The 72,089-nt window shown below is 37.0% G+C and overlaps 1 protein-coding gene and 2 pseudogenes across 1 annotated transcript; 1 reads left to right on the top strand and 2 right to left on the bottom strand.

The window, feature by feature from the left end:
- Positions 1-4,118: 4,118 nt before the first annotated feature.
- On the top strand, positions 4,119-12,465 carry LOC126589425 (uncharacterized). The gene is made up of 2 exons (XM_050254715.1): positions 4,119-6,688; positions 7,386-12,465. The coding sequence occupies exons 1-2, from the start codon at positions 4,289-4,291 to the stop codon at positions 7,428-7,430; spliced, it is 2,445 nt and encodes an 814-aa protein (XP_050110672.1). The 5' UTR covers positions 4,119-4,288; the 3' UTR covers positions 7,431-12,465.
- A 13,884-nt stretch (positions 12,466-26,349) lies between these two features.
- Positions 26,350-33,693, bottom strand: LOC126589426 (protein ROLLING AND ERECT LEAF 2-like; annotated as a pseudogene).
- Positions 33,694-43,066: 9,373 nt separating this feature from the next.
- On the bottom strand, positions 43,067-54,838 carry LOC126589433 (la-related protein 1A-like; annotated as a pseudogene).
- Positions 54,839-72,089: the final 17,251 nt, after the last annotated feature.

The raw sequence follows: 72,089 nt of genomic DNA on the forward strand, positions 1-72,089 counted from the left end.
GTCTCTAGTGTACCGACACTACGACACTAATGGGGCGATAGCTCAAGCCAGGGAATCAAGGTCTCATCACGATCCGAACTCAAATGAGAGACTGAACCACATGATTGAGAATCATGTATAATGGTGACGTCGTTATTCTCAAGGTTGCTTCTATGGATAACATATAGATATCTATTGTCTAGGCTTACTACTCAGCCATTTTTGAAATGACTACAGAAGAGGTATCATCACTGATGACCAAGCTGATTGGCTCTAGTGCAAGTGGGAGATTGTTGGAAATGTGCCCTAAAACCAATCATATGATGATACTTTACGGACATTTCACATGTTAAACTAATCTAGTTTAATATCAAGGGCATAGATTATTGTTTTAAGCCATCTCATATAAATGTTATATGCTTAAACGATGAGTCCAAGGAATATGTAATTAGAAGAATGTAATTTAAAGAAGTTAGATTCATGGGACCATTCTCTTTCGTATACATATCCTAAACGTTCCTAATCATAGGATTGCCAATTGGGCATTGACAATCCGTTAAGATCAGTATGTGCTATGTCTTCTCTTAGTGAGAGTGACTGGTCTCGAGTCATTGGTGTGACTGACACCAAGACAAGTACATAGGTGCTCAATAAGGAATGAGTTCACTGAACACGATCAACGAAGAGTTCTCATACTCATGTCACATGAGAACTCATGGTTGGGATAATGCAAAGTAGTCATTTGACCTGAGGCATCATAGTTGTCTTGTGGTTAGGTCCTTGATCTTTGATTATGTCAAAGTCACTCCATTTGCGGGTGTCCACGGCATAGTTAGGGTTAAGCCACTTAGCCATGGAGGCAAGTGAATGCGCAACAAGGGATCTCTAACCTTCAAACCGTTTGAGGGAGAATACTCTATGATATGTGATAGGAGCATATTTATGCGACTTAATTGGCTTGTTCTTGTGCGTTTACGTTGTGTTTCTTTAGTTATTTTAGTGTTTAAAGCCATTTTCTTTTGTTTGTAGGTCTTAATAACAACCTTGGCAAGAAAAGTGCATTTTGGTGCATGTTGGATCAACATTGGGCTCAAATGGATTGCATGCATGAGGATGGACGTTTTGGGCATATGTGTGTGCAAGTGTGTGTGTGTAATTGCAAGGATAAATAATGACAACTCATACACATGCAAAGAAGCCCACATGCAAAGTGAAAGACTCTAAGTACAAAGTATGCAAGAAGATGCATTTTGGAGGCCTTTGGAGCATGTTTCGGGCTTGGAATGGATAGCAAATGCATGGGCCAAGTGGATGGACGAATTTGAGAACTAAAGAGGCCAAGAATATGAAGAATTATGGTCCAAAAGATGAAGAAAACAGCCCAAAAATCTGTCACCCCAACTTGCATTCCTTGCCATGCAAACCACATAGAATTCCCTTTGGATTCCATACCATGCTTGATCACTCTTGTCCCCTACATAATTTCTGATTTCATGCTTTAATTCATTTAATTATTTCACTCAATTTCTTGATACCTCTTGTTCCCTTCACCCATTAGATTTTAGACAACCTTTACATCCATTACATGCACCAATTGATGCTCCATCATTCACATTTGGAATCCAATGCCATGTGCAACACATGTTGTTGCACCTTTGACCCATTTGTTGACACATTTCACCTCCCTTTCCATCTCTATGCAATGTACACAATCATTCATGCTCCCTAGCTACAACACCACTCCATTTTACCCTTCACACTTTGCATCATTACTTCATTTTCACCCTTGGACCATTGCACACCACACACACAAATTGCCATGCATTTCATCCTTAACCTAACCTTATTTTCTAAGGTTTTTGGGGCCTATAAATACATGTTTACACCCCTTGGCCAAAGACACAATCCCCCATATTCATCATTTTATCACAGAAATTCGTCCTTACACACCCTAGGAAGCAAAACACCCCAAAAACACCATTCTAGTGCCTAGAAAACATAACAACCACTCCACCTTCTTCCACCCTCTTTGCCTAGTTTTCCACCACCTTCCAACCATCAAACACTCTTCCACACTCACCCTAAACCCCTCCATATCATTCCCCATCCATTCTACACCATAAATCCACCCAAAAATCTGTCCACAAGCTTCATGCCGCAACAAGGAGGAAGGGAGATCCATTGATGCACTTGCTTTCCAAGTTGGAGCATTTTAGGTGTTTTCTTTCCTTTGATTTTAATGTCTAATTTTATGTATCTTTGTATTGCAAGAATGAGGAACTAAACCCCCTTAGTTGGGGGGTGATTTGAAACCATGTACATGCTTGCAATATGATTTGATTACATTCAGTTGTTATTTCATAAGTTGCGGATTCAATTCGTTCATCTACTTGATTGATAACTTATTTGTGTATGTTGATTGAGAGTGCACGCTTAGTTTTCATGCATGAATATGATGCTAGATTATGAGGGAGTTTCACCTAATAGTTACAATCTTATAATCACAAGTAGTGAAGGTCGCTTGAAAACGATCGCGTTGAATGAATTCTTGGCACTAGTTTCATGCTCATCATAGTAACGAATGCCTCGTCAACACTTATAGTTCTCATTGTGCTTCATGATTCTTGATTGTATCTTTATTGTGCTCATCACGTAAGGAACCTTTGAGGAATGCTTTGAATTGTTGTATGCGCTTTTCCATCCAATTCATTAACTTAAGGAGAACTTGAAGGTTAATTTAAGCGTATCTAATTAACTTGGGGTGTTGAGTTTCATAATTTATTGAAAGAACAACTGAAAATCATTTTGTTTGCAAGTGTGTCATGTGTGGAGAAGAACCTCCTAACTAGCCTTTTATCCATCCTTTCCATCCAAAAACGTTTTACAATCTGTTTTGTTTTAAAGTTTCTGTTTTGTTTTCAATTTTCGTCCAAAACAAATCCCCCTTTATTTTGAAGTCTTAGATTAGTTAGAAAGTGTTTTGATTTGTGTTTCTAAGTGTTTTTATTCAAGTTTTTATCCAACTTCGTCCAAGTTCTTGTTAGGTTCTCAAAACTGCCCAGAAAGTGGTTTTTAGGTAGTTTTGAGTCATTAGGTTGCTGTTTTGAGTTTTATGTTTGTTTAAGTATTTTAAAGTATAGTTTTGCATTCTTTGAGTCTAGTTAGTGTTTTAAATTTTATTTTTATGTTTTTAAGTCAGTTTTCAAGTGTTTAGCAATCCCTCCTAATCCCCGGCCTAGAACGATCCCTACTTACATACTTTACTACATTTGATAAAAAGAGGGTTTAATTTGTGTGCTTATATATTTCGCATCAAATTTTGGCGCCGTTGCCGGGGATTAGCAACTTTGCTAATCTCTTGGATTGTTTTCTTTCGAATTATTGTATTTTGTTTAAGTTTCTGTTTAAGTTGCTGATTTGTTTTGTTTTCTTTGTTTTTAGGTACTAGTTTATGACCCGTAGCTCACAACCTGTTCGTGAGCATATCTCCGACTTTGACGGTGATTTTGAGAGGACTTTGAGAAGGAAAAAGAAATTGCAAGAGTCTAATCCTCTTAGTCCCGAGCCTGAATTAGAAGAGCAAGGTATAGCCATGGACAACCGTACACTCAAGGAGCTTGCCGCCTCGGGTTTGGATAATGCCGCACCATTGTGTATCCAATATCCCATGGCTGCTCAAGGTAAAACCGAAGAGTTCGAGTTAAAGTCAAGTTTGCTCCACCACATTCCAAAGTTCCATGGGCTTTCCATGGAGGATCCGAACAAACATTTGAAGGAATTTGAAGTGGTGTGCTCAAGTATGACTCCGATTACCGTTGACAGAAGTATTTTAAAGATGAAGGCTTTTCCATTCTCTTTAATGGACAAAGCCAAGGATTGGTTATACGAGTTGGCTCCCGGTACAGTTACATCTTGGGAGAGTATGAAGAGGGCGTTTCTGGAGAAGTTTTTCCCAACTTCTCGTATCATTCTTCTTCGTAAAAAAATAAGTGGAATTCAGCAAAGCCAAGGTGAATCTTTTCCATCTTATTATGAATGATTTAAATCACTTGTTGCTTCTTGTCCACAGCATCAGATGAAGGAGGAGTTACTTCTTCAATACTTTTACGAAGGTCTTTTACCACTTGAACGACAAATGTTGGATGCTTCCGCGGGAGGAGCTCTAGTGGATAAGACACCTAGGGATGCCAAAACTCTCATTGCGAATCGAGCACTCAATGCACAACAATATGAAGGTGTTGGGCAAAGAGACACCCCACGGCCACATCATGTCAATGAGGTAAGTTCTATTTCTGAGTTACAATCCCAAATGGCTAACCTTACGTCTATGTTATCGCAGTTGGTTGAAGGCCCCAAAACGCAAGGAACTACAATCTGTGGTGTATGCTCCATTCAAGGACACCAATCTGATCAATGCCCTCAATTAATTGAGAATGGAGGATGGGAATCGGCCAATGCTGTGGGTTATGGGAATCAAAACCAACCAAGGAATGATCCTTTCTCCAATACATACAACCCGGGATGGCGTGACCACCCCAATTTCAGATGGAGAGATGCACCACAATATGGCCAACAAAGTGGATTCCGACAACCCCCGGGTTTCTTTCCAAGGCCAATGGAACCACAACCACCTCCTCAGGCACAATCTTCCCAAACCAACCCAGGTACGTCTATGAATGATGATAAAACATATCAGTTACTAACCACCATGGCGCAGGGAATGCAGAACCAAGCAAAGGAGGTTAATGAGCTGAAGAAGCAAATGGGACAAATGGCCGAATTTTTGGGGCAATTCCGTGAAAATGGTAAGTTACCAAGCACTACGGTGGTCAATCCAAAGGGTGGCTTCGAATCTGCAAAGGCTATCACATTACGAAGTGGAAAAGAGGTGAGAAACAAGGAAGATGAGAAGATACAACTCAAGGAAGATGAGAACACCTACCCCACGGCAAGGGTACCATCACCCATGCCGCAGCCATCTAAGACATCCCATCCGTCCACCTCAGGTAAGAATGTTCCAAATGTTGTGATTTCGAACACTAATCTGCCCAATGTTCCTTTCCCTCGTAGATTTGCACAATCGAAGAAAGAAGAAAGCGAAAAGGACATTTTGGATACCTTTCGAAAAGTCCAAGTGAACATTCCTTTACTTGATGCTATTAAGCAAGTGCCCAGGTACGCAAAGTTTTTAAAAGAATTATGCACAACTAGGAAAAGAATTTCAAACAAAGAAGTTGTGAAGGTAAGTGAAAATGTATCTGCGGTTTTGCAACGGAAGTTACCTCCAAAGTGTAAGGATCCAGGGAGCTTTACTATCCCATGCGTAATTGGAAACACTAGATTTGAAAAATGCATGTTAGATTTAGGTGCTTCTATTAATGTTATGCCATATTCCATTTATGCATCAATGAACCTTGGTGAGTTAAAACAAGATGGCGTGATAATTCAATTGGCCGATCGTTCTAACGCTTATCCCAAGGGAGTCCTTGAGGATGTTTTAGTGCAGGTCAATCATCTTATCTTTCCTGCAGATTTTTATGTCTTAGAAATGGAGGATTCAAGCCATGCTCCATCATTGCCAATCTTGCTAGGCCGACCATTCATGAAAACAGCGAGAACAAAAATAGATGTGTTTATGGGAACATTAACCATGGAGTTTGATGGAGACATTATTCGTTTTAATCTTTCTGAAACCATTAAATATCCAATGGAGGACCATTCTTGTTTCGCTATTGACATTGTTGATTCTTTGGCACAGGTACATTTGGATCGAATGAACGACGATGCACTTGAAATAGCCTTAGTACACGGCATAGGAGCAAGAAACAAGTGTGGGGGAATCCAAGCAACCCACGGCATGGAATCTGACCATATTGCCGTGCCCCTTTGTGGTGAAGTGTTTGAAATGGTCGCGGCCCTCGAGTCATTGACATCACATTCTGGTAAGTCTTCACTCTCAATTTTAGATTCGGTTTTGGCTAACAAGTTACTTCCATCCATTGTGCAGCCACCTACACTTGAGTTGAAGCCATTACCTAGTCACTTGAAGTATGTTTTCTTGGGAGAAGATCAAACACTACCCGTCATCATATCTAGCTCACTCACGGCCCAAGAAGAAGACAAGTTGATAAGGGTGTTAAAGGAGCACAAATCTGCCATTGGATGGACCTTGGCGGATATCAAAGGCATTAGTCCCACCACGTGCATGCATCGCATCCTTTTGGAGGAGGGAGCTAAGCCATCTCGGGAGGCTCAACGTCGCCTTAATCCACCCATGTTGGAAGTAGTAAAGAAGGAGGTTATAAAATTGCTTGACTGTGGTGTTATATACCCTATTTCTGATAGTCGTTGGGTGTCTCCCGTGCAGGTTGTTCCAAAGAAGTCCGGGATCACGGTGGTGAAGAATGAAGAACAAGAGCTTGTACCCACTCGTGTGGTGACCGGTTGGCGTGTTTGTATTGATTACAGGAAGTTAAATGCCATGACAAGGAAAGATCACTTTCCGTTGCCATTCCTGGATCAAATGTTAGAAAGGTTAGCCGGTTATAAATTTTATTGCTTTCTTGATGGATATTCCGGATATAACCAAATTGTGATAGCTCCGGAGGACCAAGAAAAGACAACGTTCACGTGCCCCTTTGGCACCTTTGCATACAGGCGCATGCCATTTGGTTTGTGCAATGCCCCTGCGACATTTCAACGATGCATGGTGAGTATCTTTTCTGATTATGTGGAGAAAATTATTGAGATATTCATGGATGATTTCAGCGTGTTTGGTAATTCATTCGATCATTGCTTGAGTAATCTGACCTTAATTTTGAAACGTTGTGTTGAAACGAATCTTGTGCTTAATTGGGAAAAATGTCACTTCATGGTTAAGCAAGGTATTGTTCTAGGACATATTATTTCTGAAGAAGGCATTGAAGTGGATAAATCTAAGGTAGACCTTGTTCGTCACTTACCCTCTCCAACTTCGGTTAGAGAGGTTCGTTCGTTTCTTGGTCACGCAGGTTTTTATAGGCGTTTCATAAAGGATTTCTCCAAGATTTCACAACCACTATGCCGATTGCTTCAAAAAGAGGTGGCTTTCGAGTTTGATGATGCATGCTCCATGGCATTCAAGCAATTAAAAGAAGCTCTTACTTCGGCTCCCATTATCACACCTCCAGATTGGAGCCTTCCATTTGAGTTGATGTGCGATGCTTCGGATTATGCGATTGGTGCTGTTTTGGGGCAACGAAAGAACAAACAACCTCATGTTATTTATTATGCCTCTAGGACACTAAATGATGCTCAATTAAATTACTCCACCACTGAAAAAGAATTACTTGCTGTGGTATTTGCATTAGATAAGTTCCGATCATACTTACTTGGTACTAAAGTTATTATTTTTACTGATCATGCAGCTCTCAAGTATTTACTCACAAAAAAGGAGGCCAAGCCTAGACTAATTCGATGGATGTTGCTTCTACAAGAGTTTGACATTGAGATTCGGGATAAGAAGGGCGTGGAGAATGTGGTGGCTGACCACCTAAGTCGAATGGTGCATGAGGAAGCATCGCCAATTTCTGAAACCTTCCCCGATGAGCAACTAATGTCTATCCAGGTAAGTGAGCCTTGGTACGCGGATTTGGTGAATTATTTGGTGACTAAACAAGTTCCTAGCACCCTAAACAAATTCCAACGTGATAAACTTAAAAAGGATGCTAGATTTTATGTTTGGGATGACCCATACTTGTGGAAATATTGTTCAGATCAGGTTATAAGAAGATGTGTGCATGAATCAGATTTTCACTCAATTTTAAGTTTTTGTCACACATATGCATGTGGGGGTCACTTTGGCACCCAAAGGACAGCTTTTAAGGTTCTTGAATGTGGTTTTTATTGGCCTACTTTGTTTAAAGATGCTAGAACCTTCTGTTTAACATGTGATCGCTGCCAAAGGACAGGTAATATTAGCCAAAAAGATCAAATGCCGCAGGTACCCATCTTTGTTGTTGAAATCTTTGATATTTGGGGTATCGATTTTATGGGTCCTTTTCCTTCATCTTTTGGTTTCACCTACATATTACTTGCCGTTGATTATGTTTCAAAGTGGGTGGAAGCGAAAGCCACTCGAACTAACGATTCTAAAGTTGTGGCAGATTTTGTGAAAACTAATATCTTTTCTAGATTTGGGATGCCTAGGGTGCTAATCAGTGATGGAGGGTCTCATTTTTGCAACCGTACCATTGGGGCATTACTCAAGAAGTATCATGTGACGCATAAGGTTTCCACACCTTACCACCCCCAAACCAATGGCCAAGCCGAGGTATCTAATCGTGAGATCAAACAGATTTTGGAGAAGACCGTTGGGCCAAATAGAAAAGATTGGAGCTTACGGCTGGATGATGCACTATGGGCGTATCGAACGGCTTACAAGACCCCCATTGGTATGTCTCCTTTTCGACTTGTGTATGGCAAGCCTTGCCATCTTCCCGTGGAATTAGAACATAGAGCTCATTGGGCCATCAAGACCTTCAATTTGAATGTGGACCAAGCTGGAATTCATCGAAAGCTTCAATTGAGTGAACTTGATGAGATAAGGCATGAAGCTTATGAGAATGCTAGAATTTACAAAGAGAAGACCACGGCATTCCATGATAAGATGCTTCGAGGCAAGACTTTCGAAATTGGGCAGAAAGTGTTGTTGTTCAACTCCCGCCTTCGTCTATTCCCTGGTAAGTTACGTTCCAAATGGGTTGGCCCGTTTGTTGTTACTAATCTTTTTGTACATGGTGCAGTCCAAATTAAGAGCTTGAGAACCGGGCAAGAATTCAAGGTGAATGGACATCGCTTGAAGCCATACTACGAGAACTTTGTGGAGCATGTTGTGGAGGAGATCCCACTGCATGCCGTGGGTTCCAAGGAGAAGTGAAGGTGTTCATCGTCCGGCTGGAAGACGTTAAAGCAAGCGCTTTAAGGGAGGCAACCCATTTATTCTGTTTGATTGTCTATTTTATTACTTGTTTAATTATTTTTGGTTATGACTTTCTATTTTGAAACATTAACAAATATGCAAAGGATTTTAACATTAAACTTCGTGGAAATGAACAGCAAAGCTTCGCCGTACAATTCCAATCCAGTTCAAGTTCAAAGCTGTGGAAAGTCAACAAGATCAACTATCTCCAAAACCAGATTTGCGTTCTTAAACTCTACTCTGTCTGGTTTTTACTTTGCCATATTTGTCATGTTTATTTGTCGTTTGTTATTTGCTTGTTTTTGGTGTGAGTATATGCTTGAAACATTGAGGACAATGTTTGATTTAAGTGTGGGGGGAGTAACCATTGTTTTGCATGAAATTCGTAGAAATTTATCACCCATTACTTCTAGTGTTGTTCCTTGTTGTTTTAAGTATTTTTAAGCTGTTTTGGAGTGTTTCAGTGTGTTTTGACATAAAAATCCAAAAATTCATAAAAATTTGAAAAATTGTTTTTGAAAATCCAAAAAAAAAAGAGTTGTTTTTGTGCGCTTATTTGTGTCTTAGGGTACCTTCCAACACAATGATGAGGATTCAGTTTGTAATTGCATGACTGTTAAAGAGAGTTATAAACATGGATGAAAGTTTGATTTACTCTTTATTTATGCGTGATTGTGGTTATAACTTATGAAATCACATGTAATCATAAAAGAAAAAAATTAGTTTTTTGTAACATGCTTGAAGGAAAGAACTCAAACTAACGCTACAACCTTGTGAGAATTGAGCCTAAATATTTATTTGGAGAGTTAAAATCTGTGCATTATTGTTTTCTAAAGTCGTTGCATGATCTCATTATTCTTTGCTTGGTTATTACTTAGAAGGCGTTTCATCATTTAGTTCCAAATGCTAGAACTCATGCCTATTTCATTCAAAGCATGCTATTGATTTGCATAACACATATTCAAGATGAAGTTGTGTAGTTACCACCACCAAAGCCAAACTGCCATGTATCCCATATCGTTATATGTTTAAGTTAACCCCATTGAGCCTTGATAGCCTACATTCTTTGTTAAACCACATTATCCTTACCTAGCCTAGTTTAGGACCATCCATACCCTTGTTCTTGAAGCATAGTAAAGTATGAGTCAAATTGAATTCCTTTTGATTAATGTATGGCAGAAAACAAGTGTGGGGGAAGTGATTCTTGTGTGTGTGTATGCCAAAATCATTCATAAGGCACGAGTAGAAAAGAAAGATTCGTGAAAAATAGAATGAAAAGAAGAAGAGCTGTGAAGAGAAAAGGAGTTGAAAAATATGTGAAAAAGAGTTTTAAAGTGTTGCTTATTGAAGAAAGGGTCCAAAACATTGAATTCGGCCCTAAATATTGCTTGAATCTTCCCTTCGTGTTTAAAAGTTGATTACTGCAATCTAAGTGAATTCTAAGTTTTCATTTCATTACTTTTCTTGCTATTGCTTTAAGAACGTTTGTTATCCCTATCCTTCATTTGTTAGCCAACACCCCAAGCCCGTTACAACCTTTGACTTCAATCTTGAGTGTTATGTGTTTCAATTTGTGGAGTTTGAATTTGGTATGAGCATATGGTGTCACTGGTTCTCGCGTCTAAGTAATAGCATTCCATTCATGAGATCATATCTAAACATGCTTATTAACTCCAGAAATTGCTTTCTTTGTGATACATATATGTGAGCATTCGTTTTCATATCTACATCAATCTTCTCACATATAACTAGTATAGGGTGTGTAGTTGGAAAATCTGAGTGAAAATTGAGTGCATATCTTGTAAGGAATTGAGTGAATTCTCTAAGGCATGTTACTACATCAAAAACATTGTTTTAATTGATTAATTGTGAACTAGTAAGTGGTGACTATGATTAAGTATGTGCTTAAGTGTAAAGATGACTCAAATCTGTGGGGATAATGATTTTTAACATGTCATGTGCATTGGAAATCCCTGAGGCAAATGTTGGAAGGTTTAGGTTGTGTTTTATTTGTTTTGTGTCGTTTTATTTCTTTGTTTTGCTCGAGGACTAGCAAAAGCTAAGTGTGGGGGAATTTGATAGGAGCATATTTATGCGACTTAATTGGCTTGTTCTTGTGCGTTTACGTTGTGTTTCTTTAGTTATTTTAGTGTTTAAAGCCATTTTCTTTTGTTTGTAGGTCTTAATAACAACCTTGGCAAGAAAAGTGCATTTTGGTGCATGTTGGATCAATATTGGGCTCAAATGGATTGCATGCATGAGGATGGACGTTTTGGGCATATGTGTGTGCAAGTGTGTGTGTGTAATTGCAAGGATAAATAATGACAACTCATACACATGCAAAGAAGCCCACATGCAAAGTGAAAGACTCTAAGTACAAAGTATGCAAGAAGATGCATTTTGGAGGCCTTTGGAGCATGTTTCGGGCTTGGAATGGATAGCAAATGCATGGGCCAAGTGGATGGACGAATTTGAGAACTAAAGAGGCCAAGAATATGAAGAATTATGGTCCAAAAGATGAAGAAAACAGCCCAAAAATCTGTCACCCCAACTTGCATTCCTTGCCATGCAAACCACATAGAATTCCCTTTGGATTCCATACCATGCTTGATCACTCTTGTCCCCTACATAATTTCTGATTTCATGCTTTAATTCATTTAATTATTTCACTCAATTGCTTGATACCTCTTGTTCCCTTCACCCATTAGATTTTAGACAACCTTTACATCCATTACATGCACCAATTGATGCTCCATCATTCACATTTGGAATCCAATGCCATGTGCAACACATGTTGTTGCACCTTTGACCCATTTGTTGACACATTTCACCTCCCTTTCCATCTCTATGCAATGTACACAATCATTCATGCTCCCTAGCTACAACACCACTCCATTTTACCCTTCACACTTTGCATCATTACTTCATTTTCACCCTTGGACCATTGCACACCACACACACAAATTGCCATGCATTTCATCCTTAACCTAACCTTATTTTCTAAGGTTTTTGGGGCCTATAAATACATGTTTACACCCCTTGGCCAAAGACACAATCCCCCATATTCATCATTTTATCACAGAAATTCGTCCTTACACACCCTAGGAAGCAAAACACCCCAAAAACACCATTCTAGTGCCTAGAAAACATAACAACCACTCCACCTTCTTCCACCCTCTTTGCCTAGTTTTCCACCACCTTCCAACCATCAAACACTCTTCCACACTCACCCTAAACCCCTCCATATCATTCCCCATCCATTCTACACCATAAATCCACCCAAAAATCTGTCCACAAGCTTCATGCCGCAACAAGGAGGAAGGGAGATCCATTGATGCACTTGCTTTCCAAGTTGGAGCATTTTAGGTGTTTTCTTTCCTTTGATTTTAATGTCTAATTTTATGTATCTTTGTATTGCAAGAATGAGGAACTAAACCCCCTTAGTTGGGGGGTGATTTGAAACCATGTACATGCTTGCAATATGATTTGATTACATTCAGTTGTTATTTCATAAGTTGCGGATTCAATTCGTTCATCTACTTGATTGATAACTTATTTGTGTATGTTGATTGAGAGTGCACGCTTAGTTTTCATGCATGAATATGATGCTAGATTATGAGGGAGTTTCACCTAATAGTTACAATCTTATAATCACAAGTAGTGAAGGTCGCTTGAAAACGATCGCGTTGAATGAATTCTTGGCACTAGTTTCATGCTCATCATAGTAACGAATGCCTCGTCAACACTTATAGTTCTCATTGTGCTTCATGATTCTTGATTGTATCTTTATTGTGCTCATCACGTAAGGAACCTTTGAGGAATGCTTTGAATTGTTGTATGCGCTTTTCCATCCAATTCATTAACTTAAGGAGAACTTGAAGGTTAATTTAAGCGTATCTAATTAACTTGGGGTGTTGAGTTTCATAATTTATTGAAAGAACAACTGAAAATCATTTTGTTTGCAAGTGTGTCATGTGTGGAGAAGAACCTCCTAACTAGCCTTTTATCCATCCTTTCCATCCAAAAACGTTTTACAATCTGTTTTGTTTTAAAGTTTCTGTTTTGTTTTCAATTTTCGTCCAAAACAAATCCCCCTTTATTTTGAAGTCTTAGATTAGTTAGAAAGTGTTTTGATTTGTGTTTCTAAGTGTTTTTATTCAAGTTTTTATCCAACTTCGTCCAAGTTCTTGTTAGGTTCTCAAAACTGCCCAGAAAGTGGTTTTTAGGTAGTTTTGAGTCATTAGGTTGCTGTTTTGAGTTTTATGTTTGTTTAAGTATTTTAAAGTATAGTTTTGCATTCTTTGAGTCTAGTTAGTGTTTTAAATTTTATTTTTATGTTTTTAAGTCAGTTTTCAAGTGTTTAGCAATCCCTCCTAATCCCCGGCCTAGAACGATCCCTACTTACATACTTTACTACATTTGATAAAAAGAGGGTTTAATTTGTGTGCTTATATATTTCGCATCAATATGATTAAGAATCTATGGCCAGAGTATGAATGAGATTTAGGAAGTCATTCCAAATCACATTCAAAGTAATCATATAAGTAAATGAATCACATTGGTTAGTAGACATGAATAAACTATCAAACCAAATAATGTGATCAAGCGTGTTGTATTAGAGAAAGACCGTATTGCATTGTAATCCTAAACTGAATAGGTTCTCCACCTCTTCTGATTAGCTTGGGTAACCATGACATACTGCTAGGTGTCACTCATGGTTTGTGGAAGCCCTAAACGTGTTTAATCACTAAAGGGAGAATTGAAAGTAAGTTTCAATACACAATCGATTTGAAAGAGTTCTAATCGCCCACTGCCTCGCTAAAAGGAACCTAATGGATCGTACACCGTGTAAGGTAGAGATTGAAGAAACAACGGAGATGAGTAAGGATAATTAAATGGTTTAATTATTTATTCATGGCTAGAATTAATTAATATGTTAATTAATCAAACGAATAAGTTCGTTTTAGACCTAGGGTTAGTTTTGGGCCGCAAGGCCCAATGGGATTTGAATGTCAAGCCCATTAACTCAAGTTGTATGACAACTTGAATAAACAAAAGGCTTGAAAGCCCAGTAAACCCTTAAGGCCGGCCATTTAGAGGAGGGTAGTGAACTTGCTTTAATTACAAGTTTGCCACTCCAATGAAGGAAGGTATAAATATGACTTTATAGCCAAAATTCATTTAGGGTTTCTTTTGGAGAAAAGATGAGAACACAAACTCTCTTTTCTCTCTAAGAGGCCGACCACCCTAGAGGAACATAGCTAGCAATCTTACTTTCTCTAGGTCACTCATTTCTTCATCAATCTTTCCTTGGTGTGGAGACTTAGAGGTTCTCAACTTTAAGAACTTGGAGAAACCAATTCTTCCATCCAAATCCATGGAGCTAAGAAGCAAGGAATGAAGGCCCTATCTCTGGGGTGATTATCCTTTGCTTATGCAAAGAGGAACCAACAAAGGTATAATTTCTCAAGTCACTTTGTTTTGAGTTGAGTCTTGGTTCACCTAACTACTAGGCTTTAAATTTCATGGGTAATGCTTTGTTTTGAGTGCATGCAAGCATGATTCTGCCTTTAATTTGTTAATTGCATGCTATAGATGTTGCTTAAATGAACATGTTTTTCACAAAATTTCCTTCAGACAAGGTTTGTGTATCCAAAACCCAAGTGGAATGGGTTAAAACAATCAGAAACCAAAGGGGATTAGGTTAGAATGGTGCGGCATAAATTCCTGCAAGGAAAGGGATAAATTTGGCCTAATTCAAGAGGGAAAAGGATTAGGGTTGCAGGTTCTAGAGCTTCTAGAAGAGGGGGAGGCGCCAGATTTGTAGGGACTTCTGGAAATGATGTTTCAGCACCAATTTAGGGGTTCTAGAAGGATAAGGGTGCTGGATAAATGTAGGGAAAGGATAAGCCTTCTAGAAATCAGATATTTAGGTCTTCTTGCAGCTAGATTTAAGGCAAAAACTGATTTAGATAAGATAAGATAGGATAAGACTAGATTAGGATAGGATAAGATAAGATTGGATAAGGTTTTGGATAATGTTCCTTCTTTTTAGCTGATTCCTTATCTTTTTTGTCTTGAATTTATTTTCTTCATCTTTTCAGCACATTCCTAGCCTCTTGAACTTCAAATTCGTCCATCCATCTTGCTCCATGCATAAACTATCCATTTGATGCCCAAAAATGCCTCAAAATGCTCCAAATTGCACTTTCTTGCCAACTTTGTCAATTGGACCTACAAACACACGAAAATAGCTTAAATCACTATAATAAACACAAACTAACTATGAAAATGCAAGAAAACAAGCTAACTAAGTCTCATAAATATGCTCCTATTAAATTCCCCCACACTTAGTTTTTGCTAGTCCTCGAGCAAAACGAAACAAACAAAACAAACAAAACATAACCTAGACCTTCAAACGTTTGCCTCAGGGATTTCCAATGAGCATGACATGTTAAAAATCACTACTCACATAGATTTTAGTTATCCTTACCCTCGAGCACATACTTAATCGTAGTCACCACTCACTAGCTCGCATTTAATCAATTAAAACAACATTTTAAATGTAGTAACATGCCTTAGAGAATTCCCTCAATTCCTCACTAGATATACTCTCTATTTTCACACAGATTTTCTTACTACACTCCCTATACTAGGTATATGTGAGAAGATTGATGTAAACATGTAGACTAGCACGCACATATGTTATAAACAAAGAAAGCACTTTCTGGAATTATTAATGAATGTATATAGATATGATCTCATGAATGGAATGCCACTACTTAGACGCGAGAACCAGGGGTACCATATGCTCATACCAATCCCAAACTCCACATATTGAAACACACAACAACCAAGATTAAAGTCTAAGGGTGCGTTTGTTGCACCGGACTATCTCGGACTGGACTAGCTTTAGGGACTAAGCTGGACTGTCTTAGATTAGACTAAGCTGGACTAACTTAGTGAAGCGTTTGGTGCAGTGTCGGACTAAAAAACTAAATAAAATAACAAATTATAATATTATATTTTTTAATATATATCTAATAATATTTTATTATTAATTCAACTTTGTTTTTCCCTAAAAGTTCGAACAAACACTTCTACCTCTCTCCAGGATGTTTTTACTTTTGTTCCTCTTTGGTTCCGTCCCCAATTCTTGCTTTCCTCCCATCATTTTCCTGCAAAAGGCTTAAAGACCAAGTTTCCTGCAAAATTGTACCCTTTTCCTCCCTCTCTGTCTCTTAATCTCTCTTCGTCCCCAACTCTCTCCCCTTCTCTATCCATTTCTCTCCGGAATTTTCTGGAGAAAAGGGAATCGTTATGGGAATTTTCTGGGAATTTTCGAAAATAAGGTAGAATTTTTCTATTGAGATTGTTGATGTTATTGTTTTGCTTCTTCTTCTTTTTTTTTTCTTCGGATTTTGGTGGTTGGATTTTGAGATTTAGGTTGTGAGTGGGTTGCGTTTCAAATCTGGGAAGATGGAGTTGCCCAGAAGCATGGAGACTTGCAGCTTTCATACGACATGCAGACAATTTTGAGAACGGGACTAGCAATCCCATAGTTTTTTAGGGGTTTCACTAAGACCGCCTAATCCCATGGTTAGTCGGAGCGAGTGAAGGTTAGTGCCATTAAAGTTACTCCCACCAGGTACCAAACACGGGACTGGACTAACCCTTAGTCCAGTCCAATCCAGTGAGAATTAACGAGGGCAAACAAACGCCCCCTAAGGGTTGTAACGGGGCTAAGCGTATTGGCTAACAAAGAAAGGTAAAGATAAACAAAGGTTCTTAAAGCAATAATAAGCAAAGCAATGAAATCAACTTAGAATTCACTTTTGAATGCAGCAAATTACTCGAAACACTAAGGGGATTTCGTACATACTTAGGGTCATATTCAAACTTTTTGGACCCTTTCTTCAACAACCAATACTTGTGAGTACTTTCTCACCTATTTCACAACTTATTTCTTTCTTTTTCCCATTTTTTTTCTTTTCTTTTTCACATTTTTGTTCTTTTTTTTTTCTTTTCTTCCTACTCATGTACATAACCTTCCCCCACACTTGATTTCTACAATATGTTTGATCAAAAGGAATTCCCTCTAAGTCATGCTCCACTATACTTTAAGAACAAGGGTATGGATAGTCCTATTCTAGGCTAGGTGGGGATAATGTGGCAAACAACGAAAATAGGCTAAATAAGGCTCAAAAGGGGTTAAACCTACAAAACATATGCATGGGATGAAGACTTTTGGCTCTGGTGGTAACTGCTATACAACTTCATCTTGATATATGTTATGCATTCAATTTTAAGCTTTGAATGAAACGGGCATGAGTTCTAGTATTTGGAACTAAAGTGATAAAACGCATTCTAAGTAGCAACCAAGCAAAGAATAATGAGATTATGCAACGACTTTAGAACACAAGAAATCACAGATTAATAACTCTCCAAATAAAGTTTAGGCTCAAGTCTCTCAGGGTTGTAGCGTAAGTTTGAGTTTCTTCCTTCAAGCATGTTACAAAAGCTGATTTTTTTTCCTTTATGATTACATGTGAATTCGTAAATGACAACTAGAACCAAGCATTAACCAAAGAGCATATCAAACTTCCACCCATGTTTGTAGCTTTCTTTAACAGTCATGCAATTAAAAACCAAATCCTCATCATTGTGTTGAAAGGTACCCTAAGACACAAACACACAAAAACGACTCTTTTTGGGTTTTTCAAAACTTTTTATATTTTTTTTTCAAATTTTCGTATTTTTCTTTCATAACACACTAAAACACTTCAAAACACACTAAAAACACTTAAAAACAATGAGAAACAACTCTAGTGGTGCTAGGTGATAAAAACCCACGAATTTTCAATAAAAACACTTGTTTACCCCCCCCCCCCCAACACTTAAACCAAACATTGTCCTCAATATTTCAAACATAAACTCACACATAAGCAAGCAAACAACACAACTAACAATCACAACAATTATGGCAAAGTAAAAGAAATAAAGAGTAGAGTTTAAGAACGCAAATCTGGTTATGGAGTCGGAGCTTCCTAGGTCTTCTTTATTTGAACGCATGGATTGCCTCCCAAGAAGAGTTTGCTTTAACGTCTTCCAGCCGGACGATACCTCATTTTAAGCTTCATTGGAGCCCATGGCATGGAATTGATCTTTGAATGGGAGGTGATACTTGAAATGATCCGGTAATGGTTTAAATTCTAAAGTGGGTGCCTCAATCATTAACAATATATTAGTATAAAGCAAAATTGAAATTCGGGGAGGTGGCTTACCTTTGTGCTCCAACATGAACTCAAGAATAAACACCCCTTCGAAAGTTGTAATACTAGAAAATTCAGCCAGATTTGGTGTTTTGAGAGTTATGACTTGTCTCGTGTCATAAAATCCAACTTCTTTGGGAATTGTTGTCTCAAGTATATCCTTTCTGATGAATTCTAGACATTCCCCAGCCACTTCTTGCTCTTCATTCTTTGGAAAGGTTCCGAAGATGCCTTTCTCACCCTCTTCTTCCTTGGATTGCATGATCCTGCAAGGAATAGGGACAGTTGGTGGAACGGGATCAGAAAGAATTGAATTTGGAACAACCTTACCTAAATTGGGTAGTGGTTGAGCTTTGGGAGGCTGCGGCAAGGGTTGTTCTTCCCTTACCGTGGCTTTGTCTTCCTCATCTTCTTCAAGCATCAACTGTTTGTCGACTTCTAGGCTATGTTTAGACGTCTTGAGTTCAACTCCAACCTTCATACCACTTCCCAAAGTGATAGCTTTAGCAATTTCAAAATCTCCCCTTGGATTGACAATGGTTGAGTTGGAGAGTTCACTTTGTTCTTAAATTTGCCCCATGAATTCCGCAATCTCTCCCATTTGATTCTTCAATTCACTCATCACTTTGGCTTGATTTTGTGATTCTTGCGTCAAAGAAGTTAGTACATTAAGAATTTGAGCACAATCTATTGACGAACCTGAGTTTGGTTGGGCATATTGTATATGAGGTTGTGGTGGCTGCGCAGGTCTTGAATTGAACTCCTCATATGGCTGCCAATATTCTTCGTGTTGAAGTGGTTGAGGTTCCCACCACATAGAGTTTGAATGATTACTCCAATCTGAATTGTACGTGTTGGAAAACAAGTTGTTCCTTGATTGGTTATAGCCTTGATAACCCCAGGTATTGACACTCTCCCAACTTCTTTGTGGATGTTGATCAACTGTATATCCTTGCGTATAGGACACATCGAATGTAGGGGTGCTTTGTATTGTGGTCCTTTCGAGGTACTGTGACAATTGAGTAGTAAGATTTGCCATTTGAGCTTGAAGATTAGCAATTGCCATGTCTTACTTCTATAGTACCTGATATCAGAGAAAGAAAACTAAATCAAATATCTTTAGTAAATGACATGAACAGAAACAAAGGGAGATTAGCAATTTTGCTAATCCCCGGCAACGGCACCAAAATTTGACGCGAAAATTAACTTAACACACAAATTAAACCCTCTTATTGACAATTGTAGTAAAGATGTAAGTAGGGATCGTTCTGGACCGGGGATTATGACGGATTGCTAACCTACTCTAAACTGACTCAAAAACACAAAAATAAACTTAAAAACACTTAACTAGACTCTAATGACTCAAAACAAGCTTAAAAGACTCAAAACAGCTTAAAACAACTAAATAGACTCAAACTAGACACTAGGAATGACTTTGGACGAAAATTGATTTTAGCTTGACTCAAAACACTTAAAAACACAAACTAAGACAGATTCTAACTAATTTGACACACTAAAGTAAAGGGGATTGGATTTTGGACGAAATTAAAGTGAAAACAAGTGAATTAAAGACTTAAACAAAGTTGAACGAATTTGGTGAATTAAATGGATGATGGGCTAGCTAGAGGGTCCTTCTCCACACATGACACACTTGCATACAAATCAATCTCCAGTTGCTTTTTCGATAAACCATAAATGACAATGCCCCAGATTAACCGTGCCATCACTAATTAACCCTCAGATTTTCCTTAAGTCATTGAATTGGATGGAATACACATCATCAACCCAAATTATTCTTCAATAGTCCCCTACATGCACATCATAATAGAGATACAATCAAAGATCATTAAGTTCTATGAAAATCATAAGCATAGACAAAGCATTTGTAACTATGACATCATGATACTCATGCTAGGAATTTAACTTAACGCGATCATAACCAGCAACCTTCACCACTTGTGAATATAAGTTTGCAACGATTATGTGAAACTCCCTTATATCCTAGCATTAGATTCAATCATGCAAACTAAGTAGGCCTCCTTAATCAACATACAAGAATAAGTTTTGAATAAAACAGTTAAGCAAATTACATTCACACTTTATGAAATCACAACATTCATACTACAAATATAATCATGGTTTCGAAATTCACCTCTAACTAAAAAGAAATTAGTTCCTCATGTCTTTAAAAACATAAAACCAAATTAAAACAAACATTGAACTAAAACTAAGGATAGAATACACCTAGGAATGTCCAGCAATCCAAGCTTGAATGGCAAGGCACGACTCCAATGGTCTCCTCTCCTTCCTTCCTTGCAAATTTGCGCACAAGTATGTATTTTCTGATGTTTTGGCTCTTGTATGTGTAGTGCACGAAATTGTGGTGGATGGTGTAGTGATTTAATGGTAGAGGGTGGTGAATCTGAAATAGGCACATAATGATGTATTTATAGGGCTAGGTGTGGCACAATCCCTAAGGATTAGGATAGGTTTCTGAAATCAAAGTGGGACAAGGTTTGTGTAAACAAAACCCAAGTGGAATGGGTTAAAACAATCAGAAACCAAAGGGGATTAGGTTAGAAAGGTGCGGCATAAATTCCTGCAAGGAAAGGGATAAATTTGGCCTAATTCAAGAGGGAAAAGGATTAGGGTTACAGGTTCTAGAGCTTCTAGAAGAGGGGGAGGCACCAGATTTGTAGGGACTTCTAGAAATGATGTTTCAGCACCAATTTAGGGGTTCTAGAAGGATAAAGGTGCGGCACAAATGTAGGGAAAGGATAAGCCTTCTAGAAATCAGATATTTAGGTCCTCTTGCAGCTAGATTTAAGGCACAAACTGATTTAGATAAGATAAGATAGGATAAGACTAGATTAGGAGAGGATAAGATAAGATTGGATAAGGTTTTGGATAATGTTCCTTCTTTTTAGCTGATTCCTTATCTTCTTTGTCTTGGATTTATTTTCTTCATCTTTTCAGCACATTCCTAGCTTCTTGAACTTCAAATTCGTCCATCCATCTTGCTCAATTCATAAGCTATCCATTTGATGCCCAAAACTGCCTCAAAATGCTCCAAATTGCACTTTCTTGCCAACTTTGTCAATTGGACCTACAAACACACGAAAATAGCTTAAATCACTATAATAAACACTAACTAACTATGAAAATGCAAGAAAACAAGCTAACTAAGTTGCATAAATATGCTCCTATCAAGCACAATCGAAGGACATTTTTATCTCAACATGAATGGTAGTTTAAACTGTATTACAAGCGGAGATTCCTCAAAACCCACAAAGTAAGAGAAGGTGTTAACAAAGTAACATTGTGGCACCTTAAACTTGGACATGTGAACCAAGATAAGATTCCGAAGATGTCCAAGATGCATATTTTGAGTCATTAGATTCTGACCTAATGTCTATATGTGAGTTTTGTCTAAAGGAGAAGATGTCTAAATAGAGCTCTATTCTAAAACGGCAATGATTGCATCTCTTGAAAACTTGAAGATAATCCATAGGAAAATAGGCCTTCATAAATAGACACTGGATGGCAGAGTCTGAATCCAAATGTAAAAATAGAATCAGAAATAGACACTGGATTGCATGGTTTGAATCCAAATGTAAAAGAAGAATAAAAAACAAACACTACATTGCATGGTCTGAATCCAAATGTAAAAGAAAAACGAGAAACGAAGATTGCAACACAGAGTCAAAATCCAAATGCAAAAGATAAACTAGAAACGGACGTTACAACATAGAGTTTAAATCCAAATGTAAAACCGTCAGGAGATCGTCAAGGAACCTAGGTACTAGTGTGGTACCAGTCAAGGATTCTCCTATGATTAAGTCAATAAATGTTATATGATCTCAAGCAGTGGGATAGAGAGAGATTATGTGATATCTTTGACTAGAACCCTAGATGTATTTATAATGATCATATAAAATTCTTAATAGGATAGTAATTCATATTTAACCGACAAAATTCCAGAGTAAATCTAGAAAAACATTCCTTTTCAGAATGATTTATTACTTATAATGCACGTCAATCTCATAATTCCAGGAATCTCCAAGATACTCAATATTCTATCCAGTAATCAGGCTATTAGCATTCCGTTTCTTGAGGAGCAAGGTAATAGAAGACAACTTGGGGACTCTGGAAATGCTCATGTTGGAGTTATGCTTGTCCTTACTTTTCTTCTTGGAATTTACACGATTTTTGTCCTTGTTCGCTCCAGGACGATGTGTGTTAGCAACTCTGACTTGCCTCCAAGTAGTTTTCTCTAAGAATTCTTCTCTGAAAGAGATCACCATCTCAAAATTCCTAGTGGTTACTACCTATTAATTTTATAAAAGACACAAATAAATGCGTACATGGTATTAATTAGAGGTGGATACAAGGCACCCTAACAATTATAATTTTTCAAATTTATTTTTATATACACCCTTTGACTGAAAAGCTTGTTAAAAATGTTCCCTAAAATCAAATCATAAGATAATATATAACGCGCATGAACACACACGCACACCCCGGAAAGTGAAATCCATAATGATGAACTCATTAAAAATCCGGGTAGAATAAAAATGGGAAATTTTATATGAACCCTGATTTTGTATCTCTACACCCAACTTATAAAATTAGGTAAAGTACAAAAAAATACCTAAACTATTGGTGTCACAACACTATCATACCTCATCTTACGAATTTGTGCCAATGTCATACCTCCTCAGTTTTTCTGTTAATTTCTCAGTTAATTGCTAACTTGGCTTGATCCGAGGCCCATTTTCTATTAAAAAATTATTAAAAACTCAAAAAAATCATTTAATATTTTTTAAATATTAAAATTAAAAAAAAAAAAAAAAACCAACGATCAATTTGTCCCCTCCCCCCCCCCCCCTTCTCTCTCTTCTCCCCATCTTTTTCTTCTTCCCCCTTCCTGCAACTTCAACCCAGAAGAAAGAGAAAAAAAAAAAACCTCCCCACCCCCTCTTCTCCCCGCACCCACTCTCCACACCCAACCTCCACACCTTCCCACCCAACCTAGCACTGCAACCCAAAAAAAAAAAAAAAAAAAACCCATACCTCGTTGAGAACTTGGGCGCGGAGAAAATGGGGGGAATGGATGTGGAGGGAAAAGGGTGGGTACGCGGGGGGATGGACGAACTGAGTATCCTTTTTTTTTTTTTTTTTTCCTTTTCTTTTTTTTTCTTCTTCTTCTGCAGGTTGGGTGGGGGGGGGAGGGACCTTTTTTTTTTTTCCTTCTCTCTCTTCTTCTTCTTCTACAGGTTGGGTGGGGGGGGGGGAAGTTTTGTTTGTTTTTTTCTTTTTTCTTTTTTCTGGGCTGCAACAGATTGGGGGAAGAAGAGGAAAGAAGATGAAGATGGGGGAGAAGAGAGAGGGTGTCGGGGGGGAGGGACAAAGTTTAGTTTTTTTTCATTCTTTTTTCTTTTTTCTGGGTTGCAGCAGGTAGGAAGAAGAGGAAAGGAGATGAAGATGGGGGAGAAGAGAGGGGGGCGGGGGGGGGGGGAGTTTTGTTTGTTTGTTTTTTTTTTTTTTTTTGTCTGGGTTGCAGCAAATAGGGGGAAGAAGAGGAAAGAAGAAGAAGATGGGGGAGAAGAGAGAGGTTGCCTGGGGGATAAGGGACAAATTTTGTTTTGTTTTTTTTTTCTTTTTGTTTTCTGGGTTGCAGTAGGTAGGAAGAAGATGGGGGAGAAGAAAGGGCGCAAGGGGGAAGTTTTGTTTGGTTTTTTTTTTTTTTTTTTTAATAACCTTCTTTATTATTTTAATATTTAAAAAATATTAAATGATTATTTTTAGTTTTCAATAATTTTTTAATAGAAAGTGGGTCCCGAATCAAGCCACGTCAGCAATTAACTGAGAAATTAACAAAAAAACTGACGGAGGTATGACATTGGCACAAATTCGTAAGATGAGGTATGACATTGTCAATTTTAAAAGATGAGGTATGAAAGTCTCGTGACACCAATAGTTGAGGTAGTTTTTTGTACTTTACCCTATAAAATTTGGGGAACTTTAACGAAAAGCACCCGGTACTGTTCACTTTAACGAAAAACCACATTTTTACACTAAAAAGTCAATCCTGGTACTATTCACTTTACCCTTTATTTTGTCCTTATCATTAAAACTCAAAGTTTTCAAGCCCTTTTCATTAGTTTTCCTTAAAATTTGTCCATCAAACACCCAAATTTACCCTTAAAATAAATAAATGAAAACAAAAAATATTAGAACTCAAAACTCACCCGAAGAGCAACAACACTATTCTATCTCTACACCCCTCACTTTTTTTTTTTCGGTGAACCCAACGCCCCGTTGTCGTCATAGACAATGACCTCCACAAATTAGGGTAATGAGAAAAACACTGAAAAATCTCATGCACGATATGATCCAAATGAATTGAATCTATTGGGAAGAATTACCACTAAAACTTAATGTACTCCGTATTATTTTTATAATCATGTTCATCCTGATTCATAATATGAAAGTTTATTGTTGGATCTTTTCTCTTCTGCATATAAACCAAATAGAATACAGCTATGTTATGCAAACTACAAACGGTTGACGTTGATGGATTGGGAACAATGCTCCCTCCGCCAACGTTGATGATGATAGAAAGATAAAAGAATTACAGGCTCCAATCGATAGTAAAGAGAGAGACGCCGGCAAGGAGGGTAATTGATGGAAGAGAATAGAGCGGTGGCAGTTTCGATGGTGGCACAGGCAAAGTGTTGTGGTGGTTCCTATTCATTCAAGAGGTAAAGAGAAGATGGAATGGTGGTCGTTGAAGTCGTCAGGAATGTGCCAACGCTTTGGATTACCGGAAAATACGAAGGGTGTGTAGAGATAAAAAAAATAAAAAATAAAAAATAAAAAAAGAGGTGTTTCCTTTAGAGTGGGTTTAGGGTTCTAAAATTATTGATTTTAATTTATTTATTTATTTAAGGGTAAACCATACATAAATTTTTAAGTTGGTTCTAAAATTATTGATTTTTAAGTGTTTTTCTCATTACCATAATTTGTGGAGGCCATTGTCTACGACGACAACGGGACGTTGGGTTCACCGAAAAAAAAAAGTGAGGGGTGTAGAGATAGAATAGTGTTGTTGCTCTTCGAGTGAGTTTTGAGTTCTAATATTATTTGTTTTCATTTATTTATTTTAAGGGTAAATTTGGATGTTTGATGGACAAATTTTATAAGTTGGGTGTAGAGATGATGCGTAAAATAACTAAACACACAAATTAACCCTCTTGTTGACAATTGTAGTATGGATAAGTAGGGATCGTTCTTAAACCGGGGATTAGGAGGGATTGCTAAACACTCTAAACTGACTCAGAGAATGCAAATCTAAACTCTAAAACACCAAAACAAAACAAAAGACTCAAAACAGCACAAAGACACTCAAAACTGCCTTAAAAACACTTTCTGGGCAGTTTTGAATTCTAACACAAACTTGGACGAAATTAGGTTATAACTTGAATCAAAACACTTAAAAACACAAACTAAATTGATTTCTAACTAATCTAACACTTTAAAATAATGGGGGATTTGGTTTTGACGAATTTGAAAACAAAGAAAACAGATTGTAACTAAAACAGATTTTTAAAACGAATTTGGATGAAACTATGGATAAAAGGATAGTTAGGAGGTTCTTCTCCACACATGACACACTTGCATACAAAACGATTTCCAGTTGCTTTTCAATAAGCTATGAATTCTCAACGCCCCAGATTAACCGTGAATTGCACTAATTAACCCTTAGATTTTCCAAAAGTTATTGAATTGGATGATTGCATACGACAACCCAAAGCATTCCCCACAAGTTCCCTACATGAATTGCATAATAGAGATACAAGTAAGAATCATTAAGTTCTATGAAAATCATAAACATTGACGAGACACTCGTTACTATGAATTGCATGAAACTTATGCCAAGAATTTACTTAAAGCGATTGTAACTAGCAACCTTCACTACTTGTGAATATAAGTTCATAACGATTAGGTGAAACTCCCTTATATTCTAGCGTCAAATTCATGCATGAAAATTAAGCGTGCACTCTCAACCTACATACACAAATCAGTTTTTATACGAACGGATAAGTAAATTGAATTCACAACTTACAAAAACACAACTGGATGCAATCAAATCATATTGCAAGCATGAACATGGTTTCGAATCACCCCCTAACTAAGAGGGGTTTAGTTCCTCATACTCACAAAACAAAGATTATTGAATTGAAACATTGAAAACAAAAGAAAGATTACACCTAAAACGTTCCAGCAATCCTCAATCGAATGACAAGCACGTCCAAGGGCTTTCCTCCTTCCTCTTTGCTGCGGCATAAGGGTTGGTAGTGAGTTTTTGGGGTTATGGGTGGTGTAAAAGTATGAAATGGTGTTTAGGATGGTAGTATGGTGCGGCTAGAAGTGTTTGGGGCAGAAACTAGGGTGAATGGTGAAGTATGGATGTGGTAGAGAGTGGGGATGGCTTTCTGGCGTGAATGGGAGTGAATGGATGATTTGTGGCTGGAAAAAGGAGGTTTATTTAAAGGATTTTAGGAATTAAAACCCTAGGTTATTTAGGTCAACAGAAATTAAGTCAAAAGCTTCTAGAAATAGGAAATCAAATCAGAAAACTAAAGGAAAGTGCAAGGGATATGCGGCAAGGGCATAGAACACAAAAGGAATGTGTTTTAATGCAAGGAAATAGGAAAGAACCCTCTCCCTTGCACGGCAAGGAAGAGGAAAGGTGGGACAAGTGCGGCAAGGAAGTGGATCATGTAAGGAATATGTAATTTGTGTCCTATAATGCTTAAAAGGCCTTCAAAGTTGCTAGAACATAGGGACAATTAGGATTGAGGAAATGTCAAACCAAAATAGGAAACCTTGGCTTAACTTTCCTACTTCAAGTAGGAATCCTTCTTAGAGTAGGAATCCTCATTCTTCTAGGAATCCTCATTCTTCTAGGAATCCTCATTTGAGTAGGAATCCATCTTCAATTAGGAATCCTTCATTGATTAGGAATCCTTTCTTCTTCAAATCTTCAATTTCGTTCATTCCTTTTGCTCCAAGCATGTGATAATCATTCCAAGCCCAATTTTGCTCCAAAATGCTCCAAAATGCATCTTCTTGCATACTTTATCCCTAGAATCAGAAAACACACAAAAATGACTTTAAACACTAAAATAACTAAGGAAACACAACGTAAATGCACGAGAACAAGCCAATTAAGTCGCATAAATATACTCTTATCAAGAGATACAAAATTAGGGTTCAAATAAAATTTCCCATTTTTATTCAACTTCCTTATTTTCTGCTTCAACAAAACTTGTGACCTTTTGAATTCCCCTTATTTCTCTCTTCATATACAAATGCCATGTCCAATTGAACTTGTATCCAAATCCCTCATTTTTCAAGATTTCTCAAACCTCGTTTGTTGGAACTTCGTATATTTTCCTTCCCCTTCTATGCATTCAGTCGTTCACAGTGAAGACTGAGCTTTAAACTGTTCATAATGGCTTTTAGCACTCTGGATGGCCTTCTGCAGGTCTACATACGCCTCCACAGACGACTCTGCAAAGTTGCTCAACTTACCACAAAACCCCGCCAAGCTTATTTGGAAATGGTCGAAACCTGAAATCCAGTCTTGAGAAACTTCATCTGTTGGCATATTAGCACCAGAATCACTACCATTGGCATGCTTCCAGGATGTTAAATCAGATAGGCCTGCACCCTTCTCCTCTTTCTTTTCTTGGTGTGGTAAAAAACGGTAAGTTTCAGCTACTAAAGTCTTTATAGAATCTTCCACTTCTTTGGCAGGTAAGCTGCCAAGCTTTTCCAACCAGTTACCACAGGTGACATATATTGGAGGGCCATAGTTCCTATGGGGGATTTCGTACGGCTTCCTTTTCTTTTTGGAAGACTTCTGTGGAAAAGAGATGCATTTTAAAAGCCATCCGTCTATAGACTGCAAGTAGGACTTTTGAGCACCATTCCACTTCATAAAACTTGATGATAGGGAGCTGAGTTCGTCTTTAAGCTGGATCGTAATCTGACGACGTGATTCTGACTGTACGGAGATTTTGGTGTTGCTGTTGTTGTAAGCTATTGAGATTATGTGAAACTGAAGCTTGTGACATACAACCATCACCTCCCACATCCGCCTTAACCTACAATTTGGAGCAAAGAACAAGGCAAATGAGCCTAGAAGTGAAGCACTCGTATCAGACACAATAATATATAGGATTAAGACAAAAATTAATCATATTATTTCCTTGTTCTACATTCCACTGTTGCCCAAAACATATATGCATCACGTAGTTTTTAGCAACCATTATCAAAGTTCCAACACAACTCATACTGGTCCTAACAAACAACGATATAAATAAGAGAAAAATGAACATACAAATACGCAAAGCTTTTTTTCTGCATCTAGGCATGGTACCACATTTCAAACTTTATGGGTTTCCAAAATTGAGTTTCTAGGAAAAATAATTAAGCACTAGCAAAAAGGAACATGCAAATACATACCCTTCTATTAACTCTTCAAGTTGAGGCTGGAGCTCTTTGTCTCGTAAATCCTCAATCCTCTTCGATATTGAGTCAATTCTGTGAATAGCAACCCCGATTCTAGAATGTAGATCCTTGACAACAGCACGAGTTTTATCAGTTATTTGAGAACTCTGTCCTTTTGATTCTAGCTGCCTTAAAATCTTACACTTCAAGTCATAATCCCTTCTAACCATCTCACTGGCCTGAAAATAAGAATTTAAGTTCATATAAAACATGGGATGACCCATATACTCTTCATATCCGAAATATGTTTTTTAAAGTGAGAGAAATATTTTTTTGTTTCAGACATAACCATACAAACAAGGTCCACATCTATCTGCATATATCTGAAATTTCTGATATTTTCGACAGTTCGAAGTCAATTTAAAATGGACCTAATGGTATTTCGTGCTCACTTGTTTTTTTAAATTTTAACCAAGTATAGATTCCATCAAAAAGAATAAAAGGTAGAAACTGGCATGTTATAAGCATCGTGAAAACAAATACAAAGGTGAAGCCCCAAAATTGAGCTCAGTTTCTACAACAGTATCAAGCTGCTAGAATACAAGTCACCATTTTTCAGCAATAATTCAAATAATAACATGAGATTCAGTAACATCAAACTGAACTTTAAGCTTCTACGATATTAAAATGCGGTTACTGTCTGTATCCAATTCCTCCCAAAAGGTTGAACAAAACCATATGTAAGCATAAGTAAGGTCAACAAAAAATGGACACCATAATATAATTTAAACTAACGAGTTTGTTTAACTATTTCGTGTAATGAAATTTCTAGAGATCAAAGTGTATCTATTTTTTGTTCATTTGAAGCAAAAATAGTGGTTCACCAAAAAAAAGAGAGTAATTTCCATCATGATGATTATGATTATAAACACCATAACTACTGCTAATTTATCAGTAGTACCTTGACTTCATCATAAAGCTTCCTCTCCCACGCATATAGCCTATCCAAGGTTGAGGCATGACTGCCTGAATTCATGCAGAAGTTGTCAAAGAGGTGACCAGTAAGATCATCCATATCATCTTTTAAGTTTGCTCCCAAAGGATTCCTTGACGAAGAGGATCGAGATGATGTCGTCCTATGCCAAGTTAAGTACTTCACAGAAGTTTGAGGAGCCTCTGGCAAACATAAAAAAAGAATCAGCTCAGAAAGCAAGGTACCAAGATCAAGACACCCAAATGAAAAGGCAGGCTAACATTAAAACTTAAAACCTATCATGCAACGATGTGAATTGACTCTAACCACTGAACATCTAAATGGTACTTTGTGTACCTACCACGTCACTCTCAACAGTGATAAATCATATATGTATGTATAGATAAAATAAATCTAATGAAAACACACAATTTGTACTGAAGTTCCTCGTCCAATTTTTCACATATTTGTGACAAAAGAAACTAAATGAGGAATGAAAGATAATGCACTAACATATTGATGTTAACTTATATTTTCTGCAAAATGTAAATATTGGGGGATACCCCCACAATGAGCTTCATTTATCGGAACCATCTATTATTCAATTCCTTCCTTCAGGGATCATCCCAGCAAACGTACAGTAGCACTCCAATAATAAATATAGCCTGAAAAGAACTATTCCTAAACTCCAAAAATACTGGCTGACAAAACGAATTCTATCTCACAGAAGATCGACCACCTCCTCAACTCTAAAAGACTAGTTGCCATTAGGAATAGTATTGGGAAAGAGTATTAAGAAAATTATAATGATTGCAGTTATATTCTTCTAAATACAACTTCTGTTCTAGCATGTTGCCACACACTCAAACATTTCGGGGAACTAAATTTTAACTTCCCTAAGACTTTCTTGTTATATAAATCTTTTGGTGGTTTACTCGTCGCTAATGTAACTAACCATGCCATAGCAGTTTATGGTAGTACAATACTGGTTTTTCCCAGTTTTTGGTTGTGCACTACTAGTTTTTCCTGAGAAGTATCGCCAACTTGTGCATAACCATGCCCAGTTGACTTGACAAATATGATCCAAGTATAAACCTGGATAAACTAGTCATGTACATTATCATTACATTGAATCATAACACTCAAATAGAAGTGAAAGTGAAATGCTTTCACATGAAGTTGGCTAAAATTGATTTTGATCACGTAGACAAGGATTCCACATATTTCCAATTTTTAATAGAAAAAAAAAAGGATAGACATCAATTATAGTGTACATTAAAGTAATTACACAATGGCATCTTTGCATCGGACGATACAACAACCTTTGGAGAAAAAGGACAGACATCAAACCCTAATAAATACACGTAGGATATCAACAAAAAAACATCTAACATCCATAGTGTATACAGCAGCCATACTGATTTGAAAAACTAACAGAAACCCCATAATAGCATTTTTTGCACTAGACCGTGAAGGTTTAAAACCAATGTGTCTGTCATGCATCTATGACATTAAAAATTAAAATAAAAAGGGTACAGACCAGGAGGCCTACCTTCCTGAACTTGACTTGGGTCTTCACCACAGGAGAAACAACCCTTCAAGAATTTAGATGAAATTGATCCACCTGCTACAGTAGAACTCCTAGTGTTCATATCTTCAGACTATCAAAAGAAAACAGATTTCTAATGGTCTATAATAACATGAAATTAACTCAAAACATTTTAGAATATCCATTTCTTTTTTCAATTTTATATGTCCCATGATTTAAATACTGCAGTCTTCGTTACATCCAGAAACTGTTGATTGTATTGTACCTTACTCACAGCATAAAGCAGTGCCACTAGTCATCCTTGGATAACTAAAACATACTTAAAGTGTTTTCATAAAACGAGTGAGAGAGAGAGAGAGAGAGAGAAAGAGAGATCTTACTTTCTTTTTCCGGGAAAATTGGACGGAAATGCAACTTATTTGCTTCAAGCATTCTAGGAATTTCTTTGCCACACTCGAAAGCTCTTATAAAGAGAATTTCAATATCTTTCATGCTTGAAAAAAAATCTTTTGGGGCAGCCTTACTTTCAATGCAATCTTCTTTAACTGTTTTTTTAGTTGAGTCAGTTTCAACTGCAACTGGTGAGGATGTGGCTCTCAATGGTGAAAAATCAGGTGAGTTACTTTTCTCCCCATTCAATAACTCAGTTTCTGAAGTTACACTTCCTGCGGAAGGCATTGTAGGTGAAGCACTAGCTTCAATGTGATCCTGCACTCTATTAAGATTTTCAAAACTTCGAACAAGGGTATTTGTAGCAGGCTCATCAAATTCATCTTCAGAATCCTGAGATTCTTCCCTTCCATGAAAAGAAGCCTTCTCTTCTTCATCTTCCATATCAGGAATTCCCTCCTCTTCCCTAAGCTGTCTATCATCGTTATTTTCAAACCCCTGGTTAATTCCCTTCCCTTCTCTTCTTGAAAAGAAAATTGATGGTCAATTGGATGGAAAAAATCAAAGTAATCCCACGGTGGAGTTTGAGGTGGGAGTGAAGAAGCTTCAATTGGTGACGTTTCAGGTTTTCCAGCAGATCGAGGTGTGGTATTCTGTGGGGTGCTCGAGGAGGTTACTGTTGCAGTAAGGGGAATAGGAGGTTTTTCTTCAACTGTTTTAGAAAAGCTGCCCCTGAATTTCATATGATTTGCCTGAAATCGTGTAGAATTTGGAGGAGAGGGAGATGGAAAAAAGGTTTCAGCTGCATCTATGTGTTGTGACACAGATGGAGAAGAAAAAGAGAATTGAGAAAGACTTTTGCCAGTTTGAACAAGCACTAGTGGCAGTGTACAAGGAAGACTCAACGGGAGCCCCAAGATCGACAAATTTCCTAAGAGCTGTTCCAGTATTCTTTAGTGATTGAATATACATAAAATGAGCTGCTGCTAGCGAGCATCTGCCGTCAAGTGCCAGTTTAACAAACTTCTTCCTTTCTCGACATAGCTGAAGGGCCTTATCTTCTTCTATTTTAGAGTTTGAGGCTCCCATATCTAAAAATCTGGCCTAATATCCCTCAAGTACATATCAGGACATAAGATTCTTCCTGAAACTGAATTTAATAGATGTGTTAAACAACGAGAAACAAGTGCGATGGTAAATATTCTACAAGAAATCAATATCATTAGACTTTAAATTAGAGATATAAAAACAAACAAACTAATTGCAGAACTCGTAACAAATCATACAGATGAAAGAGGGTCACAACACAAGTGGCAAATCTAATTGCTAGAAAAACAAATATCCGGTGACATTATTATTAATCACAAGTTAAAGATGTTCGAGAAGAGCCGCTTAGTACTACAGTCTAGTGGTATTCCTCTTCACTTATATGTGAAATGTCATAGGTTCAATTCTCGCCAAAGGAGAATTTGAACCACATTATTGCTAGCCCATTGTGAGGCTTAGCGCACCTCCTCCCCCTATATTAAATAATATCGTTTGTTCAAAAATATAAAATAAAATAAAATATTCAAGAAGAAAATTCCAGATGGCAACCCCAATGAGCAGAAACACAAAATCTTATCAGGGATCAACAGAATCAACAAGAAATACACAAAATCATATCAGGGATCAAATAACAAAAAGAAAAACTGAATTTGTTAAAGAAAATTAACAAAGAAATACCAAAATTAAATTGTAAAAATAACAAACTGTATTAGGCTGCAAGTAAGTCACTGACCCTGCTTGTTTGTTGTTTTTCTCAAGTTGAGTGATTGAATTTTTGCAGCAAAGCAGATCAAATTCTTGTAATTCAAGGGCCCTGATTGATTCCTGCAAGTTATCAAAACACAATCGGAGCCGGAGGCTCTGCAATTTGAACAACACACAGACAGACGATTAGATTAGAATATAAACTCCAAACGAACGAACCCCAACATCAACCTCACAAATCAACCAACAATCAAAGAACGTAAGAATATAGAGAGAGAGAGAGAGAGAGAGAGAGAGAGCGCGACCGACGTATGAGATGGCGAAGGATTGGAGGCATGCAATTGCAAAAGGCAAGCGATGAGTAGGGACCCCACTCTGTCCAACACTGACTCTGCTGCTTTCTCTTCCCTTCTTCTTTTAACCTTTTCTGTTCTGCCTTGAAAAACAATGTAAAGAATAAAGATAACCAAGAAGTTGATTCCTATTCGGTTTGCGTGAAAGCTAAGTCTATGTCAATTAACTGTTTTGACTTAGATCGATGTCGACGTCGACGACAGTTCGAATTTATTCGTTTTGATTAATGAGCATTTAGTTAATTCTAATTATAAACAATTAAACCATTTAATTGTTCTTGTTCAATTTTCTTACTTTTTTTATCTCCCTTTTACATGGTGTACTATTCATTGAGTTCTAATTAGCTAGGGAATGGGCAAATAGAACTATTGCTAATCGATTGTAAATTGAATCTTACTTTCAATCTCCCTTTTAATGAAGATAAGTGATTGGTAATCTTTAGAGTTTCCATAAGTCATGAGTGATACATAGCAATATGTCATAACTACTCAAGATAAGCAGAAGATGTGGAGAATCTGTTCAGTTTGGGATTACAATGCAATACGATCATTCTCTATATCAATACTTTTGATCACATTGTTTGGTTGATAGCTTATTCATGTCTATATCAGTACTCGAGCCTCTGAAGAGAATACATAATATGTACTGATCTATTCGATTTGTCAATGCCCAACTGGCAATCATATAATTAGGAACATACAACCAACTATGGCCACAACAGAAGAATAATTCATCCCCCTTCAAACGTGACACACCTTGTATAAAAAAAAAAAAAGAGCCACAAATTACTTTTTTCTTGTGTTTGATGGGTCATTGAGCATATATTCGTAAAAAACGTCTATCACTCTCGAATTTCTAGCGGTCACATGAGTGTTACTCTTTTGGGTCGGCTGGCACACGATCAGCATTTTCATTTGTCTCAGTAACATCACCGACAAGAGCATTTGGCGTCACCTCTGTGCGTTCTTCGGTAACATCCCGTATACATTGGTGTTGAATGTAGTGTCAAATATAATCACATCATCAAAATGACCATAACCACTTCGTGACTTAGCATTCGCCTAAAAGAAATTGCCAAGTACTCCGCCTTCGTCAATCTCCATCATCAAAACCAAATGGAATGAAAATGGGTAAACTAACGACACAAAACTCACCATCACAATCTGCGTTTCTTCAAAGATTCTAGACAAACTAACACGCCCCAATCCCGATATTCCCCGATGACTTAGCATTCACCTAAAAGAAATTGCCAAGTACTCTGCCTTCGTCAATCTCCATCATCAAAACCCAAATGGAATGAAAATGGGTTAACTAACAACACAAAACTCACCATCACAATCTGGGTTTCTTCAGAGATTCTAGACGAATTGACACGCCCTAATCCTGATATTCCCCGAACACCAGGATAGGTACGTGCTGGCAAACACCCGAGGGTGACGAAAGCCATTTATTGAATGCAAATGCTGAGAACAAGGAATAAATAAGACTTCTAAATATAACAATAATAAATATACATTTTAGGAACGTGTTCAGAGCACACATCTAATCTAGAATACTAAAAGAATTTATATAAAAATTGAATGAACAAAGGAGTGGGTCCTACATTGAGAGGACTCAAATATGCCAATGCGGAAGTGCCTGGATGCCAAGATTGTATACCTCGATTCTAAGTCCTGAAGGGGGCGCAAAACAAACATGAGTAGACCAAGTTGATATATATATATATACACACACACACTAAAATAGTTATAAACGTACTAACCTCCAGGTTTTATGAAAACACATATATATCATGATAAACATAGGTTTTCCGAAACCTAGCATGTCGTGCAATGTCTCAAATCATAACTTGTATGTATAATAATCACTAGTGAATGTCCGATAACTCTCCATGCCCCATGCCGGCTCCCTGTCTCTAAGCAAACAGTTAGAGGAAAAAACACTTCAGGCCCTATGCCAACACCATAACCGTTGCCCAGGATGGACCGGAATCTATCCTTTCGTCCCGTAGCGGAATACAAACCACTAGGTAAGTACAAAACCATTGAACATATATACATTTGAAAAGCAACTTCATAGTATAAAGTCATTCATCATCTATACTATAAAGAGGTGTTCTAAACGTGTTCTAAATATTATATCGTCATCCATCAGATATTCTATAAGAACACGGGTTATAGAAAAAATAGTAATAATTCAAACTAGCCTCAATAAGCATGTTATCTCACAAAACGTTTCATAAAACATAATCACCAAATCATGCTTTTCATGTATGCATTTCTACTATTAAAACATGCATTTTTAGAAGGGGTCCACTCACAAATACTTAGCCACCGAAGAGCCACGCAAACTAGCAAACACGGAAACGCCACAATAATTGCCCCTAAGCACATAAAGGGTCCAATTAATACAACTATATTATAACAATTGAATTTGGGAAAAAGGATGTTGGAAACGGATTCAGGACGCCAAAATTAGCCTAGGAGGGGTTCTAGGTTAAGGGTTTTGGACTTGGGTTAGGGTAAGGCCGCGAAGGCCTGGGAGGTTTCTTAGGCTGGGTTTCACGCCAGAGAGGAAGGCAGGAGTTTCGGCCGGAAATTAGACATTTTAAACGCCCATAACATTGTCAATACTCAACGAAATCTAGTGATTCAAAAATGAAAATCATAGCTCTCGATGAGACTAAGAGAATATTACCTCGCACGACGTCTAACTCGTCATGGTTTAGCCAAAAAACGCCTCGAAAGCTGCGGAGGTCACCGAAAATTGGGTAAGATTCAAATGGATATAACTTCTTCAATACTCAACGAAATTGGGTGAAACAAAAAGGGAAGTTGTAGTACTCAGCAAGACGAAGATATTGATACCTTGCACGTTGGCCAACTCGTCGTGGTTTGGCAGGAAATTAGCTTGAAAGCCGTTGGACTCGTCGGTAAAACTAGGAAAATACCACTGAGTTGTTTCTTACTACAAACCTTCACCAAAGCACCTAAAATGAGTCCTTGCTAGGGTTTGAACAATCTAAAAGAAATATTAGAGAGAGTTCCGAAGCTTACTAAGGTCGAGAGATGAGAAATCTCGTATGAGTAGAACTCCAAATAGTGGGGGTACCACTGTGCAAAGAAAGAGAATGAGAGAGAGATAGAGAGAGAGAGAGCATGGCACGGTGGTGTGGTGGTGTCCTCGTCGAAGTCTCCTTGGGTATGGGGTAACTGGGTGTGTGTGTGTGAGTTCAGGGAAGAGGGAAGGAGAGAGTTGCAGAAAGTCAAGAGGGAGAGATAAGGGAGAGTAAGAGTTGAAGGAGAGAAAGAGAGTTATAAAAAAATCAGAAAAAGAAAGAAAAAGGGAAAGGAACCGGGGGACAAATCAGGAGGTTGGCCCCTTGGGCTCACCAATTAATAACCAAAACAATTTTTTAAAATAAAAACCAAAACTATTTTTAAAATCGGGGGTGGGGTGTAACAATCTACCCCCCCCCTTAAAAGAATTTCATCCATGAAATTTAAAATCACTTACTAAACTGAAATACTCGAAAATAGGAAGAAGAATATATGTATAAAGAGTAATTAAGTCAGAGTGGGTGCATCAAAGAGAATATGTCACACCGTCGCGAGCGGGTTGCAAAATCCTCTATAATGCCTCTAAGCTCTTACTTTCTTCCGCATCAGTGTAAAAGTACAAAACATACTTTATAAAGATATAAAGTAAAATACGATAACACCAAAATAAATAAGTACTAACATATAGGTCGAAAATTCGTGCTGAACTTAAAATTGAAAACGGAAATACTTCCCCCAAAACATTTTTAATGACAAAACAAATAACTAAAGTAAAGGAAGTTAAAATACTCATACTGAAAACCAAAACTGGAAAATGAGAGTGGGTCTCTCCTAAGCATACGAAACATCACGTACTTTGAGAACAGATGTGTCTTTGGGTCGAGCCCCAATAATAACAAATCCGTAACAACTACTGAAGACGAGTCTTCTTGCCCACTTGCTTAATGAACCCAACGAATAAGTTATTAATACCATAGTCGGCCACCCGTAATATCGACCACACATTTGTTGTCTCGATAAGCAAGCAGTAATTTTCTGAGGGTGCACAATTTCACACATCGTAAATTCGATCCTCTGAATACCAATTCACAATACTCCCCTGTCAACCAGTGTTGCATATAGAAAACTCTCGTACCATGTCGCAAAAAGCCCCATACTCAAACCGAACAAAATAGAATTTGTCGTCATAAAACACTATCCAACACTAAGGATCATATTCACCTCAGTTCTTCCAAATTTCACCATTAAAGAATCCATTTGAAAACGGTATCTTGGGATTCAAGAGAAGTGGCTACCATGTTAGTAGTATACCCAAAAGCTCAAGCCAAGTAAGTAGAAAACGAGAAGTCACTTTCCTTAACAAGCAGTATCTCTAGAGAGCTGTTGTAGTGCTCAAACCACCTCTCCATTTTTGCTTAGGTGCAGATTTCTAGTCAAACACGGTCAATGTTGGTGGAAAGAAGAAGGATTCGCAAGTGATCATCCTAAAAACCCAATGAGAGCACACACCTTTCAAGAGAAATGTAAAGATTATCTGATTCTCGCCTCGACCGTGCTGTAGTGCCATCCCAGAGTGCACCAAAAAGATCTGCTTGAAGTGTTTTGACAACCACGTACTCACAAGCAAAATAGTCCTGGAGTGAAGAACGCATAACGTTGGAAGAGAAACGATGCGATGCCTATGAATTATAGCAAGATGGCGATATAATCTGCTGACCTTCTGCATTACAACCTTCATTCAACTCTTACCAAAAGACGGCTCAACCTCACGCCTACATGGAACTCTTTCTGGTAAGTCTGGTCAGCTTGTGAAAAGATTATGCTCCTAACATTCTCGTCCAAATCGATAAGAATTGGGAGCATACTTCCGTCAAATCGATCGATCATGAATTCCTCACCTATTGAGCGAGAAACCATATCGAGAAGGCTGCAAGAACACTCAAGAATTTGAGGGTCAAAACAAGTCCATTAGAATCTAGAGTACAAGATATTGGGATTTGAACTAGAAACCATGCCAAGAACATACGATTTTTTATTTTTTTTATTTTTTATTTTTTTTTACGGCATGATCCAGTTTTACATTGAGAAACAAACAAGCAAAGGAAGGTAAAGATGTAGAAATAGAAGTCACTAATTATGATTATTTGGTTAATCATCACAATAAGGTTGACTGGTTCCTTAGCCAGAAAGGAAATAGTTTAAGCTCAAAGAATAGTTAAGAACTGCTAATAAGATTTGATGATGCCAAAGACATTTCATAATTCACAATACTTTGTGAGAGCTAATTCAAAGTTCAAAAATTAAAGCAGTCTGCGTATGCATGCAGTGACATGATTGGCTACCTTAAAGTGATGCTCTTGAGCAAACCAAAGCTCAATGAGTCCAGAGAAGTTCAGAGTAAAGTTCGATCTTTGTACTGTGATGAATATGGTGGAGTCTCAAGCCATTACACTAAAAATTACAAGGTTGTTGGACAAGAGCACTGGTCAATTGAGCTACAAGCAAGAGGCTAAGTTCACCTCTACCGAAAAGTACGAGGACAAGGAGTTAGGGTTTACCGTCGAGTACCATACCCAGATGAAGTTCAAGGAGTTTGTTTATCCAAACAAGTCTGGATCTTCATCATCCAAGTCCAATTACCACAATAACAAGAATCGCAACTCCATTTTGGGAAATTGATGAGAATATCGTCTGCTATCGAGAAGTTTCTCAAGAAAAGTATTTAATGTAAACGAAGTCAATGTAAACGAAGTCAACACTCGAAGAATTTGGTGTGAAGCTGACGATTGAAGGTTAGGGAACTTGACTTCGTCGATGGAGTAGGCGAGAAGGATATCGATAGAACAATCATTGAGAATTGCACTAAAGATCCACACGAATTTCTTCAGTGGTAATGAGTCCGAGAACATCGATTCGATCCCACCAATTATCACTTATTAAATGTCATAACAACTAGCGCTTTCTTGCTTCCTCAATACGCATTTCAAAAGTTTCGAGTAATTTCTAAATATATACGACTCTGCTCCCCATTCCTAGGGAACGTATGTCGCAGAGTACAACATCGCTTCAGATCTTCCAAATTCAAACCATTTTGGTTTTTCCGTTTCCTAACGCTCTTATGTAGATCCACTCCGCCCGCAATTCCTAAGGAACACATGTTACGGAGTATCGATCCGATGTTGAAAGTCATCCAACAAATCAAACACGTCACCGATGAGGCATAATCGCGACACAAATTTCTTGTATTTCAACCAGAAGGTGACAATTCAAACAGAGAAAGATTTGCACAACTGTGCCGAATGACACCAAATCCGGAAGTCGTGACATCCAAATGATGTCAAAACCGACACACTATTAGAGTAAGAGAAGATCCAAAGTATGCTCTGAACAAACCACGCTCTGATACCAATCTGACACACCCCGATCCCGATATTCCCCGAACACCAGGATAGGCACGTGCTGGCCGACACCCGAGGGTGACGAAAGCCATTTATTGAATACAAATGCTGAGAACAAGGAATGAATAAGACTTATAAATATAAAAATAATGAATATGCATTCCAGAAACGTGTTCAGAGCACACATCTAATCTAGAATACTAAAAGAATTTATATAAAAATTGAATGAACAAAGGAGTGGGTCCTACACCGAGAGGACTCGAAGATGCCGATGTGGAAGTGCCTAGACGCCGGGATTGTATGCCTCGATTCTAAGTCCTGAAGGGGGCACAAAACAAACATGAGTGGATCAAGTTTATATATATATACTAAAATAGTTATAAATGTACTAACCCCCAGGTTTTATGAAAACACATATATATCATGATAAACATAGGTTTTCTGAAACCTAGCATGATGTGCAATGTCTCAAATCATAAATTGTATATATAATAATCACTAGTGAATGTCTAATAACTCTCCAGGCCCCATGTCGTCTCCCCGTCTATGAGCAAACAGTCAGAGGAAAAACACTTTAGGCCCTATGCCAACACCATAACCGTCGCCCGGGACAGACCTGAATCTATCCCTTCATCCTGTAGCGGAATACGGATCACTAGGGAAGTACAAAACCATTGAACATATATACATTTGAAAAGCAACTTCATAGTATAAAGTCATCCATCATCTGTACTATAAAGAGGTGTTCTAAACGTGTTCTAAACGTGTTCTAAATATTATATCGTCATCCATCAGATATTCTATAAGAACACAGATTATAGAATAAATAGTAATAATTTAAACTAGCCTCAATAAGCATGTTATCTCACAAAACATTTCATAAAACGTAATCATCAAATCATGTTTTTCATGTATGCATTTCTACTATTAAAACATGCATTTTTAGAAGGGGTCCACTCATAGATATTTAGCCGCCGAAGAGCCACGCAACTAGCGAACACGGAAACGCCACAATAATTGCCCCTAAGCACATAAAGGGTCCAATTAATACAACTATATTATAACAATTGAATTTGGGAAAACGGACGTCGGAAACGGATTCAAGACGCCAAAATTAGCCTAGGAGGGGTTCCGAGTTAAGGGTTTTGGACTTGGGTTAGGGTTAGGGTTAGTGGGTTTAAGGGGTTTAGAGTCACGGGCCTAAGGACTTCCAAACGGCCTAAGGGCCTTTAGCCAACAGGGGTTTTGGGGTTTTAAGAGAAAAGGGCTTAGGGCCCTAACAGACACGGTCCAAAGGCCTTTAATTTAAATAAAATAAAACTAAACTAAAAAGAAAAGGTTTGGGCCTTGGTTTTTAAACTAAAAGGGTTTAGGGCTTTAACATATAAGGCCCAAAGGCCTTTAAAACAAAAAATAAATAAATAGAAAAATAAAAAAGGTTTGGTTGGGCTTGGCAGGAATGGCCCGAAGGCTTGGGAGGTTTCTTGGGCTAGGTTTCATGCCGGAGTTTCGGCCATAAATTGGACACTTTAAACGCCCATAATTTTGTCAATACTCAACGAAATCGAGTGATTCAGCGAAGAGAATGGTACCTTGCACGACGTCTAACTTGTCGTGGTTTGGCCAGAAAACTCCTCGAAAGCTGCAAAGGTTGCCGAAAACTGGGTAAGATTCAAATGGATATAACTTCTTCAATACTCAACGAAATTGGGTGAAACAAAAAGGAATGTTGTAGTACTCAGCGAGACGAAGAGATTGATACCTTGCACACCAGCCAACTCACCGTGGTTTGGCCGAAAATTAGCTCGAAAGCCGTTGGACTCGTTGGTAAAACTGGGAAAACACCACCGAGTTGTTTCTTACTACAAACCTTCACCAAAGCACCTAAAATGAGTCCTTACTAGGGTTTGAACAATCTAAGAGAAAGATTAGAGAGGGTTCCGAAGCTTACTAAGGTCGAGGGATGAGAAAGAGAATGAGAGAGAGAGAGAGAGAGAGAGAGAGAGAGAGAGCGTGGCACGGTGATGTGGTGGTGTCCTCATCGAAGTCTCCTTGGGTGTGGGGTAACTGGGTGTGTGTGTGTGAGTTCGGGGAAGAGGGAAGGAAAGAGTTGCAGAAAGTCGAGAGGGAGAGAGAAGGGAGAGTGAGAGTGAGAGCTGAAGGAGAGAAAGAGAGTTAAAAAAAAATCAGAAAAAGAGAAGGGAACCGGGGGACAAATCAAGGGGTGGGCCCCTTGAGCTCACCAATTAATAACCAAAACAATTTTTTAAAATAAAAACCAAAACTATTTTTAAAATCTGGGGTGGGGGTTTAACACGAACCACCTTTGTGAACTCCAATCCAAGCAGAGCTTCAACCAACCCTAATCTCTCTTTCTCTGCCTCTCTTTACCTACGAATACAACCCTAATCTCTCCCTCCCCCTCCGCCAAAAACACACCCAGTGAACGAATTTTTTTTCAAGGTATAGGATTAATGGGTCACAATTGAAACAAAGGTTCAATCTAATTGAAATCGATTCCTCACACCACCTCCCTCTTTCTCCCTCCTGAACGCACGAAGAATTCCTTAGCGCCCCCTTTCTCCCCGACAAAAACATACCCACTAAATAAAAAAATATAAAAATTTTGAATTGCACAAGGTCACAACAACCCGGATTTACACATGGGCTCGATAGATCACGACCGTCCGGACGCAAAGTTCGCAACGCCCTTCCAGTTGATCATCCACCAGGTTCCCAGAGGCAGGGACACTTTGACTTCACTTAAATTTTTAAACACCCATAAATATATGAAGAAAATCAGATAACAATAATAAAAAAAAAATATATATATATATATAAGATGCAGGGGACAAGAGCAAAATTCAATTTTAGTCTCTTATTGGTCAATTTTCCCAAGGTCTAAACTACAACTTCCGTTTCTTATGGGTTTCTTTTTTCATCTCTCTTGTATTTTTCTAAACAAAATTCTTCTTTCCTATGTACAAGTTGCAATCCAGAGGACAGAAATGACAGAAAAAAACAGAGGCACCCTTCTCAGGCTTGCAGATAACTCCAATAAAAGATAGAGCCAGGAGCCAGAAAATCCCTGAGCAAAAAACTGAGCAGCCGGCGGCCCTCCCTCACAAGGCGTAAAACCCATTTAACACAACGTACGGAAATCGTCTCCTTTCTTTGCCTCCAAACCAGAAGCTGCAAACTGACTGACTGACAGAATTGGATTGATTATAGGCATTACTTACTAGTAACTACTGGCTACTAATGACTCCTCTCTTCATGGCAGTGGCTCTCTCTTTGGCACGGAAGTCCTCCAAGCGACAGTATACTTCCCTGAGCAACCGATCCAATTCCGGATGTTTCATTAGAGACTCTTTTTTATCCCCTTGTTGACGATAATGATGAAAAGCCCTGCAACATGCACAAGGAATTCAAGTTTATACAAAGCCATTTACATGCAAAGATTGGATGACATGAGGATTACTACCAGATTGTCTAAAACTCAAAACAGTAATCAGTTCAACCAAGTGATACATGAAATTTACCTAATAAACATCTTCAACTCTATGACCTCTAAACGAGAAAAAATGTCATTTAGTATTCATAATTTAGTTTAGCTTTGTTAAATGAACTTATCATACATATAGGTGAACGTGGGCCTTCCGTAAATCCTCCAAACTAAAGGTCGTATTCTTTTGTATCATTGCCAATTTCTGCAAAATACCTACAATAGGCTTTAAGTAATAAATTCTAATCAGACACCCTGGTGACATCCATACTACCTCATAGATTGCTTCAATATGGTATGTTGTATTCGAGGATAGTAAAACCCGGACAGTATTGATCTCAGCCACTAGTTCAAATAATTCATCCTATTAGGCTACTAGCCACTGGCCTAGCTTCATAGCTCTCAACGAAACCGTCTACCTTCTGCTTCACCGTAAATCCAACTATCAGAATGAGAAAATGCATTGGGAATCAAGTATCAATAACATCCATATCCGTGACATGGGATTTTCTATGGTGCTCCAGACTTGTTACCATTAGATCTTTGATAAATACCACAAAAATCAAGATCTAACGGTTAAGAAGCCTGAAGTATCTGAAACTTGGGAGAACCATAAAAATTTTGCAGTAACCTACATACTTAACGGAAGAGGGATCCAAAAAACCCCAGTGTGGGACATGGATATAGTAGCAAAACCCAAACACCTTATAGGGAATACAGAGGGGAATAAAAGGGATTGGGCTAAGAACCAGAAAAGGGATATAAAACTAAGGAAATTTCGATGACATTTGATTCATAAGACATGCACTTGGGAGTACATTTACACTAGAAGGATGGGAAAACATAAATATGAAAGAATAATGAATATACACCAAAAAATAGCCCTCCTACTTAAAATTATTGGAGAAAACAATTTAATTTAGAAGTGACAAAATAGTAAATTAATATTATTTTAAATAAAAAATTCAAAACAAACAACCCCACACGTACATGAGTAGTTGTCAGAATTAACCGGCCATCTGGGTTATTGAAATACATGATGTAGTAGATATTCAGCAAATAAACGACAACCTTGTGGCGTTAGAGTCCTCAGCCAGCCAGTTGAAGGTTGAGTCTCGGAGTGATGGTATAGGCTTAGGGTCGGTACAAAATGAAATTCCAAGGCAAAAAAAATTTCAATAAGTGGCAGAAATGATAGGGAGGAAAGGCAGCACCCAGTGAACTATTACGTCTAAACCAAGCCATAAGGTAAACCCTAAACTACCTTCACTATACTCCGGTCTAATACCATGCTAGGATGTTGAAAACCCCCGTTTTCTGTATCCTTCTCCATCTTGGACGAATTTATACAAGTAATGCATATACAAATTATGAAAGAATCAACATAACTCTTCTCATCACATTATAGCCTAATTACAAATTTAGGAAACCAATATTCTACGGCACAAGGGTTCAAGAAATTAATCAAAATCCTATCAACTGTAACAGAACACCATGGTCAAATTTCAACTAGAAAATTTAATTTTTAGGTATTTATTTATTTGGTTTTATTTTTGTAAAGAAGCTAAGAAAAAGCAGCCTCATAAAGAAACAGGAAAAATAATTACCAATATTTTTCCAGGCCATAGAGATTGCCTTTATGGTAAAAGTCAAGAGTGAGCTGTTCAAAGTCCTTGTACAAGTCCTCTCTAAAATCCTTCTCCAAACCATAACTGAAACAAGAAACAAGAATACGCACACGCGCACCCGCCCACACACACACATTAGTATTATATAACTGAAAACACAAGTAAAGCTGAAAATTCAAGAGGGGATTGCAAATATGACTAAAATGGGAAACGACCACAATTTTCTCACTAACCTATAGAACCTGAAGAGGCACTCTACTCCATAATTATAACCAGCAGTAGCATCTTCAAGTGCATAATTTCGGAACTCATCATACATTGAAGAATTGAACATGTTTCTAAGAAAATAACACCAAAATCTATACAGAGTATTCATTTCCTGCATGGGAAGAAACAAGGCACACATTTCACTGTAAATAACTGTGAATCATGAAACTGGAATTTTTTATATGGACATTGAAAAAAGACGATGCATAAAAACCGGATAATTTTATGTTAGACAAAATGGCATAACGAAGAGACGTGAAAGTCCCATTTGTATACTTCGGGCATGGACCAACAAATCTAGTGCATCCAAATGTGATGCAAAAAGTCATCAGTTTCTGATACTACAAATATAAAGCATTATAGATAAAATCCGAACCCCACAAATCCAGACCTTTATCCACCATATTTAATACTGTATATTTATTTTAACTGCCTAATATATAATTGCAAATAGAAACAGTTGTCACATACTCATACAAGCATAAATATGCAACAATTAAGTGGATGTGGGTTCCAAATTTCGATGAGTATATTCAATAAATCAATTTAGAAAATCATTCAAGAACAGAGGATAAAGATATAAAACTTGTGGGATTAAGTTCATAAGAAAAGGAAATCAAAATTAGGCAATTTGATCACAAATTAAAGCTTTCAACCCATGGAAAAAAATGCAATTAATATGACACTAGGAGTTCAGATAAAAGACCACCTCACTGCAACCAATTCCCAACTTCTTCCTGTCATTTAGGCACCGGTTATGATACTTGAGGTACCTAACAGGAAGGGCAGCCATGTAAGTAAACAAAATTAATCTCTCTCTCTCTCTCTCTCTCTCTCTCTCTCTCTCTCTCTCTCTCTCTCTCTCTATATATATATATATATATGTACACACACACACACACACACATCAATATATCTCTATCTCTCGCTCTCTACCTATCACACATGCACAAGAGCATCAAAATTACATCCCTTACTTCTGCTGTTTAAAACCATTTTCTTCCAGAAGCTGATGACTTGGGTGCTGAAACGGTGGAAATGACTTTGGCACAGAACCCACCGGTGGACTACTGCCTGAGAGAAACCCATGAGGGGAAACACTCACTTTTGAAGATCTTGGTCTGTAAAATAAAAAATTTATATTTGGATTAGCTTCTTGGAATGATAAGAGCTAATATGCTTAGACATCACATTAGCTTAGCCCTTGATTCTAAGTTTTATTAATTACAATTACTCATCCCAAAAGCGAGAACAACAAACTTCTAAATCACTAGAAAGAATTGCTCTGCTGAAGAAACAAATCCAAAACCAAATTCCATCCATTTCAACTAACCCATGAGTTTCAGGAGGCGTGGAACTAAAGAAAAAGCCAACAGAGTGACTTGGTGGACTTTCTGATATGATTCCTAGATTGTTCCAACCAGTTCCATAATTTTTGAAGTTGCTTGAGAAGAATCGCTGTCTATGGGACGGCTGCTGATTTTGGGAGAGTATTTTGCTTCTTCCGTGCATCAACACTTCCAGACTCTTCAATGCCATTACTACTGCCAGATATTTCGCTGGGCTTTAATTTTGAAAAGACTTTGGAAACGCTTGAAAATCTTGAGTTTGCATCTCTATTTTCATGGCTGGTGCTGTACTTTTTATGGTTTGGTCGCTTGGTTTTCAGTTCCTGCTAATTGAATATATGTTAGGAGCCAGGTTAGTGCAGCATAGTAATTAACAAACTCCATAGGAATATTCCCAACCTGCTCATAGAAGTAAAGCCCATCGTTTATAGCAGACGCTAGCTCATTGGAAATGGTTTTTGATTCTTTATCATCATGTTTTGATCCTTTACCTACTCTACTATTCTGCACAGAAAACAAAGAAATGACTACTTATCAAAATGCTACAGACATGAAATTAAAGTCTCATTTAACTGCAAAAACTAATCAAAGAAAAGTATAAAAATATCAAAGGACCTTTCCTTGCTAAAAACATAGTTTCAAGACACTTTTTGTTACTTAGTGGCATACCTGGGTGACAATTACAAGTCTCTGTACGTCCTGATCATTGACTAGAATCTCATCATCTTCATCATCAATCTTGGGCCAACACTGTCATATGAAAACATACAACAAGTAGTAAGCTCATATGCATATTCAACCGCATGACATAGTATTGTAACGCTACTGAAGCAAGAATGCCTAGCCAGGATAAGCCTGAATTCTTAGCCTCCAATTTAAAGAGAAAGCTCAAGTTCAACGACCAGTTTTAGTCCACCAACAAAGAAAGAAAGAAATAAGCGAGGGAAATATATGAGCACTGGCACAGAGCCATGTGAATATAGATCACAAGGATTCCAACACAATTTTTCAAAATACAATAAAAACACTACTAAAAAAATGCCACCTACTGTGAAAATGAATCTCACCCAACGTATTAAAAGTGTGAGGTGTGGGCGAGGCGTCCAAGGGATAGCCTCGCCTAGGCATGAGGCGAAGCCTCACAGGACCTAAATTTTTTAATATATACAATGAGCATACACATATATTATATTAAAAAAAAAAGATTATTAATTAATAATCACCTTGAGCACACACATATATTATAAATACACGCACACACATACACACACACACACATATATATATATATATATATATATATATATATATATATATATATAATAGGGGATGAAAAGCACAATGAGCACACATATAACAATGCACGCAGACAGAACACACATCCATTATATTAAAAAAATAAAAATCAGAAGAAAAAAAAGGCAGAGAGACGATAGTGCAAGGAAGAGGTATGAGGCAGTTAAAACCTACCCAAAATTTGGGTTTGGGAGTAAAAATAAAAATAAAAATAAAAATATATTTAAAAAAAAAGCCCTTGAGGCGCGCCTAGGTGGCTCCGGCGACGCCTTCCGCCCACTCCCTCAAAACAAAGGCGACAACCCTCACACCCAACCTCAGAGGACACCTAGGCGCACCCTGGGGCGAACCTTTTAAAACATTGATCTCACCACAAGCACACCCCATTTCCCAAAACTGGGAAGAAAAAAATAACATGGTGATTGGTGCCCCTTTCTCAATTTGGCTTTACAATATGAGTTTAGACCTACTTGGAAGTATGGAACAATTAAGATGATATTTGCATTCAATCAGGTAGATTTCCTATTACCTCAAATCATATTTAACCAATGTTGGGTTATTTCTTCATCACTAAGTACCCCACGAAATCTATTGGGGGCCCAAATCCATAGTGCTTATAGTTCTCATGGGTACGGGTGACTTTTTGCACTATAGCCCAAAGGGTGGAGTAAGGGTTTGAATAGAGATAGAGATGCTGTTTTTGGTTTGTTGAAACTGTAAAGAGTCAAGAGATAAAGGAAACTAGAAAGACATTGTAAGTGCATCAATCAAATGCACAAAAAAAAAATAAATAAATAAAAAAATAAAAGTTTAATACCTTCTAATAGGAGAATGATCATCCTTTATTATTTTCTGCTCAAGCTCTAGCTCTTCATCAAGCATAAATGTGTTTGCAAAATCGTTAGACATTGCAAGATTCTTCATATCCATATCTGAAGGCATGCCTTCAGTCCCATCATCATCATATCTTACAGTTTCAATTCCCTCTGAGTGGTATGGGCGGTCTAAGTAATTATCCATTTCGGGATCTGAGGACTTGCAATTTGATTTGGAAGTCAACTTTGCACTTAAAGCACTATTATAATCAGCAGATGCTAGTGATCCGCTATCAACTTGAACATCATCAATGCCAGGTATGGTGGTTGATGGCATGCACGACATCAATTTTTTTCCATCTGATAAAACTTCTACCTTTTCTTCGAAAGCTTTCATTCTATCATTGCTCGCGCTATTCTCAGGAGCATTGATATATCTATCTTCAACTTGAACCATGTGAGTTTGCAGCTTGGATGTTAACATTGAGTCTACAGAATCTGCAATCCACTTCGACCACTCATCACGTCTTCGTATCTTGTTAGCCTACAAAGACGAAACAACTCAAGTGCATGTCAAGAAAAAAAAAAAAAAAAAAAAGATGCAATGCATTTCAAAAACATTCATAACTTGTCAACATATTTCCCAATTTCTCTGAATAATTTACAATGCTGTGCCAGATAACACAAGTGGCCAATCAAAGTCAAATGCAGCATCTCAAACAATAGATAGGCACAAACTAGGAAGAAATAAAAGCAGACTTACAAATTTACAATAAGAAATTATTAGTACAAAAGTAATAACAAATAACATACCAATTCAAACTCCACATCAATCCTTTTTTTTTCAGTTACAAAACCGTAATAATTCTTTGATATATAGGGAGAGTATTCTCTAACCTACTGTGGGGTTACTAAACATAACATCTCCATCAAATGAAATTGTTAATGTATCAAGACATGAATGATGGCGATGCTTTCAAATGACCATCTGTTCAGAATCCAGATTTTAAGATCCAATCTTAATACTGATTTGCATCTAAATACATCATATCAATTATTTTCTTATGAATATAATGACATTCCTCTCCTACACATCTTCACAGGCATAAATATAGACAGGAAAAAGAGAACCAAGAAGTATAATAAGCACACAAATTAAAACACAAAATAAAAATCTGAAATCAAGCAAAGTGAAACATAAGCAAACCTCAAAGGTTGTTGAATTTGAAAACCAGTAAAGGAAGATTTTTCAGCAAAGACATTATATCTAGCCTGTTAACATAGGAGAAGAGAACTTAAACAATTTATGCAGGTCAGAGAAATCAGACTAACTATGAATATACTTAAGTTTTATTAACTATGCCACTGAAGGTTGGAAGAGGGACGAAGAGAAGGGAAGAAAAAGTTGGATACTACAAGAATATAAATTAGAGAAAAAAGAAAGGAGAGAAAGAGAGATTCCATGCTAGCAAACAATAGACCGCAAAATTTGGTTGTCATTCCATAAAAATATTAGGACATGCTATATTAAAATACCAAAGAGAAGAAAGAAGATTAACCTGCACTTCTACAGTAGTTGAACCCAGCAGCGAGTCAATGATGAATGCTATGTCTGTACACATTTTCTTAACCTATAACACACAATATCAAAATATAGCTTATTCACGTTATTGTCAGCTACAAAACAGGAAGACAGATTAACTAATCTAATAGATCACACAGCTGACCAAAAGCAAAACTGGATCAGCATGTATTACCTTAGCTTCTGCAATATCTACTATGATACCAAAACATACCCTTTTAAAGTCAGCAATGGTGGTTATTGGGACCCATCCTTGGTCATCCATGAATGAAATTAAGTAACGGTCTTTCTTTAGATTTTCATCACTGCCAAAGAAAGATTAAGAGTTAATTAATAATAAAAGAAATATTTGTATCATCTATACCACTATTTAAGAGATTACTCCCTGTCATTGTGTGTGAAAATCGGTTATAGCCCTATTGCAAAGATAACTTTATTAAGTCATCTAAAATTTAGTGATAATTTTACCCTTACATACAGCGGCTAACAAACTAAGCAAAACAAAAAAGAAGAAGGTGCAGCTTGATTATATTTCAATTTATCAACATATATCCTAAAACCCGGATTAAATACCATTAGTTGAGGTATCTTATATGCTTCAGTGCTTCACCAATTTAGAAGACCTGTGAAATATAAACTATCAAATTCTTTCCTTAGGAATTTTCACTACTCTGTGTAGAGAGGGTTGAGAATGTGTGATTTCATTATTGACAAAACTTCCTTCCATGCGTTAAAAGCTTAACAATCATGCCATGCGGTACAATAAAGTTCAAAATGCTCAATAATGGGTTCTCTAATTAAAGCATTGGGATAACATACATTGATATCGAAGGCACGTTGGAAAGATATGATCATCTTTAAGGTTATCTTTTCGTATCAGCCGTTCTATTCTTCCAGACTATTACATTTTGGTTTCTAAGTTTCCTTTTGTAGCTTTGAATAATAAAAAAAATTGGAAAGATAAGAAATCTATCAAGATTGTAAAAATTCTTCTAAGAAAACTTCTTTTGATATTACATCTTTACGATTGAACGAATACAGCATCTCAGTCAACAACAAATGAATAGCTTTTTTAGCTTCTATTTCTCCTTTTGAGAACAACGATATATTTTACAATAAAGGGAGGGGGGATTTCGGCTAAGCCACACAATGGGCAACCTAATTTGGTATCGAATTCTCCATCTACGAGATTCGAACCTAAGACCTCTCACTTACAAGTGAAGAAGAATACCACCATAGTTTATCATAATTATGCTAAAAAGGAAAGCTTTCTCAACAGTACAATGCAAACACATATATGCACTAGCTTGCAAGCAGTGCACAAACACCGAGATTGGCAAGATAAAAGACTTTCTTAAACAAATTACCTGAAATAATACTCTATTTGCTTTATAATATTGTCCCTCAACGACAATGTATGTGTTTTTGAGGGCGGTAATGGAGCCCCTGGATTTAAAGGATGTGGCACAAAGCTAGGAGGATGAGGTCCCCTAATTGCGGAAAGTGGTGGAACTGGAAGATAGCATATGGGTGCAGGTCCTGTGTAATTGAGATAAATCATTGTGGAAAGAATCTAATCCTGAACAACGCATATATACAATAAAAAATATTGTTCATAAATGCAAAATAAAGAAGCAGCAACCGCTCAATTGTTAGGAGATTCATTCAAGATACTGATTTCTCCTTTTTTAGAAAAGCAAAATTCAAGTATATTGCTGACACTGGAAATAGTCAAAATACCAATGGAGAAATAGAAAATTGCATAGAAATAAAAAAACTATAACTGAAACCAAAATAAGACAGCTCAGCACCGGTATGATAGAACTACCAGGAATGCTTGGGCCAACCATGAACCTTGGGGCTGGACCAAAAAGCTGAGGTCTTAAGAAAGGCCTAGGTCCAACACCCTGTTGCACAGGAATGTTCTCTCTGGGGTTGAATGCTCGCTGTTGATGCCAAGTATGATTCCAAGGGCCACCGGGTTCTTGCATATTGGGTCTTCTAGTAGAAAAATTGACACCATAAGCATTCGGATTATTTCGTGGCTGAGGTTGAACTGGTTGCACAAAATTTTGCACTGGGGTCTCGAATCCAGATTTTACCATATGATTCCCAACACTTGGAATGGGTCCAGCGTATGGCTGGTAAGCATACCCAGAAGCCGGAATGTAGGGTTGTACCATGGTATGAAAAACAGTAGGAAGCGATTGTTGATGGTAGGGTACGGGTACTGGAAAAAGAGGTGCAGCATTTGTGTTGCGCCTAGGACCTTTTTCGTGATGTGATGATGAATGCTTGTGCGAAGCGTTAGAGTTTCCAGACTCATTCAACTTCTGCATGACTAATCCCTGGATGACAAAGCAGAACATATAAAGTCAAATACAGTTAGCAACTAGATGAACAGAAGTAGCATGTACGAAATTTCTCTTTCTTTTAGCATGTACAAAATTTCTCTTTCTTTTTTCAAAGAATAAGGTATCAATTTTGATGAACAGGTCACAGGCCCTAGCATAAAAAATTCCAGAAACCCCCCTCCAAATACTATTAATTAATTTTTATGTCTCTCTAGACATGTCAACAACAGGACCAAAATAACAAAAGGTTCAATTCTTCTATTACAGTTCCTTGACAAATTGTAAAATCACTTTACGAGAGAAGAACTATCTAATGCCAAAACAAAATAGGAAACAATAACCCTGAAGCATGACATTACTATCTAATGCAAAAACAAAATAGGAAACAATAACCCTGAAGCAAGACATGCTTCACTGCTGTATAATTCCAGTGTCAAAAGAGAGCAAGGCATTCCTAACATAGCACAAGAATATTTCTAATAAATTAACCAGGGGTGGCTGGAGAGAGAGAGAGAGAGAGAGAGAGATTAAAGCATGATGTGCCAGTTTGAAGACAAAGCAAAATTCTTATTCAGCAGTCTATTTAGAAGAACTTTTTTCACGGGAATTCCACAATGTGACCATTTCAGATACATGGTTTAAACATATGTATGTTTGTAATACATATACATGTATAATTATTAATCAATATTGCATACATTACATACATACAAATATTTAAATGAAATTGGTGACGCTCCAACATTTTTCTTTTCCTTAAACAATAATCACCTTGAAGGCAACATTTCCACAATAATGGTTATATTGATTACTGCAAATTTTATCAACAGGATAAAGGATTAGATAAAACATATATCTACTGCAAAAGTCGAAATCAAGAACAGAAGCATTTGGGATTCATTTGTAAAACGTTGGTTTAGAACAGCAATCTATTAATTCCCTAGGGACCCAATTTCTTCATTTTTCTTTTCGACTTCATTCAGTTCAGGTGGTTAGATAAACATACATGTAGGAAATTTTATTTCTTATTAAACAAGATTATACTCTCTAGTTCCTTTATTCAAAATTATACTATTCTTTCGATGGGTGCTGGGGCGAAAGCAGCAATGGGAGTACAGCTGCATCAGTTATGGCTGCAAGCTCCATGGGAATAATTGGAGGTCTCCTCCATACTTTGAGGATTTCCAAAACAGTTTGATAGTTTCATACGTTAATTATTCAAATTTCTTCTCGGAAAGTAAAGATTGATGAGTTCGCAATGCATGTTCCATACATTATAATTTTACACATTTCAAACAAGTACCAAACAGCTTCATTGGAATTACCTGCGCAGGCGCGGGCAGGGGAGACAGCTGCGCAGCTGGCGGCTTTGCAGCAGCATCCAGACTCTTGGGCCTGTGGGCATCGGCCAGAGCAGGCCAGGATTCGGCGGCCATTACGGGAGCATCAAGGGAGACCGGAGTCCTCCATGGGAACTTGGGCCCGCCGCCATTGACGTTGAGGTCCCTCTGGTCATCCCCAACTTCATTCTCAGCCATCACCATCACTCCCTCCGATCTCACCAAAACAAAACTTCTCTCCTTTCCCTTCCTTTCCTTTCAATAGATTACTGATGGAGGGGGGGACAAGAGAGAGGAGAGTGTCACTGTGTCAGTGGCAAAGGTGTAAAATTGAGGCCAAAAGAGTAGCTGCAGGGTTTTGTACTGTTTCATTCCGACATTCGTTTGGTGGGAGTTAGGGTTTTAGGGGGGATGACAGTTGTGGTTGCGAACGCCGACGAAAGCAATTGCGGGCAAGTCTTGAAAATGCTGCGTGTGTGTACTACAGTGTAGGATTCCGCCCCATTTATATGAGGATTTAATGATGCCGAGTCAAAGGGTGTCGGTCAATTGGCATATGACGTTTTCGGCTGGTTCGGTTTTTTTTTTTAAATAAAAAATTAAATTAAAATTACTGTTCTATTCGATTTAGTTTGGTTGGATTATTATTCTGTTTTTTCGGTTTGGTTTTTTTTATTTTTACTAGCAAAGGCCACACTTTGTGTGCTGAAAAATATATATATATATTTTTTTAAATGTTTGCTTTCTAGTTTTTTTTATGAGAGGAGTTATTTGTTTTTAACAGGTTTGCAAGCATCCTAACAAAATAGGGTTTGTAAGTTAGGAAAGAGAGAGAATGAGATTAGAGGGTATTGATAAAGTGACACAATTGTGAGGTTTTTCAAGAAAAAGTAAAAACTTGTTTGTACAAAATTACTTCAATGCCCACTTTGTTTTTTTTCTAATATCTTCTTTTAGTTTTGTATTAAAGGGTATACTAGTAATTTTATTAGTTTTTTTGTTGACAAATAGTGTTTTATTAATATGTAGTTTAGATTAAAGAGTATAGTAGTAATTTTATTAGTTTTTGATTGACAAACCGTGTTTATTAGTATGTAGTTTAAATAAAACATGAAAGTCATAAGGGACTCAGCTCGTGAGGGGTGTTGGGCCTTAGCATGCAAGGTAAAAACCTTTGAGAACATTAACGAGCCCGCGAGGATCCCAACTTCATCCCCCCTCCTCCTACTAATTCCAGCTTGGTGGCAGGTGTATATGAAAGTGCACCCAAAAAAGCATCCATTGGTGTACTTGCAACATCAACGATTAAATATAGAAAAAAAATTGAAACTTAGAAAACCCAGAAATGCACACATTGGTGTTCTTGCAACACCCAGAAAAAGCACCCAAGTAGAATCAATAGTATTAAATATTTTTTAGAAAGAAAAAAATGAAACTTAGAAAACCACTATAAATTTGACTGCAGCGCCTTCATGATGCAAAATATATAAGCACACAAATTAAACTCTCTTTTTATCAATTGTAATAAAGTATGTAAGTAGGGATCGTTCTAGACCGGGGATTAGGAGGGATTGCTAAAACACTTGAAATTGACTCAAAAACGTAAAACAAAGTTTAAAACACTAAACTAGACTCAAAGAATGCAAAACTAAACTCTAAAACACTAAAACAAACCAAAAGACTCAAAACAGCACAAAAACACTCAAAACTGCCTTAAAAACACTTTCTGGGCAGTTTTGAACTCTAACACAAACTTGGACGAATTTGGGTTATAACTTGAATCAAAACACTTAAAAACACAAACTAAATTGATTTCTAACTAATCTAACACTTTAAAATAATGGGGGATTTGGTTTTGACGAATTTGAAAACAAAGAAAACAGATTGTAACTAAAACAGATTTTTAAAACGAATTTGGATGAAACTATGGATGGAAGGCTAGCTAGAGGGTTCTTCTCCACACACGACACACTTGCACATAAACCAATTTTCAGTTGTTCTTTCAATAAATCATGAAACTCAACACCCTAGGTTAATTAGGTCCGCTTAAATTAACCTTCAAGTTCTCCTTAAGTTATTGAATTGGATGGGAAAACGCATACAACAATTCAAAGCATTCTTCAAAAGTTCTTTACGTGAAAAGCACAATAAAGATACAATCAAAAATCATTAAGCATCATGAAAACTATAAGTATTGACGAGGCATTCGTTACTATGATGAGCATGAAACTAGTGCCAAGAATTCATTTAACGCGATCGTTTATAAGCGACCTCCACTACTTGTGAATATAAGTTTGTAACTATTAGGTGAAACTCCCTTATACTCTAGCATCATATTCATGCATGAAAACTAAGCGTGCACTCTTAATAAACATACACAAATAAGTTATCAATCAAACAGTTAAACAAATTGAATCCACAACTTATGAAATCACAACTGAAGGTAATCAATTCATATTGCAAGTATGTACATGGTTTCGAATCCCCCCTAACTAAGAGGGGTTTAGTTCCTCATACTCACAAAACAAAGATTAGTGAATTGAAACATTGAAAGCAAAAGAAAGATTACACCTAAAACATTCCAGCAATCCTAAATCGAATGGCAAGCACGTCCAAGGGCTCTCCTCTTTCCTCTTTGTTGTGGCACAAGGGTTGGTGGTGAGTTTTGGGGGTTATGGATGGTGTAGAAGTATAGAATTGTGTTTAGGATGGATGTATGGTGCGGCAAGAAGTGTTTGGGGTCAGAAACTATGGAAATTGATGAAGGATGGGCACGGCAAGGAAGGTTGAATGATTTTTGGTGTGAATGGGAGTGAATGGCTCGTTTGTGGCTGCAAAAAGGAAGTTTATTTAAAGGATTTCAGGAATTAAAACCCTAGGTTATTTAGGTAAACAGAAATTAAGTCAAAAGCTTCTAGAAATAGGAAATCAAATCAGAAACTTAAAGGAAATTGACTAATAGGTGCGGCAAAGGCATAAAACACAAAAGGAATGTGTTTTAATGCAAGGAAATAGGAAAGAACCCTCTCCCTTGCACGGCAAGGAAGAGGAAAGGTCAAGGGAGGTGCGGCATATATTTTAGGGAAGGTAAAGTGTCCTAAAACTGAAGGGAAAACGGTTCTTTTGCACGGCAAAGGATGGTGAGAAAGGGAAAGGTGCGGCAAAGGTCCATAAGGGTTCTAGGGCCTTTGTTTTGTGTCCTAGAATGCATATGAAGTCTTCAAAGTGGCTGGAACATAAGGACTTTTAGAATTAGGAAAGGTCAAACCAAAATAGGAAACCTTAGCTTAACTTTCCTACTTCAAGTAGGAATCCTTGTTGGAGTAGGAATCCTTGTTCTTCTAGGAATCCTCATGTGAGTAGGAATCCATCTTCAATTAGGAATCCTTCGTTGATTAGGAATCCTTACTTCATCAAATCTTCAATTATGTCCATTCCTTTTGCTCCAAGCATGTGATAATCATTCCAAGCCCAATTTTGCTCCAAAAGGCACCAAATTGCATACTTTGCCCTTAGAATTTGAAAACACACAAAAGTGACTTTAAACACTAAAATAACTAAGGAAACACAACATAAATGCACAAGAACAAGCCAACTTAGTCGCATAAAAATGCTCCTATCAAATTCCTCCACACTTAGCTTTTGCTAGTCCTCGAGCAAAACAAAACGAACTCAAGAAAACAAAACGAAACATAACAAACAAAACACAACCTAAACCTTCCAACGTTTGCCTCAGGGATTTCCAATGCACATGACATGTTAAAAATCATCATCCCCACAGATTTTAGTCATCTTCACACTTAAGCACATACTTAATCATAGTCACCACTTACTAGTTCACAATTAACCAATTAAAACAATGTTTTGAATGTAGTAACATGCCTTAGAGAATGCCCTCAATTCCAAGGTATGCACTCAATTTTCACTCAGATTTTCTAACTACACACCCTATACTAGTTATATGTGAGAAGATTGATGTAAACATGAAAACGAACGCTCACATATATGTATAACAAAGGAAGCAATTTCTAGAGTTAATAAGCATGTTTAAATATGATCTCATGAATGGAATGCTACTACTTAGATGCGAGAACCAGTGACACCATATGCTCATACCAAATTCAAACTCCACAAATTGAAATACACAACACTCAAGATTGAAGTCAAGGGTTGTAACGGGGCTAAGAGTGTTGGCTAACAAAGAAAGGTAAGGGATAATGATGTGAAAAATAAGTTAACACACAAAATTAAACCCTCTTTTTATCAATTGTAGTAAAGTATGTAAGTAGGGATCGTTCTAGGCCGGGGATTAAGAGGGATTGTTAAATCACTTGGAAACTGACTTGAAAACGTAAAAACAAAGTTTAAAACACTAACTAGACTCAAAGAATGCAAAACTATACTTTAAAACACTAAAACAAACCAAAAGACTCAAAACAGCCCCTAAACACTCAAAACTACCTTAAACACACAATCTGGGCAGTTTTGGGACTCTAACACAAACTTGGACGAATTTTGGTTTTCTAATGAACTAAAACACTTAAAAACATAATCTAAGACAAGTTCTAATTAATATGACTCAAAGAAATAAGATGGGGTTGATTTTGGACGAAAATAATTAAATTAAGACAAGAACAAAGTAAACAAATTCTTAGACAAATTTAAGTGAATCAAAACAGATTGTAAAATGAATTTGAATGAAACTTATGGATGGAAGATTAGCTAGGAGGTTCTTCTCCACATATGTCACACTTGCATACAAAACGATTTCCAGTTGCTTTTCGATAAGCTATGAATACTCAACGCCCCAAATTAACCGTGAATTGCACTAATTAACCCTCAGTTTTTCCACAAGTTATTAGGTTGGATGATTGCATACGACAACCCAAAACATTCCCTACAAGTTCCCTACATGAATTGCATAATAGAGATACAAGCAAGAATCATTAAGTTCTATGAAAAACATAAGCATTGACGAGGCACTCGTTACTATGATTTGCATGAAACTTATGCCAAGAGTTTACTTAACGTGATTGTGACTAGCAACCTTCACTACTTGTGAATATAAGTTTATAACGATTAGGTGAAACTCCCTTATATTCTAGCGTCAAATTCATGCATGAAAATTAAGCGTGCACTCTTAACCAACATACACAAATTAGTTTTTATATGAACGGATAAGTAAATTGAATTCACAACTTATGAATCACAACTGGATATAATCAAATCATATTGCAAGTATGAACATAGTTTCGAATCACCCCCTAACTAAGAGGGGTTTAGTTCCTCATACTCACAAAGCAAAGATACATAAAATTAGACATTAAAATCAAAGGAAAGAAAACACCTAAAATGCTCCAACTTGGTAGCAAGTGCATCCAAGATTCCTCATTTCCCTTGCTTGCGGCAGATTGGGTTATGGACAGATTTTGGGTAGTTTTATGATGTAGAATGGATGGGGAATGGTATGGAAGGGTTTAGGGTGAGTGTGGAGGAGTGTTTGATGGTTGGAGGGTGGTGGAGAACTAGGCAAAGAGGGTGGAAGAAGGTGGAGTGGCTGTTATGTTTTCTAGGCACTAGAATGGTGTTTTTGGGGTGTTTTGCTTCCTAGGGTATGTATGGACGATTTTTTGTGATAAAATGATGAATATGGGGGATTGTCCTTTGGCCAAGGGGTGTAAACATGTATTTATAGGCCCCAAAAACCTTAGAAAATCAGGTTAGGTTAAGGATGAAATGCATGGCAATTTGTGTGTGTGGTGTGCAATGGTCCAAGGGTGAAAATGAAGTAATGATGCAAAGTGTGAAGGGTAAAATGGAGTGGTGTTGTAGCTAGGGAGCATGAATGATTGTGTACATTGCATAGAGATGGAAAGGGAGGTGAAATGTGTCAACAAATGGGTCAAAAGTGCAACAACATGTGTTGCACATGGCATTGGATTCCAAATGTGAATGATGGAGCATCAATTGGTGCAAGTAATGGATGTAAATGTTGTCTAAAATCTAATGAGTGAAGGGAACAAGAGGTATCAAGCAATTGAGTGTAATAATTAAATGAATTGAAGCATGAAATTAGAAATTATGTAGGGGACAAGAGTGATCAAGCATGGCATGGAATCCAAAAGGAATTCTATGTGGTTTGCATGGCAAGGAATGCAAGTTGGGGTGACAGATTTTTGGGCTGTTTTCTTCATCTTTTGGACCATAATTCTTCATATTCTTGGCCTCTTTAGTTCTCAAATTTGTCCATCCACTTGGCCCATGCATTTGCTATCCATTCCAAGCCCGAAACATGCTCCAAAGGCCTCCAAAATGCATCTTCTTGCATACTTTGTCCATAAAATCTGAAAACACACGAAAGTGACTTTAAACATTAAAATAACTAAGGAAACACGACATAAATGCACAAGAACAAGCCAACTAAGTCGCATAAATGTGCTCCTATCAGATAAACAAAGGTTCTTTAAGCAATAGCAAGCAAAGCAATGAAATCAAAACTTAGAATTCACTTTAGAATGCAGAAATCACTTTTAGACATAAAGGGAAGATTTAAACAACTCTTAGGGTCAAATTCAACTTGTTGGACCCTTCCTTCAACAAACAATACTTTAGAACTCTTTTTCACATCTTTTCAACTTTTTTTTTTCTTACTTTTCACACTTTTCTTTTTTTCTTTCTTTCTTTTCACGAATTTTTCTTTTCTTTTCTTTCTACCCATACCTATGGCACACTAACTCACATGAGAAACACTTCCCCCACACTTGTTTTCTGCCATACATTAATCAAAAGGAAATCAATTTGAATCATGCTTTACTATGCTTCAAGAACAAGGGTATGGATGGTCCTAATCTAGGCTAGGTGAGGATAACATGGGTTAACAAAGAATGTAGGCTAACAAGGCTCAATGGGGTTAACTTAAACATATAATGAAGTAGGATACACGACAATTTGGCTTTGGTGGTGGTCACTACACAACTTCATCTTGAATATGTGTTATGCAATTCAATAACATGCTTTGAATGAAATGAGCATGAGTTCTAGCATTTGGAACTAAATAATGAAACGCCTTCTAAGTAGTAACCAAGCAAAGAATAATGAGATCATGCAATGACTTTAGAAAACAATAATGCACAGATTATCAACTTTCCAAATAAATGTTTAGGCTCAAATCTCACAAGGTTGTAGCGTTAATTTGAGTTCCTTCCTTCAAGCATGTTACAAAAACTGATTTTTCCTTTATGATTACATGTTAATTCATAAGTTATAACCACAACCAAGCATAAACAAAGAGTAAATCAAACTTTCATCCATGTTAACCACTCTCTTTAACAGCCATGTAATTACAAACCAAGTCCTCATCATTGTGTTGGAAGGTAAGACGCAAACAAACACACAAAAACAACTCTTTTTGGGTTTTTTCTAAACAAATTTTCAAATTTTTATGAGATTTTCGGATTTTTAAGTCAAAACACACTAAAACACTCCAAAACAGCTTAAAAACAGCAAGGAACAAGTCCATAAGTAATGGGTGATAAAATCCCACGAATTTGCATAAAAAACACTTAGTTACCCCCCACACTTAAATCAAACATTGTCCTCAATGTTTCAAGCATAAAGTTACACAAAACACAAAGAAACCAACAAACAACAACTTAAATAACTAAATAGGGCAGATTAGAAACAACAACAAAGAGAAGGGTTTTAGGAACGCAGATCTGGAATTGGAGTGATTCCTAAGGCTTCCTTTGTTGAATGCATGGGTTGCCTCCCAAGTAGCGCTTGCTTTAACGTCTTGCAGCTGGACGAAGAACATGTTCATTCCCCATTGGAGCCCACGGCATGCAGTGGGATCTCCTCCACGACATGCTCAACAAAGTTCTCATAGTAAGGCTTCAATCGATGTCCATTCACCTTGAATTCTTGTCCAGTTTTCAAACTTTGTATTTGGACTGCACCATGCACAAAAACATTAGTGATAACAAATGGACCAACCCACTTAGAACGTAACTTACCTGAGAATAAACGAAGACGGGAGTTAAATAGCAACATTTTCTGCCCAATGGAGAATGTTTTGCCTCTAATCATCTTGTCATGGAACGCCTTGGTCTTCTCTTTGTAAATCCGGGCATTCTCATAAACATTATGCCCAATCTCATCAAGCTCGTTCAATTTGTTGGAAATGTGCCCTAAAGCCAATCATGTGATGATACTTTACGGACATTTCACATGTTAAACTAATCTAGTTTTACATATAAAGGGCATACATTATTGTTTGAGCCGTCTCATATAAATGTTATATGCTTAAACAATAAAGTCCAAGGAATTTGTGATTGGGAGAATGTAATCTAATGAAGTTAGATTCTTGAGACCATTCTTTCGTAGACACATCCTAAACGTTCCTGATCATAGGATTGCCAATTGGGCATTGACAGTCCGTCAAGATCGGTACGTACTATGTCTTCTCTCAGGGAGAGTGATTAGTCTCGAATCATTGGTGTGTGTGACATCAAGACAAGTGCGGTAGGTGCTCAATAGAGAATGAGTTCACTGAACGCGATCAATGAAGAGTTCTCATATTCCATGTCACATGAGAACTCATGGTTGGGATAATGCAAAGTAGTCCTTTGACCTGAGGCATCATAGTTGTCTTGTGGTTAAGACCTTGATCTTTGATTATGTCAAAGTCATCCCACCAGGAGGGTGTCCACGGCATCGTTGGGGTCAAGCCGCTTAGCTATGGAGACAAGTGAATGCGCAACAAGGGATCTCTAACCTTCAAACTGTTTGAGGGAGAATACTCTCTGATATGATTTGAATCTCTGGCCAGAGTATGAATGAGATTTGGGAATGTGTTCCTAATCACATTCAAGGTAATCATATAAGCACAAGACACACATTGGATAGTAGACATGAGAAAATAAACTATCAAACCAAACAATGTGGTCAAGAGTATTAGATTAGAGAAAGACCGTATTGCATTTGTAATCCCAGACTGAATAGGTTCTCCACCTCTTCTGATTAGCTTGGGTAACCATGACATACGGCTAGGTGTCACTCATGGTTTGTGGAAGCCCTAAACGTGTGTAATCACTAAAGGGAGAATTGAAAATAGTTTCAATTCACAATCGATGTAAAATGGTTTTAATCGCCCACTACCTCGCTAAAAGGAACCTAATGGATCGTACACCGTGTAAGGTAGAGATGGACGAAATAAATGAAATGAGTAAGATTAATTGAATGGTTTAATTATTTATGGCAAGGATTAATTAATATGTTAATTAATCAAACGAATAAGTTCGTTAAAGACCACGGGATAGTTTTGGACCTTAAGGCCCAATGGGCTTCGAACGTCAAGCCCATTAACTTAAGTTGTATGACAATTTAATGAATAAAGATTCATTAAAGCCCAAAAGCCCAAAAATCCCTAAATGGCCGGCCATAAGGAATGAATTAGGGTTTTGGTTATTTAGGTCACTTAAAGAAGTGACTATATAAATGACTTTATAGCCAAATATTCATTAAGTGAAATAAGGGTTTATTTTTGGGGAAAATGGGTGAGAATTGTCTCTCCATTTTCTCTCTAAAGAGGCCAACACCTTGGAGGTGATTAGCTAGTCATCTAATCCTCCAAGGTCACTCATTCATCATCCAATCTCTCCTTGGTGTAGAGACTTAGAGGTTCTCAATTTTGGGAACTTGGAGAACCTATTCTTCCATCCAAATCCATGGATCTAAGAAGCAAGGAATGAAGGCCCTATCTCTTTGGGTGATTAGCCTTTGCTTATGCAAAGAGGAATCTACAAAGGTATTAATTTCAACTCACTTATTTTTGAGTTGATTATTGGTTCACCAATCTACTAGGCTTTGAATTTCATGGTCATGTTTTGTTTTTGAGTACATACAAGCATGATTCCGCCTTTTAATTGTTAATTGCATGCTATATGATGTTGCTCAAATGAACATGTTTTTCAAAATAATTCCTTCAAGTGGTATCAGAGCCTAGGTCTAGTAGTTGGTGAATCCTTTTGGGTTTTGTAGTTCATAGTATGTGATCTAAAAGTTGTAATTGTTACAAGCTTTATTCTTGCTTCTTTGAAAGTAAATTTTGTTGGAAAATTTGCTATCTCAAATGTTGTAGATGTTGTTCATATGAGCATGAATATTGGAGCTAAAATTTGGTGCCATGCTTTTGGGAAAATTCGGCCAAAATCAAAGGGTGAATTTTTGGGTTCTTGTTTGACTTGTTAAAAGTGTTTTAATGTGTTCTTTGGAACCCCTAAGTACCCTAGTTTGGTTAGATGTTATTTCCCTTAAGTAAGAATGGTTTTGGAATGTTTTTGGGTGGAAAAAGTTCATGGAAAAATTTGGGTTTTTCATGGATGTTCTTCATTGTTCTTGATGTTCTTGTCAAGAACAAAAAGGTTTGGTGTTTTGATTCAAAGTTTTGAATTATTTCATAAAGTATATGTGATATGTTTTTAAATGATTTATTATGTATTTAAAGTGTTAAATATTTGTATAAATGATGATTGAAATAATTGTGTTTGAATTATTTCAAAAACATATCTTATCTTACATACACTTGCATGTTTTTGACAAAACTCACAAATCAACACACACACCAACCTTATCCCTCCCTAAAACCAGCCACTCCCTCAAAGGGAGTACTTTTGGGGCTTTTATGCAATTACATAAAGTTTTGATACTTTTGTGTATTTGCACTTTGGCCCAAAAGTTTACGTTTTTACGTTTAGGTCCAAAAACGCTAAAGGACAAATTGTTTTGTTCCTTTAATGATGTTTTTGCATTATTAAAAGTTTGGGTTCTAGTTGTATTTACATGAAGTTGTGACTTTTGTGTATTATACAAAGTGACCCCAAAAGTTTTTGTATTTGCAATATGGCCCAAAAGTTGAGGTTAATTGCAAGATGGCCCAAATAGGATGAGAACAAAATTGTTTTGTCTCTTTAAATGAGAATTGGATTTTCATTTTGTTTAGCTCCATTTAAATCAATTTTATGGATACAAAAACCAAATGAAAATGTTGCATTCAATTAATTAGTTAAAGTGTTAATTAATTAAAGGGTGATTATGAACCTAAGCCTAATATAATTGAGCTATGTGAAAGGCGTTTCAAATTTGTTTGAACCATGGGAATGTGTAGATTAAATTTTGGTTGTAATTTGATTTGATCAAATGTTGTAAAAGGGCTTAAGCTCTTCTTTACTTTAAAGTAATTTGTTATATGCAAATGTTGTAATGAGCATAAGCTCACCTTTACTTTGAAGTACTTCTTTCTTGCTTTATATGATATGCATGAAAATGAAGTAGTTGGGTCCAACGCCCATAAGACAACACGCCTTAATGTGATTAAACGCGTAACTAAAATCAATCTTCATTCCTAGACTGAGGTTCAACACAAGGCTCGTGTTGAATCTAAACAAAGGTTCATAATCATCCTTAGGCCCTAAGGCAACTATGTAGTCCATCAAATGAATGCAAAGTTTATGTTAGTAGTATCATATACTCTTGCTTTAAAAATCGTTTTAAAAGCATAGTGGGAGTATTATGTACAACTAAAACAATGAGATGGACCAATAGTTGTTATAGGACCAAAATAGTTTTAATAGAGATTAAAATGTATGTTTATATGTGATGAGACCTAAAACCCTCAACCAAACCAATATTAAGTTGATAAGCGAGAGATGTTTAGAATATCTCTTCGTGGCCTTCCACCGTGGTGGGATCCAATCGTTTATGACTTGTACACCGGCTTCACCCTATCATGGGGGAGTACACAGTGCATGCTTATACTCAGGAGGAATCCATATACATATGATGAGGTGAGTGTAGGCAACGAGGATAGCTATATATCGTATCATCGTGAGGCTATTCTTGAACCCCTTCACACACTAAGCATGGTGGGAAGAACTTAACTAAGTGCAATGGAACCAATATCATATCATTGTGAGGTTACATTCTCTAGAGGCCAAATAAGATGGGTACTTGCATGAGTTGCAAATGAGTAAGCGTACTCTCTCATTATTATTGTTGCTAGCCATATATCGTATCATCGTGAGGTGGGCTTGGTAATAGTGAGCCTCCCATAACCTACTAGGAGTTTCATCCAAAACTCTCGAATTCCTATGAGGGATATGGAATTTGCCAAAAATAGTGGGTGGTGCTATTTTGATTTAAAGACCCGAATCAAATGGCTTAAAATCAATCAATTTATATTCGTTATGTATTTGTTTACCAATATATTTGCAAACGCTATCCAACACTTGACAAAACCGAATGTTTTAGTTTCCGGACTTAGGTACCACAATCCCAAAGAATGTCTTAAAAGGATTGCATATGTATCTAAGTAGTCTCATCCTCACAATCTTCCTATTGATAATGTATCATTAGAAGAATATGTTAGAAAAGGTCTATCATAAAGAGGACAACACTTTTAATGTCATAATTCTTCAATTACAATTTGTTGTATGAAGAAATAGGAGTTGCTTTGAACAACTCTTAGTCAATGCAAACACTTAGTGCTTGTTTCTTTGTTAAATGAACAAAGAACTTGAGAAGAAAGCACAAAGGCATGAACACTTAAATGTGCCATGATTCTTCATTTACAAATTGTTGTATGAAGAAATGAGAGTTGCCTTGTACAACTCTTGAAGGTTTGTAATTATGTTTAGAACATAATGGTTGGTTGACAAAAATAGTCCATTAACATGGACTTATGATGATTTTGAATCATTGAATGTTGAAGTGATAAACCACTTAAACGAGACGGAAACTAGGCAAGGACTTCACCTTTGTTTCCCTATCCTAATCGTTCACTAAGTTTATTGTAAACTATATAGTGAACAATAACCACATACTCTCCAAAATGTTTGATGTGTATAACACAATTGAAAAAGGTTTCAAGAGAGATAGTGGGAGTTTAGGGACCATGACTAATGTAGTCAAAGGTGAAAGTCAAATAAAGAAGATAAATAACTCCAAGGGAACAAACTTTCTTTATGAAAGGATGGATATTGGAAGGGGTATTTGCAAGAAATGTCTTGCAAGTGTCAAGGACACACCTTTCGAAGGTGTTGTAAATTGTTCTTGAATAGTTCAAAACAGTTGGTTCTTCTACTTGAATGCATGATTCTGTATTAGTGACTATGTTTTACAATCGTTGTAAAAGTGTGGCTAATAAGAAGTAGAAGATAAATGAGAGAAGAGAAAGTACTTCACATTCGAAACGTGAATCAAATGTAGATCTCTGCGAAAGCAGATGGTACTTACTTCCTCATATGAACTACCAAAGAAATTGGAAAAACATAGATTGTCTTTGTATTCCAATTTTAAGGAACTAAATTCAGTCACTATGTGAAATGGATAAATGTTTTGTTTGACAAAACAATGTTCTTTATTAATCAATGATTGGATTATGGTAATCTAATTAATTATCTCTATAGTAGAGATAATATGGTGGTGTTAACTGTTTAGAAAATAATGATGCTTAAAACCCAAAAGGTTGCAAGGTAGTGACTAATCCCAACTAAAGTTGTGATACCTCTAAAAACATAAGTTATGAGTTGGTGAAAGATGGATGCTTTGGATCGTTAGATCCGGATCCAATACCTTCTTGTTAAAATTGTATAGAGGCAAAATGTTTGAATCTTTATTCTTTTGGAAAGAAGAAAGAATCACAAAGTTGTTGAGATTAATTCACTTAAATGTTAGTGGCACTTGTCCACAAACATAATATTACTCATGTTGAATTACATTCACCGAAGATCACTCTCGGTTGGACTATAGTTTATTTTGAATAAACACAAGTCCGAATACTTTGCAAAATGTTTCAAAGAATTCAAGTAATGTAAGTTGATGAGTAAGACGTCTAAAGTATTTACCTCCTTAGATTTGATCCAAGGAAAGGTAACACTTTAGATGAGTTTCCTTGAAAGATATCAAGGAAAATAGCATCATAAGATAATGTATTTCTCCATTAGGAGAAGAACGAACTTGAATAAGATTTAGTTCGTTAGATGTTATCTATTACCCATATATAGGATATATACTTCTAAAAACAATATGATTGTCAATGAGAAGATCTTCCAATATTTTCATGACTCCATAAGATGTAGTTGGAAAAGAAAGACAAATCTTAAGCATGTTAAAGATTTGGGGTTGTGTGCTAACAAGCAATATTTGTTTGATAATAATCTTGTAGGATATCCTTAAAATAACTTTTGGATATCGCTTCTATAAACCAACTAACAAATGTTGTTTTGTTGGATAGTTCATTGTAATTCTACAATGTGATTTGCCTAAAAGCAAATGAACGAGAGATAGAACTCAAAGAATGGGTTCTTTGAGAGACAAGAAAGTAATCAACAAATATAACAACCTAGTTCCTATACCACAAGCTCCAAGGTAGTCGATAAGGATTTAAAAACCGTCTCAGTTGAATGGTTTTGAACTTTATGACTATGTCATAGAGTTGCACCTCTTAATTCGAAAGAAATAAGAATGAAAATCCTTATGACTACATTGAGTGCATATACGATATATACTCAAGGAAATGGTAAAGTACCATTTGACTCGAAATAATGAAACCTTCATAGCTAATTGGTAGCTTAAGGTGACTACAATCAAAGAGAATGGTTAACTTTAAAGGAACCATTTTTGACGTAGTCTTAGTTTCAATTAATTCAAAGATTGTTAGCTACAACTAAATGGTGATCCAATGTTTTGACATAATATGGGTTTCCGAAACCATTATTAAGATAGTCTTGATAATATATGTCTAAAACTATGAATCACAAGACATGAAAGTTGTAGAGATCCATCCATCATGGATCTTAGCAAGTTAGTGGGAGCTATTTGCATTTTATGAGAAAAATGATCAAATCGTTTGATTTCTCATAAAGATGTAAATGAATCTTTTGTTTACTAGTTTTACAAAAGATTAGTGGGAGTTAATCATGTTCCTAAAAATTTAAATATATATGATATATTAATTTTGGAAATGAAAAGAATACTTCTTCGTTAAAGTTATGACTTTAATACATTATATGAAGATAGAATGTATATGGGAGATATAGTCTATATACATGGGATGGAAATCTATAATGATATATTTCATGATATAATTGGATTATATCAATCCCTAATAATAGACAATGGATGCTAGGAAGTTTCTCATATGATGATAAACTTCAATTAGAAGGATGACTCTAGTAAGACTAGCAAGTTGCCCTTCTCAAAGGGAACGTGCCCCTTTGACTCCCAAAGAAATAATGCGTAAATAGAATCCTTTATGCATACGCAGAAAGGTGATTTATGTATTTCATATTGTATGAAAAACATTGATATGAGTTGTACCTAGAACGGTACAAGATGATATCAGTGCAAGCCCAGGATCAGAACCATGGCAACTGTCAAGTGAGTCCTTAAGTATTTAAGAAATACTAAAGGATAAATTCCTCAAAGATCGAGGAAGAATCAAAGTAACGTAATGGAAGCGTAAATGTATTAGATTATGAATCTAATCCATCATTGGATGTTTCTTCATTATGAATGAAGAGATAAACAGATATCTCTTTATTATGAGTAAAGAGATATTTGGATGGAAACATTAAAGTAATGACTTTAGTGTGTTCCATTATGAATGCAAGATATATTGCCATATAGAAGTTTACAACAATGTTGTTTGGATGGGAAAGTTCATTTATGAACTCTCTATTCGGTTCCAACCAGAAAGTGTATGACACTAATGGGGCGATAACTCAAGCCTGGGAATCAAGGTCTCATCAAGATCCGAACACAAATGAGAGACTGAACCACATGATTGAGAATCATGTATAATGGTGACGTTGTTATTCTCAAGGTTGCTTCTGTGGATAACACATATAGATATCCACTGCCTAGGCCTACTATTCAGCCATTTATGAAATGACTACAGAAGAGATATCATCATTGATGATCAAGCTGATTGGCTCTAGTGCAAGTGGGAGATTGTTGGAAATGTGCCCTAAAGCCAATCATGTGATGATACTTTACGGACATTTCACATGTTAAACTAATCTAGTTTTACATATAAAGGGCATACATTATTGTTTGAGCCGTCTCATATAAATGTTATATGCTTAAACAATAAAGTCCAAGGAATTTGTGATTGGGAGAATGTAATCTAATGAAGTTAGATTCTTGAGACCATTCTTTCGTAGACACATCCTAAACGTTCCTGATCATAGGATTGCCAATTGGGCATTGACAGTCCGTCAAGATCGGTACGTACTATGTCTTCTCTCAGGGAGAGTGATTAGTCTCGAATCATTGGTGTGTGTGACATCAAGACAAGTGCGGTAGGTGCTCAATAGAGAATGAGTTCACTGAACGCGATCAATGAAGAGTTCTCATATTCCATGTCACATGAGAACTCATGGTTGGGATAATGCAAAGTAGTCCTTTGACCTGAGGCATCATAGTTGTCTTGTGGTTAAGACCTTGATCTTTGATTATGTCAAAGTCATCCCACCAGGAGGGTGTCCACGGCATCGTTGGGGTCAAGCCGCTTAGCTATGGAGACAAGTGAATGCGCAACAAGGGATCTCTAACCTTCAAACTGTTTGAGGGAGAATACTCTCTGATATGATTTGAATCTCTGGCCAGAGTATGAATGAGATTTGGGAATGTGTTCCTAATCACATTCAAGGTAATCATATAAGCACAAGACACACATTGGATAGTAGACATGAGAAAATAAACTATCAAACCAAACAATGTGGTCAAGAGTATTAGATTAGAGAAAGACCGTATTGCATTTGTAATCCCAGACTGAATAGGTTCTCCACCTCTTCTGATTAGCTTGGGTAACCATGACATACGGCTAGGTGTCACTCATGGTTTGTGGAAGCCCTAAACGTGTGTAATCACTAAAGGGAGAATTGAAAATAGTTTCAATTCACAATCGATGTAAAATGGTTTTAATCGCCCACTACCTCGCTAAAAGGAACCTAATGGATCGTACACCGTGTAAGGTAGAGATGGACGAAATAAATGAAATGAGTAAGATTAATTGAATGGTTTAATTATTTATGGCAAGGATTAATTAATATGTTAATTAATCAAACGAATAAGTTCGTTAAAGACCACGGGATAGTTTTGGACCTTAAGGCCCAATGGGCTTCGAACGTCAAGCCCATTAACTTAAGTTGTATGACAATTTAATGAATAAAGATTCATTAAAGCCCAAAAGCCCAAAAATCCCTAAATGGCCGGCCATAAGGAATGAATTAGGGTTTTGGTTATTTAGGTCACTTAAAGAAGTGACTATATAAATGACTTTATAGCCAAATATTCATTAAGTGAAATAAGGGTTTATTTTTGGGGAAAATGGGTGAGAATTGTCTCTCCATTTTCTCTCTAAAGAGGCCAACACCTTGGAGGTGATTAGCTAGTCATCTAATCCTCCAAGGTCACTCATTCATCATCCAATCTCTCCTTGGTGTAGAGACTTAGAGGTTCTCAATTTTGGGAACTTGGAGAACCTATTCTTCCATCCAAATCCATGGATCTAAGAAGCAAGGAATGAAGGCCCTATCTCTTTGGGTGATTAGCCTTTGCTTATGCAAAGAGGAATCTACAAAGGTATTAATTTCAACTCACTTATTTTTGAGTTGATTATTGGTTCACCAATCTACTAGGCTTTGAATTTCATGGTCATGTTTTGTTTTTGAGTACATACAAGCATG

This window comes from Malus sylvestris, chromosome 11, assembly GCF_916048215.2.
Source record: "Malus sylvestris chromosome 11, drMalSylv7.2, whole genome shotgun sequence".
NCBI lineage: Eukaryota > Viridiplantae > Streptophyta > Magnoliopsida > Rosales > Rosaceae > Malus > Malus sylvestris.

Coding starts and splice junctions, on each gene's coding strand:
- LOC126589425 (XM_050254715.1), top strand. CDS start 4,289: ATGGCTAACCTTACGTCTATGTTATCGCAGTTGGTTGAAGGCCCCAAA. Junction 6,689..7,385: donor CGACATTTCAACGATGCATG/GTGAGTATCTTT, acceptor CTGATCATGCAG/CTCTCAAGTATTTACTCACA.